Source organism: Procambarus clarkii, chromosome 46 (assembly GCF_040958095.1).
Source record: "Procambarus clarkii isolate CNS0578487 chromosome 46, FALCON_Pclarkii_2.0, whole genome shotgun sequence".
NCBI classification, from domain to species: domain Eukaryota; kingdom Metazoa; phylum Arthropoda; class Malacostraca; order Decapoda; family Cambaridae; genus Procambarus; species Procambarus clarkii.
Window position 1 is genome coordinate 19,210,488 of NC_091195.1, and position 60,948 is coordinate 19,271,435.

At 42.8% G+C, this 60,948-nt stretch overlaps 1 protein-coding gene across 3 annotated transcripts; it reads right to left on the reverse strand.

Moving 5' to 3' along the window:
- Positions 1–26,462: 26,462 nt before the first annotated feature.
- On the reverse strand, positions 26,463–58,297 carry LOC123770489 (agrin). 3 transcript variants are annotated; one of them, XM_045762408.2, is made up of 19 exons: positions 58,136–58,297; positions 50,160–50,300; positions 42,681–43,142; positions 41,717–41,962; positions 39,971–40,318; positions 39,088–39,336; positions 38,196–38,438; positions 37,368–37,628; positions 36,543–36,791; positions 35,715–35,975; positions 34,890–35,138; positions 34,246–34,527; positions 32,813–33,061; positions 31,913–32,245; positions 30,145–30,420; positions 29,642–29,830; positions 28,474–28,782; positions 27,484–27,648; positions 26,463–26,942 (listed from the first exon to the last, which is right to left on the reverse strand). In XM_045762408.2, the coding sequence occupies exons 2-19, from the start codon at positions 50,257–50,259 to the stop codon at positions 26,836–26,838; spliced, it is 4,578 nt and encodes a 1,525-aa protein (XP_045618364.1). In that variant the 5' UTR covers positions 50,260–50,300; positions 58,136–58,297; the 3' UTR covers positions 26,463–26,835. The 3 variants fall into 3 exon arrangements, with proteins under 3 accessions (XP_045618364.1, XP_045618367.1, XP_045618368.1); XM_045762411.2 differs by lacking the exon at positions 42,681–43,142 and having other exon boundaries at positions 26,467–26,942; positions 58,136–58,275; XM_045762412.2 differs by lacking the exons at positions 34,246–34,527; positions 34,890–35,138 and having other exon boundaries at positions 26,467–26,942; positions 58,136–58,275.
- Positions 58,298–60,948: the final 2,651 nt, after the last annotated feature.

The window sequence follows — 60,948 nt, forward strand, 5'->3', positions numbered from 1 at the left end:
ATCCTGTGAGTGGACACACCGCCATAGTGACAGTATTGGGCAGCGCCACTCATCTTGTGAGTGGACACACCGCCATAGTGACAGTATTGGGCAGCGCCACTCATCCTGTGAGTGGACACACCGCCATAGTGACAGTATTGGGCAGCGCCACTCATCCTGTGAGTGGACACACCGCCATAGTGACAGTATTGGGCAGCGCCACTCATCTTGTGAGTGGACACACCGCCATAGTGACAATATTGGGCAGCGCCACTCATCTTGTGAGTGGACACACCGCCATAGTGACAGTATTGGGCAGCGCCACTCATCCTGTGAGTGGACACACCGCCATAGTGACAGTATTGGGCAGCGTCACCCATCCTGTGAGTGGACACACCGCCATAGTGACAGTATTGGACAGCGCCACTCATCCTGTGAGTGGACACACCGCCATAGTGACAGTATTGGGCAGCGCCACTCATCTTGTGAGTGAACACACCGCCATAGTGACAGTATTGGGTAGCGTCACTCATCCTGTGAGTGGACACACCGCCATAGTGACAGTATTGGACAGCGCCACTCATCCTGTGAGTGGACACACCGCCATAGTGACAGTATTGGGCAGCGCCACTCATCCTGTGAGTGGACACACCACCATAGCAGCATGTACAACTCTCCCCAATAGGAAGAAAACCCGCTGGGTTGTTCATCCTGTCACTTGTACCCAGACACAGCTGGGACTTGCTTAACTGTCTCAAGTGAACAACTTACTTGTCTTGATAACTCAAGTTGCTCTGAAACTTGACGATTCTCTCAGGTTCAGAATGTCCTCCTCCTGTTGAAGGTAATTAGATAGGACAAACAGGGGAGCCTTTTGACAATCCGTTGCCTTCCTGTCCTCGCCGAGGCCACTAGAGATCATGGTCCTCAGGTAAATGCAGGCAAATAAACCGTTCACAACCTACACACTGGGACCGTTTTGTTGTTGTCCCGACGTGGGACTTATATATACAATACAATAAAATACAATACAGATAAATACAATTCTTATTCACTAAACCCAATCTTCACTACTCATGGTATTCACTAAACCCAATCTTCACTACTCATGTTATTCACTAAACCCAATCTTCACTACTCATGGTATTCACTAAACCCAATCTTCACTACTCATGTTATTCACTAAACCCAATCTTCACTACTCATGTTATTCACTAAACCCAATCTTCACTACTCATGTTATTCACTAAACCCAATCTTCACTACTCATGGTATTCACTAAACCCAATCTTCACTACTCATGTTATTCACTAAACCCAATCTTCACTACTCATGTTATTCACTAAACCCAATCTTCACTACTCATGTTATTCACTAAACCCAATCTTCACTACTCATGTTATTCACTAAACCCAATCTTCACTACTCATGTTATTCACTAAACCCAATCTTCACTACTCATGTTATTCACTAAACCCAATCTTCACTACTCATGTTATTCACTAAACCCAATCTTCACTACTCATGTTATTCACTAAACCCAATCTTCACTACTCATGTCATTCACTAAACCCAATCTTCACTACACTTTTTATTCATTAAACCCAATCTTCACTACTCATGTTTTTTCACTAATTACAATCCTCGCTACACTTGTTAATCACTAATCATAATCTTCACTACTCATGTTATTCACTAAATACAATCTTCACACATTCACTATCTTTACACATCACATCAGAGACAAAATCTTTACACATTCTCTAAAGACAAAACCTTCACACACAGATAATGTTTTGGTCTCCACCGCTACCTTACCCAATGTGTTCCACCCCTCTACTACTCTGCCGCAGATGACATTCCAATTTGGTTCGGCATCTTTGCTCCGTTAGCTTAGATCGATGACCTCAAAGTGTTCTTCAAGTCGCAGGTTTTCAATCATTTTTCTTCGTGAGTTTGTTTTGTTTGAAAGCCATATTGTTGCTAGATTTCTGTCCACTATTCTCACTTTACATACACACATACACACACATACACACACACACACACAAACACACACACACACACACACACACACACACACACACACACACACACACACACACACACACACACACACACACACAAAAGGCCTTTGATACGGTACCGCACATGAGACTGCTATACAAACTTGAGAGGCAGGCAGGAGTAAGCGGAAAGGCCCTAGTATGGGTGAAGAACTACCTAACAGGAAGGAGCCAGAGGGTAATGGTAAGGGGCGAAAAGTCGGACTGGCGAACAGTAACAAGTGGAGTACCTCAAGGATCGGTGCTGGGACCAATCCTCTTTCTAATTTACGTAAATGATATGTTTACAGGAGTGGAATCATACATGTCAATGTTTGCAGATGACGCAAAATTAATGAGAAGAGTTGTGACAGACGAGGATTGTAGGATCCTCCAAGAGGACTTACACAGGCTGCAGAGATGGTCAGAGAAATGGCTACTGGAGTTTAACACCAGTAAATGTAAAGTTATGGAAATGGGATCAGGTGACAGGAGACCAAAGGGACAGTACACAATGAAGGGGAACAGCCTACCTGTAACGATTCGAGAAAGAGACCTGGGAGTGGATGTAACACCCAATCTAACTCCTGAGGCACATATAAATAGGATAACGACAGCAGCGTACTCTACACTGGCGAAAATTAGAACTTCATTCAGAAACCTAAATGAGGAAGCTTTTAGGGCGCTTTACACTGCCTACGTGAGACCCGTCTTAGAGTATGCCGCGCCATCATGGAGCCCCCACCTGAAGAAACACATAAAGAAACTGGAGAAGGTTCAGAGGTTTGCGACGAGGCTTGTCCCAGAGCTACGAGGGATGGGATATGAAGAGCGGCTGAAGGAACTGAACCTTACGACACTAGAGAAAAGAAGGGAGAGAGGAGATATGATAGGGACATATAAAATACTCAGGGGAATTGACAAAGTGGAAATAGATCAAATGTTCACACGTAATAATAACAGAACGAGGGGACATGGGTGGAAACTGGAAACTCAGATGAGTCACAGAGATGTTAGGAAGTTTTCTTTTAGCGTGAGAGTAGTAGAAAAATGGAATGCACTTGGGGAACAGGTTGTGGAAGCAAATACTATTCATACTTTTAAAACTAGGTATGATAGGGAAATGGGACAGGAGTCATTGCTGTAAACAACCGATAGCTAGAAAGGCGGGATCCAAGAGTCAATGCTCGATCCTGCAAGCACATATAGGTGAGTACATATATATAGGTGAGTACACATACACACACACACATACACACACATACACACACACACACACACACACACACATACACACACACACACACACACACACACACACACACACACACACACACACACACACACACACACACACACACACTTTGGAACAGTTTACACAGTCATAATCACAACCAGGGTGTGTTTATCTCCCCTCCCCCCTGTTTATTCCCCCAATTGACAACTACAGTCCTTCCCTACACACACATGCATATCTTCTCCGTGACTCCAAGATTCCAACTGTGCTACTTAAAATCCTGTCACAATATTATTGAATAATGGTTCCAAAACGAAGATTTGTGTCTTGAATCTTCATTAAGACCCAAAATATCATGGCGAGGTTTCTTAAAATATTTTTCACATTGGTGGCTGTGACATTGGCTCTTTAAGTCTGGTTATGGGAGGAAGAGGAGGCAGTCGCTCATCACATGCGCCTGTTGCAGGAACAGGTATTAGAGTGGCAAGTTGAGTAATAAAAAATAATTAGATGGTTGCAGTCTCGATTAATCTCTCGATCACCTCAAACAACGATCAAACTATACGTTATTGAAAACGGTGAAATTACTCTCATTAAGAGTTGGACGCCCTTGCTTGGAACTTTACTAAGGCAATAGCAGATGGCCGCATCGATAAAACGACTGCAAGAAATACTGAGACAAGCCGGAGAGTTACCTGTCAATACGCCCGAAAAAACATGGCTGCTGTTCGGGATTTTTTCCATTCTACTTGTAGTTTCAATGGCAGAATTTTGGATGCATGAAACCGCTGCCGGGGCGGACGAAGAGGTTTGTCACGAGGGCGCCACCGGGCCGGACGAACTGGAAAGCCACCGACGTAGAAGAGGTGCAGGATTTTTGCGGCGGCAGCGAGGCCTACACCGCGCCGGACGAAACCAACCAAAAGTACTAGACTGTTAGAGTTACAGTCCCTCGCCAAAAGCGTGTCTTACTGGTCGGCCGCCTCGGCTAAACATAAAAAACGATTTAGCACACATGCAGCGTCAAGCTAAACATCCCGGAAGACGGCGTTGCAAGTGATTTTGTGGAGGTGACGGGCAAACCAGAGAACATCTTAATCGCGGTTACCAAAATCAACGCCTTACTGGACCCCAATGCCGCTTCCCCGGACCAAAACACCGCCACTAGCCAGGCCACGATGACCTCTTTCGATCATTTTATCCCAAAACTTAAGGTATATCCTCATCGGAAAGAAACGCAAACGATAAAAGGTTTATGAGGCCGCCTGGTCAATACGTATAACCGTCCCAGAGGAAGATCTTCCGGTCAATGATGTGGTGGTTTCCGGGTTACCGGAAAATGTTCTAAATGCTATAGAAAGAATTAATGCCTTGGTAGGCCATGCGACCTCGTGAAAGGTGTACCAAAGGGGGAAAAAATGAGTATAAGAAAATGAAAAAAATACTATAGGAGAAAATATTCTTTATAGGAGGACAAGTTGGGAGGAGGCTCATGTCTCTGTTGTTGTTTTAATGGTGGTGGTGGGAACTGCTTGTGAGTTTATCACTGACATACAATTTTGATTATATCGATACAATAATGTATCGGTAAAATAATGTATCAATATTACACAATTAAAATGTGTCTGTATGTGTGTATAATATAATATTACACACATACACACACACACAATAAATGTATAATATTGTATACACAAATAATAATGCTCGAAAAGTGAACACGGAGAACTGCCGTGTTCTATATAACCATTTGTGTTACAGAAAAAATGTTCTTGACAGCACAGAGGAACAGCAATATACAGGAATGATACAAATGAACAAATCCACAAGGGCCGTGACGAGAATTCGAACCTGCGTCCGGGAGCATCCCAGACACTGCCTTAATCGACTGAGCTACGACAGGGTAAAAGGGTTGAAACCGAAGTTCTACTAAACTTACTGGATCCCGTAGCCTCTCCGAGGCACAAACCAGGCTTTTAAAGGCACAAACCAGGCTTTTAAAGGCACAAACAAATCTTGTGGATTTGTTCATTTGATGCATCACGTTAGTGTGATCTCTGTGAGATCAGGTATGGTACAATTCCATCCCTGTTGAAACTTCTGCAGTCGACCGGAACTGGCTTCGGGAGTCCTCTTTTTTTTTTTTGTATACCGCCCGTGGTTGACACCTTGGGTAGGAATTACCTTACCTTTTACCCCTACAGACTTTCATGTGTATAATAATGAAAGATATCACACACAGAGATCACACTAACGTGATCCCTGTCGTAGCTCAGTCGATTAAGGCAGTGTCTGGGATGCTCCTAGACGCAGGTTCGAATCCTCGTCACTGCCCTTGTGGATTTGTTCATGAAAGATATCATTTCTCTCTCTCTCTCTCTTTCTCTGTCTGTTATCTTCGTCTGTCTCTATCTTCGTCTGTCTCTATCTTCGTCTGTCTCTTTACTGATTCTTAAATTCGTCCTCACTATACATATGGTGCTATTACGAAGTCTTCCCGGCTTGGCGCGATAATGACGTGGGTGTGTGTGTGTGTGGTGTGTGTGTGTGTGTGGTGGTGGGTGTGTGGTGTGTGTGTGTGTGTGTGTGTGTGTACTTACCTATTTGTGCTTGCGGGGGTTGAGTTTTGGCTCTTTGGTCCCGCCTCTCAACAAATCAATCAACTGGTGTACAGGTTCCTGAGCCTAATGGGCTCTGTGTGTGTGTGTGTGTAGTCACCTAGTTGTGCTTGCGAGGTTGAGCTCTGGCTCTTTGGTCCCGCCTCTCAACCGTCAGAGGTGGTTGTGTGTGTGTGTTTACTGGACGGTAGAGTGACGATCTCGCTTAATGCAGGTCGACGTTCAATCCCCCGACTGGCCAAGTGGTTGGGCACCATTCCTCCACTCTGTCTCATCCTGAGTCCTTTTCCTCGATTGATTGATTGATGAAGATTAAGCCACCCAAGAGGTGGCACGGGCATGAATAGCCCGTAAGTGGTGGCCCTTTTGAGCCATTACCAGTATCAAAAGATGATACTGGAGATCTGTGGAGGCGCAACTGCACCCTGCGTGACGGGAGATGTCTCCCCGGACCAAATGGTGACCAAATGGACACGCTTTTCCTCATATCCCTTCCAAGTGATATAGTCGTAATGGCTTAATTAGTGCTTTCCCCTGATTGACTCACCTAACTGTATTGACTATTTCTGCCTGCAGGATTAGAGCTTTTATCTCCTGGACCCCGCCTCTCTCACTTAAGAACATAAGAACAAAGGCAACTGCAGAAGGCCTATTGACCCATACGAGGCAGCTCCTATTTATAACCACCCAATCCCACTCACATACATGTCCAACCCGCGCTTGAAACAATCGAGGGACCCCACCTCCACAATGTTACGCGGCAATTGGTTCCACAAATCAACAACCCTGTTACTGAACCAGTATTTACCCAAGTCTTTCCTAAATCTAAACTTATCCAATTTATACCCATTGTTTCGTGTTCTGTCTTGTGTTGATACTTTTAATACCCTATTAATATCCCCTTTGTTATGTCCATTCACCCACTTGTAAACCTCTATCATGTCACCCCTAACTCTTCGCCTTTCCAGTGAATGCAACTTAAGCTTTGTTAATCTTTCTTCATATGAAAGATTTCTAATTTGGGGAATTAACTTAGTCATCCTACGCTGGACACGTTCAAGTGAATTTATATCCATTCTATAATATGGCGACCAAAACTGAACTGCATAGTCTAAATGGGGCCTAACTTCCGGCCGTAAACAATATCTTTTCAGCGTTCATTCGTAGTTATTTATGCATTGAGTGTGAAAACAATGATAGTTTATCAAAAGTTAGTTTTTTTTAGTTTAGTTCATTTATTATGCACCCCATACCCATCTTGTGGGCGGTAGTGGAAAGGGTTACAGAGGCACATAATGGGCTCAGGGACTGAACCCCACAATTCATTTAGCTAAGCAAGTTACAATCTTGATGAGCTAGTTACAAAATTCAGTATAAGTCGTCAGAGTGCAGTCATTCGATTAATATTAACCAGAGTAATTATCAAAGGAGATAACTGGTGTGTTTCTCTACTATTAAAGAGGAGAAGAACTCAAAACCTTTTCCTCGTTCATAGGTTATCTTGAGATGATTTCGGGGCTTTAGTGTCCCCGCGGCCCGGTCCTCGACCAGGCCTCCACCCCCAGGAAGAAGCCCGTGACAGCTGACTAACACCCAGGTACCTATTTTACTGCTAGGTAACAGGGGCATAGGGTGAAAGAAACTCTGACCATTGTTTCTCGCCGACGCCTGGGATCGAACCCAGGACCACAGGATCACAAGTCCAGCGTGCTGTCCGCTCGGCCGCCCGGCTCTCTAATTATCAAAGGAGGTCAGTTAGGTTTATGTTAGTTAGGTTCAGTTAGGAGGTCTCTAATTAGGTCAGTCAATAACTAATTAAGATCCAAACAACACGTATAATTTTGGTTTATTCTCATTTCTCGTCAAAATACTCGGAAATTGATCTTGAAAAATACTGTTAAAACTCATTGTTTATTTTTGCTTAAACGCGCGGAAGGGAAGGGAAGCCATTCCGCTGTAGTCGGGTCTTGTGTGGCGACTTAAACAATGGTCGGGGAGCCGGTCGGCCGAGCGGACAGCACGCTAGATTTGTGATCCTGTAGTGCTGGGTTCGATCCCAGGCGTCGGCGAAAAAACAATGGGCAGAGTTTCTTTCACCCTATGCCCCTGTTACCTAGCAGTAAAATAGGTACCTGGGTGTTAGTCAGCTGTCACGGGCTGCTTCCTGGGGGTGGAGGCCTGGTCGAGGACCGGGCCGCGGGGACACTAAAGCCCCTAAATCATTTCAAGATAACCTCAAGAAGATGGTCCAAAACGGACCAAAATGTTGTCGTTTGTCCAACTTTTGATGTGTTGGGGTTTGGTCATCAAGCGCTCGAGTCCCTCAGGCAAGCTCATCCTCTCGAGACACACATTACTCCTAAGATTATTAACTTCATCCCGTCGCAAGATCTTAACTACTACCTAAAAAAAACGAGGAGCTTTTCGCTCCACGGCGTCGGAAATGGGTGTTTAAGGGCAGACTTCAGTATTTTCAGGAATTACTCGACTGAGTACCTAACGTTATAAATGGGGGATAATAAAAAACTATGCTATTAATGCTTTTTATTCGATTTTTTGCTGGCTATGTCGACACAGGTGAGTGAGTTTTCTTAAGTTTGACTTCGTGTTTGCCATCATTGGTCAATAAGGTAAGAGTCCCTTTTCTAGATCGTCTGAAAGCCTTTTATAAATGGCATCAGAGTCGATTCTCATTGTTGAGAAAGATTCTACCGTGTGTGTGTGTGTGTGTTCCCTTTTCTAAACTATCCCATTAACCAAATTGGTTTATAAATGTTGTTAGTTACTCCATGATGGTGAAGAGGTTCAACAGCTAGTTCCTTCAATGCCTTGTGTGTCCAAGACAGGTCTGGAATAGGGCAAGTAGGTGGTGTGGAAAAGGCATTTGAAGGTCGCGAGTTAGGCCAGTGATTGTTAACATGGTAAGTCGAGGTTTGTACTAAGGTCACTAGGCGTCTAAATCATAACGCGTCTCGAACATGTATGGATGTTGTGTATGTATTGTATGCACGTTGTATGTGTTGTATGTGTGTGTGTATGTTGTATGTGTGTATTAATTATTTGTATTTAGTATTTGTGTCTGCAGGATCGAGGTGTTAGCTCTCTGACCCCGCCTTTCTAACCGTCGGTTGTCTAATATACTGACTCCTGATCTATTTTTCGTCTAACACATCTACTATATGGTGTGTACTCGCCTAATTGTGCTTGCGGAGGCAGAGCTCTGGCTCTATGGTCCCGCCTCTCAACTCTCAATCAACTGGTGTACAGGTTCCTGAGCCTATTGGGCTCTATCATATCTACACTTGAAACTGTGTATGGAGTCAGCCTCCACCACATTACTTCCTAATGCATTCCATTTGTCAACCACTCTGACACTAAAAAAGTTCTTTCTAATATCTTTGTGGCTCATTTGGCCACGCAGTTTCCACCTGTGTCCCCTTGTGCGTGTTCCCCTTGTGTCAAATAGCCTGTCTTTATCTACCCTATCAGTTCCCTTGTGAATCTTGAATGTGGTGATCATGTCTCCCCTACCCTCCACCCCTCCACCCCACACCCTCCACCCCCACACCCCTACACCCCCACACCCCTACACCCCCACACACCCGCACCCCCCCCCCCCCCCCAAAAAAAAAAACACATTTTGCATACCTGTTTTAAAACAGAAAGCACACACACACCCTAATTGAAGAGTGGACGCTGCCATGAGTACGATTAGCACGAGGTGTCTGTGGCCGCCGGAAGATTTATCGTACCGCACACCTTTTGTTTACTGGTGGAGTCTGGCGCTCTGGCAGTGATCCGCTGATGAGAAAATTGCACTGGAATTGCAGGGGTTCGAGTTTACGAGGGAGGTAATCTGTCGCAAGAGGAACGACTCGAGAAAGGACAAGAAGGTGAAGGAAGAGCTAGGGTTAAGAGGGGTGGGCTAGTACTCACCTAGTTGCCTGCTCCTATACCCTCCTGTGTGTAAAACTAGTAGGGTAAGGCTTACCATGAGCTATGGGAAGGGAAAGCTCTCAGCCAGCTAACAGGAGTCAGCAGTCGTCTGCTCCTGTACCCTCCTGTGTGTAAAACTAGTAGGGTAAGGCTTACCATGAGCTATGGGAAGGGAAAGCTCTCAGCCAGCTAACAGGAGTCAGCAGTCGTCTGCTCCTGTACCCTCCTGTGTGTAAAACTAGTAGGGTAAGGCTTACCATGAGCTATGGGAAGGGAAAGCTCTCAGCCAGCTAACAGGAGTCAGCAGTCGTCTGCTCCTGTACCCTCCTGTGTGTAAAACTAGTAGGGTAAGGCTTACCATGAGCTATGGGAAGGGAAAGCTCTCAGCCAGCTAACAGGAGTCGGCAGTCGTCTGCTCCTGTACCCTCCTGTGTGTAAAACTAGTAGGGTAAGGCTTACCATGAGCTATGGGAAGGGAAAGCTCTCAGCCAGCTAACAGGAGTCAGCAGTCGTATGCTCCTGTTCCCTCTTGTGTGTAAAACTAGTAGGGTAAGGCTTACCATGAGCTATGGGAAGGGAAAGCTCTCAGCCAGCTAACAGGAGTCAGCAGTCGTCTGCTCCTGTACCCACCTGTGTGTAAAACTAGTAGGGTAAGGCTTACCATGAGCTATGGGAAGGGAAAGCTCTCAGCCTGCTAACAGGAGTCAGCAGTCGTCTGCTCCTGAACCCACCTGTGTGTAAAACTAGTAGGGTAAGGCTTACCATGAGCTATGGGAAGGGAAAGCTCTCAGCCAGCTAACAGGAGTCAGCAGTCGTCTGCTCCTGTACCCTCCCGTGTGTAAAACTAGTAGGGTAAGGCTTACCATGAGCTATGGGAAGGGAAAGCTCTCAGCCAGCTAACAGGAGTCAGCAGTCGTCTGCTCCTGTACCCTCCCGTGTGTAAAACTAGTAGGGTAAGGCTTACCATGAGCTATGGGAAGGGAAAGCTCTCAGCCAGCTAACAGGAGTCAGCAGTCGTCTGCTCCTGTACCCTCCTGTGTGTAAAACTAGTAGGGTAAGGCTTACCATGAGCTATGGGAAGGGAAAGCTCTCAGCCTGCTAACAGGAGTCAGCAGTCGTCTGCTCCTGTACCCTCCTGTGTACAGATAAAATAATTGAAAAATTTTGGAGATATTGGGTATACATGTATACCCCATTTTTTGATATATAGACACTTGAGGATATACTAATCCTGGATCATGAGGGTATACTAGCGGTATACTTTAGTCCTGGATCATGTTTAAGGTTAAAGTATATTTGCTAATTCGTCAGATAATAATCAATGCCTACATAACCCCCACATACCTGACTCTCAACCCTTACCTAAAACAGTTTAACCAGTCAACCAAAACTGTTCTCGTCTTCAAAAAACTTTGACCGATTGGAAAACCGCAACACAGAAACAAGCACATGTAAATAAAAAAAAATGGGTTACATGAAATAACAGAAAATAGGATAAATAAGATTAATATCAAATGAGAGACTAGAGGGTAAAAAGAAAATGGGATACCATTCCCGGAACAACGGGAGACTTAGACCAAAGAGGAGAACCCTTTTGCCAACACCAATTAGCGGGTCAGCTTTATGACCCACAAAAAAGGACACCTGGAGTCATCAGTCCAGAGAAATAATAGTTAACCCAACATACGCAGACTAGCAAATCTGGTCGCTTATACTTTGTTGAGTGGGAAGGTTGGAATTTAGATTGGACGATGTGAGGTTGTGAAGGTGGAGTCTATGGGGGTTGTGGAGAGGTTGTGAAGGTGGAGTCTATGGGGTTGTGAGGGTGGAGTCTATGGGGTTGTGAGGGTGGAGTCTATGGGGTTGTGAGGGTGGAGTCTATGGGGGTTGTGAAGGTGGAGTCTATGGGGTTGTGAGGGTGGAGTCTATGGGGTTGTGAGGGTGGAGTCTATGGGGTTGTAAAGGTGGAGTCTATGGGGTTGTGAGGGTGGAGTCTATGGGGTTGTAAAGGTGGAGTCTATGGGGTTGTGAGGGTGGAGTCTATGGGGTTGTGAGGGTGGAGTCTATGGGGTTGTAAAGGTGGAGTCTATGGGGTTGTAAAGGTGGAGTCTATGGGGTTGTGAGGGTGGAGTCTATGGGGTTGTGAGGGTGGAGTCTATGGGGTTGTGAAGGTGGAGTCTATGGGGTTGTGAGGGTGGAGTCTATGGGGTTGTGAGGGTGGAGTCTATGAGGTTGTGAGGGTGGAGTCTATGGGGATGTGTGGGTGGAGTCTATGGGGTTGTGTGGGTGGAGTCTATGGGGTTGTGAGGGTGGAGTCTATGGGGTTGTGAGGGTGGAGTCTATGGGGTAGTAAAGGTGGAGTCTATGGGGTTGTAAAGGTGGAGTCTATGGGGGTTGTGAGGGTAGACTACACAAACTTTACTTTCAAATCTTTCTCTCCCTCCGCTTTCAACTCATCTTAAACCTATCTTCTCGCCTCTCACGTTTTACCCCCTCTCCTCACTCCGTCCCCCTTCCCCCCCCCCCCCCCTTCAGTCACCACACTGCGGCCACAACAGGTTCCTGATCCTAATAAGGGTGTGGGGTGGGGCTTTGTAGCGACGGGTTGGTAGGCCTCAGTGGTCATTTTCCTCTTTGGGTGTAGCCATTAGGGTGTTGTGTGTTGGGTAGAGTACTCACCTAGTTGTGCTTGCGGGGGTTGAGCTCAGGGACCAGATTCACGAAAGCAGTTACGCAAGCACTTACGAACCTGTCCATCTTTTCTCAATCTTTGGCGGCTTTGTTTACAATTATTAAACAGTTAATGAGCTCGGAAGCACCAGGAGGCTGTTTATAACAATAACAACAGTTGATTGGCAAGTTTTCATGCTTGTAAACTGTTTAATAAATGTAACTAAAGCCGTCAAAGATTGAGGAAAGATGTACACGTTCGTAAGTGCTTGCGTAACTGCTTTCGTGAATCTGGCCCCTGGCTCTTTAGTCCCGCCTCTCAACTGTCAGTCAAGTGGTGTTCACGTTCCTGAGCCTATTGGGCTCTATCATATCGGTTGCATGACTATAAGCAAGTGCGAGAACGGGTTGATAGATTAAGTAATAATTGTAATTAAGAAGCAATAAGATGCATATCTTAACATACTAAGAAGGTTAGGTGAGGTCGGTGTTTTTTTATGAAGATTTTCAAGGTAAACTAAAATATTCACAACCAATTAGTATGTCACATATGCACTTATTAAATAAGCCAATATTGACTATAAGCAAGTGCGAGAACGGGTTGCATATCTACACTTGAAACTGTGTATGGAGTCAGCATCCACCACATCACTTCCTAATGCATTCCATTTGTCAACCACTCTGACACTAAAAACGTTCTGTCTAATGAATATTAAAAAAAAGTTCTTTCTAATGTGAGTGTTGGGTATGAGAAACCATCACCACCACCTTCAACAACAACAATCCCTCCCAACACCACCACAATAACCACCACCATTCCAACCATCACCACCAAACCACTCGGCACAATCACCACCATCCTTTCCCCCCCCCCCATTCCCTTCTTCACTATTCCCTTCACAACCCAACCACACCCATTGCCAGCCAACCATCACATACTATCCCCCCCCCCTCCCCTCCCCTCCTCTCCTCTCCCCTCCCCTCCCCTCCCCTCCCCTCCTCTCCTCTCCTCTCCCCTCCCCTCCCCTCCTCTCCCCCCCCCTTCCCCTCCTCTCCGCCACCCCCTGATCACCATCAGAAACAGACCTCGCTAATCACTCGCCAGACACCTCTACCAATCAGGAAAAACAAACAGACAAGGGTCCAGGTGGCGGCCCAGCGGGTCCTCCGCGGTAGCATGTGGTGCGGTGATTGGTTAGAATCGCTGGCACTTAATGACAATCTCATGGGGCCCCGAATTGGCAATTTGGGCACCTGTGTTGGTTATCTGGTCGTTTGTGTGATGGTTTGGTGGGCAGCAGACCCCGTCTTTATCTACGGGGGCGGAGGATTGTACCTGATGCGATTGTGGCTTCTGGCCGCGACGTGTCGTCGAGTTTGAGATATTGTAGTGTGATGGTTATCTGTTCTGTCTATCGTGGTGGTTTGGGGTGATTGTGGGGTTAGGAGTCGTTATAATGTCGTTATTTGTGGTTGAGCACACCGCCGCCACTACCACCACCACCACGACTACCAGCACCACCACCACGACTACTACCACCACCACGACTACCACCACCACCACGACTACCACCACCGCCGCCACTACCAGCACCACCACGACTACTACCACCACCACGACTACCACCACCACCACGACTACCACCACCGCCGCCACTACCACCACCACCACGACTACCAGCACCACCACCACGACTACCAGCACCGCCACGACTACCACCACCACCACGACTACCACCACCGCCGCCACTACCAGCACCACCACGACTACCAGCACCACCACCACCACGACTACCACCACCACCACGACTACCACCACCACCACCGAGTATGAACGATCCCCACAATACCTGTGGAACAATGGGACGATCCCCACAATACCTGTGGAACAATGGGACGATCCCCACAATACCTGTGGAACAATGGGACGATCCCCACAATACCTGTGGAACAATGGGGCGATCCCCACAATACCTGTAGAACAATGGGACGATCCCCACAATACCTGTGGAACAATGGGGCGATCCCCACAATACCTGTAGAACAATGGGACGATCCCCACAATACCTGTGGAACAATGGGGCGATCCCCACAATACCTGTGGAACAATGGGACGATCCCCACAATACCTGTGGAACAATGGGACGATCCCCACAATACCTGTGGAACAATGGGACGATCCCCACAATACCTGTGGAACAATGGGACGATCCCCACAATACCTGTGGAACAATGGGACGATCCCCACAATACCTGTGGAACAATGGGACGATCCCCACAATACCTGTGGAACAATGGGACGATCCCCACAATACCTGTGGAACAATGGGACGATCCCCACAATACCTTCGGAACATTTGGATGATCCCCACAATACCTGTGGAACAATGGGACGATCCCCACAATACCTGTGGAACAATGGGACGATCCCCACAATACCTGTGGAACAATGGGACGATCCCCACAATACCTGTGGAACAATGGGACGATCCCCACAATACCTGTGGAACAATGGGACGATCCCCACAATACCTGTGGAACAATGGGACGATCCCCACAATACCTGTGGAACAATGGGACGATCCCCACAATACCTGCGGAACATTTGGATGATCCCCACAATACCTGTGGAACAATGGGACGTTCTCCACGCGACCACCTTGGTTAGTTACCCACAAAAACCCCCATCATTTTCTTCTGCCAAAACCCATTATTTTAATCCCTGGTCAACACACCGCATCGTGACCTTTTGAACCTAGCAAATGATACTTCTCATGTTCATGCATTACTCCGAATCATTCCAACATGTTATTAATTATTTTTGCTCAATCATATGTAGTTCAATCTGACTGTTAATGCTACAGGGCCTGGAACCGTTCAGGCAGTTGGCTGAAACCTGAGATTGGATTTTCAGAAGTCATTCTAAACCAGTTTATGGCAGCCAGGGGTGACTGAGCTGTTCTGCTTAGTTTCCAGGACCCGATGAAGGAGCTGCCTGTTTCGTTAAAATAAAAATATATTGTGATTTTAATATCTGATACGAATTTATCATCTTGGTAGGAGTAATTTTATTAGAGTAATGGGCGAATATCTTTCTTGAATAGTATTCAGTGTTCTGTAGTTCAGAGGGATTTATTCCCGACTCGCCATCGGGGATCTTGGGTTCGATTCCCCAAACGGGACAATAATACGTCGACAAGCTTCCTTTTCACCTAATGCCTCAGTTCACCTAGGAATAAATAGGTACCCCAGAGATCAACACCCTATCTGGGGTTGTATCCTTGGGAGGGTCAGTGGTTCGCCCTTGAAGGGACCTCATTACAAGACTTAAGGGTGTGTGATATAAGCCTAATGTGTATGAATACATTCTGGCTTCCTGTCCCCCGACACAATAAATGAATTATATATATGATAGTGTCAGACCACGATGGAAGGATTAAGACAGGAATTTCCTTAAGTACTTTCGTATTTAATAATACATCTTCAGAAGGATGTATTTACAGTTCAGTGGGTGTAGATATATATGCAGGAGAGATGTGAGGTACAATGGAGACAGTTAAGCAAGTCCCAGCTGTGTCTGGGTACAAGTGACAGGATGAACAACCCAGCGGGTTTTCTTTCTATTGGGGAGTGTTGTACATGCTGCTATGGCAGTGTGTCCACTCACAAGATGAGTGGCGCTGCCCAATAAACTCGCCCCTCGGGGCAAAAATTTATAAAAAATGAGATAATGGGATATTAATAAGGTATTAGTGAGAGAAATGTTTACATGGGAGCCATCGAAGAAAAAGTCTTCAGTAGTAGGCAGAAACCAATTGTATACTGCTGGTATGTTCACTTTGCATAATGTAACGACACATACTGGCTTCTTGTTTCCCAACAAAATTAATTATACATACTTAAATTATCATTATTTAATGAAAAGATAATAAGGAAAGTTTACATTTTAATGTTTTTATCATAAAACTTTTTACATAGATACTTAAATAATCAATAGCTACTATATAATAAACTCTTTGAATCAAGATCTTCAGTAAATTATGATATATTAAAAATATTCATCAAGTTAACATGCAAATAGTGTTTACAATAAAATTTTGAGTTTTACTAGAAATTAACTGAAATAATTATATATATATATATATGTCGTACCTAGTAGCCAGAACTCACTTTTTGGCCTACTATGCGAGGCCCGATTTGCCTAATAAGCCAAGTTTTCCTGAATTAATATATTTTTTCTAATTTTTTTCTTATGAAATGGTAAAGCTACACATTTCATTATGTATGAGGTCAATTTTTTTTTATTGGAGTTAAAATTAACGTAGATATATGACCGAACCTAACCAACCCTACCTAACCTAACCTAACCTATCTTTATAGGTTGGGTTTGGTTAGGTAGCCAAAAAAGTTAGGTTAGGTTAGGTAGTCGAAAAACAATTAATTCATGAAAACTTGGCTTATTAGGCAAATCGGGCCTTGCATAGTAGGCTGAGAAGTGCGTTCTGGCTACTAGGTACGACATATATATATATATATATATATATATATATATATATATATATATATATATATATATATATATATATATATATATATACGACATATATATATATATATATATATATATATATATATATATATATATATATATATATATATATGTCGTACCTAGAAGCCAGAACGCACTTCTCAGCCTATAATGAAAGGCCCGATTTGCCTAATAAGCCAAGTTTTCATGAATTGTTTTTCGACTACCTAACCTACCTAACCTAACCTAACTTTTTCGGCTACCTAACCTAACCTAACCTATAAAGATAGGTTAGGTAGGGTTGGTTAGGTTCGGTCATATATCTACGTTAATTTTAACTCCAATAAAAAAAATTGACCTCATACATAATGAAATGGGTAGCTTTATCATTTCATAAGAAAAAAATTAGAGAAAATATATTAATTCAGGAAAACTTGGCTTATTAGGCAAATCGGGCCTTGCATAGTAGGCTGAGAAGTGCGTTCTGGCTACTAGGTACGACATATATATATATATATATATATATATATATATATATATATATATATATATATATATATATATATATATATATATATATATATATATATATATATATATATATATATAAAATATAGTGTTAATTTACATTTACATCACGAAAATTATTACGTTATGTAAATGTGACAGTATCAGACCGCGGTGGAAGAAATGAAACAGGAATTTCCTTAAGCATTTTCGTATTTAGTAATACATCTATAGACGGATCGCTTGATGGTTTCAGAAGGATAATACATCCTTCTATTATTAAATACGAAAGTACTTGATAAGGAAATTCTTGTTTCAATTCTTCCTCCGTGGTCTGACACTGTCATATATATATATATCGTACTTAATAGCCAGAACGCACTACTCGGGGGTGAATTTGGGCCTCGTATTACATACCAGTTAAGTTCTCCAGCTACGACTGGGTTCCCCGTGAACCCAGTTAAGCTACGCGTCCCTGGGTTCACGGTTCAGGGAGCCGAGCGGACAGCACGCTGTTCTTGTGATCCTGTGGTCCCGGGTTCGATCCCAGGAGCCGGCGAGAAACAATGGGCAAAGTTTCTTTCACCCTATGCCCCTGTTACCTAGCAGTAAAATAGGTACCTGGGTGTTAGTCAGCTGTCACGGGCTGCTTCCTGGGGGTGGAGGCCTGGGCGAGGACCGGGCCGCGGGGACACTAAAAAGCCCCGAAATCACCTCAAGATAAATCAAGATAACTCAAGATAACTGGGTTCACAGGGAACTGTAGAACCGGTGACCAATCATTCTAGCCTTCCAACTCTGGATCCTAGCCCAGGTCCTGCAGGACGGCTGCGCTTACAAGATGTGAGTTTCTCCTCTGCAGCCTCGCTTCAGGTTAGTGGATAGAGCATAGTGATCCTGAATCTCTGGCTACACTCACCTGGATCAAAGAGCCCATCCCCTCCGGTTCAGCAATACCTGTGGAACAATGAGACGCTCCCCACAATACTTGTGGTACAATGGGATTATCCCCACAATAACTTCTGGGGAGTTAGCTAAACCAAGTCTAACCAATAGTTAAAATAAATACATATATGCAGAATAACCACATGTGAAAAATAGAGAATGCTTAACGCGTTTTCGGCTAATTCGCCTTCATCAGAGCAAAGTAGAATGAAGATAAATTCTTCTACTTTGAAGATCTTCATTCTACTTTGATGAAGGCGAATTAGCCGAAAACGCGTTAAGCATTCTCTATTTTTCACATGTGGTTATTCTGCATATATGTATTTATTTTAACTATTGGTTAGACTTGGTTTAGCTAACTCCCCAGAATTTATTGTGGGGATAATCCCATTGTACCACAAGTATTGTGGGGAGCGTCTCATTGTTCCACAGGATCAGTGTTTTTGTGATCATTGTTGTATACACACACACACACACACACACACACACACACATATATATATATATATATATATATGCAAACAAGCCTGAATGGTCCCCAGGACTATATGCGAATGAAAACTCACACCCCAGAAGTGACTCGAACCCATACTCCCAGAAGCAACGCAACTGGTAACTACAGGGCGCCTTAATCCGCTTGACCATCACGGCCGTCAAAAGGAAGTGATAGCCGAGGCTATTTGAGCCACTTCCCCGACGGCAACTCGGATGGTAATCTTGGGCATAGCATTTCACCAAATCACCTCATTCTTTGGGGCACACGTGAGGAACACAAATGCAAACAAGCCTGAATGGTCCCCAGGACTATATGCGAATGAAAACTCACACCCCAGAAGTGACTCGAACCCATACTCCCAGAAGCAACGCAACTGGTAACTACAGGGCGCCTTAATCCGCTTGACCATCACGGCCGTCAAAAGGAAGTGATAGCCGAGGCTATTTGAGCCACTTCCCCGACGGCAACTCGGATGGTAATCTTGGGCATAGCATTTCACCAAATCACCTCATTCTTTGGGGCACACGTGAGGAACACAAATGCAAACAAGCCTGAATGGTCCCCAGGACTATATGCGAATGAAAACTCACACCCCAGAAGTGACTCGAACCCATACTCCCAGAAGCAACGCAACTGGTAACTACAGGGCGCCTTAATCCGCTTGACCATCACGGCCGTCAAAAGGAAGTGATAGCCGAGGCTATTTGAGCCACTTCCCCGACGGCAACTCGGATGGTAATCTTGGGCATAGCATTTCACCAAATCACCTCATTCTTTGGGGCACACGTGAGGAACACAAATGCAAACAAGCCTGAATGGTCCCCAGGACTATATGCGAATGAAAACTCACACCCCAGAAGTGACTCGAACCCATACTCCCAGAAGCAACGCAACTGGTAACTACAGGGCGCCTTAATCCGCTTGACCATCACGGCCGTCAAAAGGAAGTGATAGCCGAGGCTATTTGAGCCACTTCCCCGACGGCAACTCGGATGGTAATCTTGGGCATAGCATTTCACCAAATCACCTCATTCTTTGGGGCACACGTGAGGAACACAAATGCAAACAAGCCTGAATGGTCCCCAGGACTATATGCGAATGAAAACTCACACCCCAGAAGTGACTCGAACCCATACTCCCAGAAGCAACGCAACTGGTAACTACAGGGCGCCTTAATCCGCTTGACCATCACGGCCGTCAAAAGGAAGTGATAGCCGAGGCTATTTGAGCCACTTCCCCGACGGCAACTCGGATGGTAATCTTGGGCATAGCATTTCACCAAATCACCTCATTCTTTGGGGCACACGTGAGGAACACAAATGCAAACAAGCCTGAATGGTCCCCAGGACTATATGCGAATGAAAACTCACACCCCAGAAGTGACTCGAACCCATACTCCCAGAGGCAACGCAACTGGTAACTACAGGGCGCCTTAATCCGCTTGACCATCACGGCCGTCAAAAGGAAGTGATAGCCGAGGCTATTTGAGCCACTTCCCCGACGGCAACTCGGATGGTAATCTTGGGCATAGCATTTCACCAAATCACCTCATTCTTTGGGGCACACGTGAGGAACACAAATGCAAACAAGCCTGAATGGTCCCCAGGACTATATGCGAATGAAAACTCACACCCCAGAAGTGACTCGAACCCATACTCCCAGAAGCAGAATGCTTCTAATACTCCCAAAGAATGAGGTGATTTGGTGAAATGCTATGCCCAAGATTACCATCCGAGTTGCCGTCGGGGAAGTGGCTCAAATAGCCTCGGCTATCACTTCCTTTTGACGGCCGTGATGGTCAAGCGGATTAAGGCGCCCTGTAGTTACCAGTTGCGTTGCTTCTGGGAGTATGGGTTCGAGTCACTTCTGGGGTGTGAGTTTTCATTCGCATATAGTCCTGGGGACCATTCAGGCTTGTTTGCATTTGTGTTCCTCACGTGTGCCCCAAAGAATGAGGTGATTTGGTGAAATGCTATGCCCAAGATTACCATCCGAGTTGCCGTCGGGGAAGTGGCTCAAATAGCCTCGGCTATCACTTCCTTTTGACGGCCGTGATGGTCAAGCGGATTAAGGCGCCCTGTAGTTACCAGTTGCGTTGCTTCTGGGAGTATGGGTTCGAGTCACTTCTGGGGTGTGAGTTTTCATTCGCATATAGTCCTGGGGACCATTCAGGCTTGTTTGCATTTGTGTTCCTCACGTGTGCCCCAAAGAATGAGGTGATTTGGTGAAATGCTATGCCCAAGATTACCATCCGAGTTGCCGTCGGGGAAGTGGCTCAAATAGCCTCGGCTATCACTTCCTTTTGACGGCCGTGATGGTCAAGCGGATTAAGGCGCCCTGTAGTTACCAGTTGCGTTGCTTCTGGGAGTATGGGTTCGAGTCACTTCTGGGGTGTGAGTTTTCATTCGCATATAGTCCTGGGGACCATTCAGGCTTGTTTGCATTTGTGTTCCTCACGTGTGCCCCAAAGAATGAGGTGATTTGGTGAAATGCTATGCCCAAGATTACCATCCGAGTTGCCGTCGGGGAAGTGGCTCAAATAGCCTCGGCTATCACTTCCTTTTGACGGCCGTGATGGTCAAGCGGATTAAGGCGCCCTGTAGTTACCAGTTGCGTTGCTTCTGGGAGTATGGGTTCGAGTCACTTCTGGGGTGTGAGTTTTCATTCGCATATAGTCCTGGGGACCATTCAGGCTTGTTTGCATTTGTGTTCCTCACGTGTGCCCCAAAGAATGAGGTGATTTGGTGAAATGCTATGCCCAAGATTACCATCCGAGTTGCCGTCGGGGAAGTGGCTCAAATAGCCTCGGCTATCACTTCCTTTTGACGGCCGTGATGGTCAAGCGGATTAAGGCGCCCTGTAGTTACCAGTTGCGTTGCTTCTGGGAGTATGGGTTCGAGTCACTTCTGGGGTGTGAGTTTTCATTCATATATATATATATATATATATATATATATATATATATATATATATATATATATATATATATATATATATATCACATTTGCCAATTACCTCGTTATTACGTAGTCATAAATTTTTAATCAACATGACTTGGGCTAGACATAAGAATACCAGTGTTGGTATGCAAGCTTTACCTCGCGAAGCCTCGGTGGCAGAGTGCGAATTATTTTTGATTGGTATTCCACGTGTTGAGAGACAGAACCTTCAGTACGAGACCAGAGTTTTAATCACTATTGCGTGTCTCAGTGGCAGTTCCGGCCATAAAGCCTCATCTACCTTAGCTTAGGAATCTGAAGTGTGTCTAAACTAGCATCTACGCAGTAATGAAGAATAAGGACGTCTCGTCTCTGATGTCTATTATTCTATGGGCTCACCATAGCTTGTGGTATTTGGGACTTTACGTTCCAGGTAGCAAATCTTTAACAACTGATGTGTAATAAGACGTGTCCTCTGATGTTAATCAAATCACCTTATCCCTATGATTGATTTGCCCATTCATGTGTGTATTATAATCACTGACCAACTCATACTCAAAAGTACAATTATTATTAATCCGGAGGACAGCAAGCCTTGTCAAACACTGTTATCTAATTTTTACATAATTAAATATAAATTTACACGATCAGCAGAGAAAACGGATATGAAAATATGTGAGAGGGATACTTAATCAAATGTCGTAAATAGACAAAATATATTAGGAACATCTGTTTTATATTTTAACAATATTTCCATGATAGGTCCTTTTAACAGGTGTTGAACAGGAAGCAGGACGAGGGAGAATGTTGCTGGCTTAACAGCACGACCTTCCTACGTGCAGCATTTTCAGAAGATAACCACCCATGTGTGTACCTGACAGCCTTGGAGGTGCTGCTGTTCCATGGCTTAGTTACTGATGCTGTACCTCTTGTACCACGGCTTGGTTACTGCTGCTGTACCTCTTGTACCACGGCTTAGTTACTGATGCTGTACCTCTTGTACCACGGCTTAGTTACTGATGCTGTACCTCTTGTACCAAGGCTTAGTTTCTGCTGCTGTACCTCTTGTACCACGTCTTAGTTACTGGTGCTGTACCTCTTGTACCAAGGCTTAGTTTCTGCTGCTGTACCTCTTGTACCACGGCTTAGTTACTGATGCTGTACCTCTTGTACCACGGCTTGATTACTGCTGCTGTACTGATTGGTCATTCAAGCCATAGTCGCCTTGGAGTTTAGTGAAATGAACACTATCTCTCTTTGCGTTGATTGCGGTAATAGTCTTGTTCACTTTGCGTTTAAGGTCTTCCAAAGGTCTTCCATTCATCAGTCCGTAAGGTAACATGTATCTACAGATAGACGGAGTGGCAATGGTCTTCCCCTTAGGAGGGTTATTTGCAAATATTTACATGGGAACCATCGAAGACAGAGTCTTCAGTAGTGGGTAAAAAACAATTGTATATTGTCGTTATGTTTACTTTATAAAACGTAACGATAAACACACACACAAACACATTGGCTGCCTGTCTCCCGACAAAATTAATTATAGATATTTAAATTATTATTATTTGATTAAAAAAATAGAAAGGAAACCTTACTTTTTAACATTTTTCTATTATCATAGTACTAAATTACTAAACATGAGGAAGGAACTGAATATTTCATGTGTAAGTGATCGTATCACTGAAATTAATGCTTTAATTAGTATCAAGATGCTTAGGCTAACCCACCCTAACCCCTGCACTGAAGCCCTCCAAGCCTTCTTCCTTGAAGGTCAGCATCCCTCCAAATGGATTACCGAAACAGCCAATGTGCTCAGAATGTATAACTTTCATCACCCCCTACCAAGAGAGACAACAACAACACTTTCCTGCCCCATGGGAGATCACTCCTTTCCAAATTAGTGTCCCTCCCTTTCCCACCCAAGGAGCTGAATAAAGAACAAGCCTTGCTTCGACAAGAAGCAAAGTACAATGCCTTAAGCCAAATTGATGCTTTAGTCAGAGAGCGCTCCCTTTCCCAGATTATTTACACTGATGGATCCTTGCATCAGTCCCATGGTGCAGCTGGAAGTGCAGTTGTTGTGACAGAGAGAGATGGTTCCTTCTCCCATGAGTGTGGAGCGCGTCTAAGTAACTGGGCCTCCACTCTTCAAACAGAATTGGTTGCCATAATCCTTGCACTCGAGCGCGTATATGAATCCAAAGTTGACACGCTAATTGTAAGTGACTCCTTGTCATCCTTGACTGCTCTCAGCTCCCCAAGGCATAACTGTGACGTGCTTATCTCTGAAGCTAGACACAGATATAGTGAAATAATCAATGATGGAGTCGGAGTTTGTCTCGTGTAGATTCCTTCCCATATTGGTCTCCGAATGCATGACAGAACTGATGAGGCCAAGGCTTTTGCTCGTAAAGAGGGAATCGATTACCAACTTGGACTGTCTTTGAGCAGCCTGAGGGCAGTAATATTCCGAGAACATCAACTAAATTTCGGAGACTTGAGGCAAAGTGAAATTCACACCAGTTACTCCATCTATCATTCTATTATGCAGGAAGTACCGCACGTCTATGGGTCATCCAATAAGGTTAGCAGACTTCTAGATGTTACTACTGGTAGGCTTAGGCTCGGCTACAAATACCTTTGGGAACTTTTTTTTTATTTGAGATATATACAAGAGTTGTTACATTCTTGTAGCGTTTCGGGCAGGTTCCTGGAATACGATCCCCGCCGCGAAGAATCGTTTTTTCATCCAAGTACACATTTTACTGTTGCGTTAAACAGAGGCTACAGTTAAGGAATTGCGCCCAGTAAATCCTCCCCGGCCAGGATACGAACCCATGACAAAGCGCTCGCGGAACGCCAGGCGAGTGTCTTACCACTACACCACGGAGACTAACATCGTAACCTTGTAACCTACATTGAAACTTGTAACATCTACTGATGTAGATTTGACTCAGAGACATATTACTGTCCTTTTCGAGGCCTCTGTGGTAGGTGGCCCTCAGGTAAATTAAGGTATACATTTGTATATTTCTCCATTTCTCTGCATGCTTACCTAGAAAAATTTTAAGTTATCCCTCAAAATATTACCCATTCCAAATTTTGTTTGTAGAAAATGAGAACCTAGGGAGAAGGGTATAACTTAAATAATAATACAAATTTTGCAGCTTTTTACATGCAAAAAGGTGTATCTTGACATGCCAAGAATTTGGGCGATATCTGATCAGATACAATTGGTCTAACTGCGGATTGAACAAATGTTATGGTTATTTATTTAAACTCAAAATTTTAGTTATCGGTTCCAGTGTGATAAAAAGTAACATTTAATTTTTATTATAACTTAATTTACTGAAGATCTTAGTTAATGAAAGATTATTATATGAGAGCTGTTGCAGATTTTAAAAGATAACTCAAAATCTTTTACAATGACAAAATATTAAAAAAATATATATTTTTTCAACCAATTAATAATAATTTAAGTATCTATAGTTAATTTTTTTGGGAGACAAGCCGTCATTGTTTGTGTGTGTGTGTATATATATATATATATATATATATATATATATATATATATATATATATATATATATATATATATATATATATATATATATATATATATATATATATATATATAATCCCTCCAGAGGTTATTGTTGTTTTGGATTCATCTACTTGGAACAGAAGTTTTAAGTAGCATGGGTTATAGTGAGCCCGTAGTGGACTTGTAGATTTGGTTGAGAGTCCTTAACAACCCTCCAGAGGTTGATTGGCCTTAAGTCCAACACCAAAACCAAATCCAGATGGTATCTGTTTATTACAAACGATGATCAAAACATAATAATTAACATACATGAGATTTTAAGCTAAAATTGTATAAATACTTTGTCAGAAAAATTATAGCTATTTGTTCACTACTCATTTTGCTTTCGACGTTTCAAGAATTGGTGAAGAAAAACTACATTATACATATTATTCTTTATGCAAAACTTTACAAAGAATGTAATCAGAGAAAAACCTTCAATTTAGGTCCAAATGTCCGTCTATATACTAGACATCAGTCAGAATTTATATATTAATAGTGTGATCAATACATATCATTGTTTATGATATTTAGTGCATGCCACGTAGAATTCTAGAAAACACAGATGAATGGTACACGGACAAGGACATGTGGGTGAGTGACAGAATTGGAATCGTTTTGGTCTGAAAAATATCTGGGACAGAAACAATGAAATCTGTGAACCATCGTTAACACCTTACTACTAAATTATTCCAATATCATATAAGTTTCTCTGACAAATGACTATCGCAAAGGTGTACATAATGGCCTGCCTGGCACTCATGTCTTTCCTATTCCTCCCTATTGTGTCATGTATGGTAACCTCATGGTAACTTAGTTTCATGTAATATGGCAGAAGTAACCCCCTCCTGGTTATGGTAACTATTTTAGCACAATAACTTTGAAATTTCAGAGTTATTTATACTGTGATAAATCTAATGGCGGTATATATATATATATATATATATATATATATATATATATATATATATATATATATATATATATATATATATATATATAAGGTGTGTATGCATGGATGATCTCAAGCTGCTGAGTTCAAGTATATTTCTGGTTGTTATCTGGTCTGGCTGTTCATGGGAAAACAATACTAATAGCAAAATATTATAAGATATATAGATTTGCGTATATCACAGACGGAGTAAGCAGCGTGTATGGGGTAACTGCGGTATCCATAGGCCATACGAACTGGCCGTGACGGATCTTTTTATATATATATATAAACCAGCAAAGGTAATTCTGCTTCTGATGACGCCGAAGATGGCTACCTCTTGGTCTCTTGCACCTATCGTTGAAGATAAAGCAATGTACACAGTCCCCTGAAGGAGATAGGAACGTGCGGCTCTTGCTGTCTAAAATGGAGGGAGGTAACCAAGGTGGGGAAACGCTACGTCCTCAGTATCGGAATCGTCCTCTGATGATGACGATGACGATAATTCCAGAAGTGTTATTGATGAATCTGCAAGTTAAAATAACGTATCTGAGTAATGTCAAACTGATGCATTACAAAGATTTAATGTGGAAGTAAAGCAATGATGCAAGACTGCAAAAATGTGATTTACAAAAAGAGATTATAAAAAGAACTCAATGAGAGGACTTAGGCGAAAGGAAGTCCTAGAAATGGAATAAGTCCAATGGTGATGCATAGAGGCAGAGAAGAAAAACCATCAAACTACAGTACGGAATGAATAGTTGATCTGAAAAATGGTTACTGGAATTCACAAACAGCAAGTTTAAGGTGATGAAGATTGATGATAAAAGACCTAAAGGACGGTACAATATAAGGGAAGCAACCAACCTCCTTAAAACAGCAAGGGTACAAGGCTAAAGAATGAAAAAAATAGAACACGTCTTCACAAAAATACGTCCATCGATATACACTAAACTGAAGTACATTAAAATAGCCTTCAGGAACTATAGCTATAAAAGATTAACAAGCGTAGGGATGACGTAGATATAAAACTTTTCTTAGGTCTAAGCTAAGGCGTTATTCGACTCACCACAAGGGCCGTCCTTCACAAAAGCGATGGTGGCGAAAGGGTTGAGACAGTCGGCGTGTTCCAGGAGACAGCGACTGTTGTAGGTCTCTCCGTCACTGCCACACACTAGCGCCACACCGCCGTCACATCTCCTGTCACACACTGGGCCTCGGGGCAGGGCGGCCACTGTGGAAAGACATCGAACACTTTATGTAGGGCATACATAAATCTGTGTATCTATGTATTTACGTATGTAGGTTAGCTTAGCATTTTAAAAGCACCAAATCACCTTCTGTGGTTGAGTGTTCAATAAACCCTTGAACTATATATTTAACACTTCTCTAACCCTGTCCATGGAGGACAGAAGAAAATGTATATATGGTGGTTAGCATTGTAAATATATGGCCACGTCTGTGGTAGAAAATAATAATAATAATAAACTGTGGAAAGGGAGGATTAGGTAGACAGACACGGGAACAGGACGCGGCAAAATACGAAGGTGGATACTCAAAACACTCTGTGATACAGTGATAGAGAAGACATATTGGTCCTCTGGTAGGTTAGGATAGGACCCTTTAGTACGACAGTTTCTTGACGTTGAAAATGCTTGTGAGGACGGCCTGCACACAGATCCATAGAAATGATCATGAGAGAATCAGGATGCAACCTCACAACAGTTACCTATTGTCTTATAGTTGAACAGAAACATCAGGTGTAAGAAAACGTGATGCTATACTGACTACAGGGAGTGAGTACGATATTGCACTCATTAAAGAAAACAAATGGCTAACGTCACAAATAATATATAACCTGAAGTAAATCCCACCGTTACCTCCTTGTGATGCACGCAGAGTCAAACTAACAACGAGGACTCACTCAACACACACACATATACCACTGAATAATCCAACCGGTACCGAAATATAAACCTGAGATCTAAATTACCATAAATGCCAAAAGAAAACGGAATTTATGACATACGACGAGTCAAAATGTACACGGAACACTTACCGCAGGGTCCATCGAAAGCCTTTCTGATTATATCATCTCCCGCTGACCGTCTCCTGCAGCTGGTCTCCTCCAGGACGCAATGGCTGTCATACGTCAGGTTGTCGGTACCACAGACAGGAGAGTAATCTTCGGCACACTGCTCCGGGCACGGGGACGTAGAGGCGCTGTAGGATACGCCCAGAGACGCCAGAAGGGGAGACTCAACTGGCACGGATGGGGATGGAATGGTTTCTGATGGCGAGTCTATGGGTGCTGCTAGCGACTGATCAGGCACAGAAGGTACTGCAAGGTCTCCAATGCCTTCATCCTCTGCTCAGTCAAGTGGGGTGGGATTATTTCACGGCATTGGCTTATTCAGAATGTTGTAGTTTGTGTTGTGTTAATGAAATCAGGTTGAGATTAAGCTGTTGTTTTTTGTTGATTTTTAGATTCAGCCACTCGGGAGCTAAACCCCCCCGGGCAGCACGGGCTATAGTGAGCCCGTAGTTTCAGATTAAGCATGTGCATAACCTCAACAGCAAATGTGTGAGCCTAAATTGTTTATAATACAAAAAACTAATGCAATATGCAATATATATATATATATATATATATATATATATATATATATATATATATATATATATATATATATATATATATATATGTATATATATATATATATATATATGTATATATATATATATATATATATATATATATGTATATATATATATATATATATATATATATATATATATATATATATATATATATATATATATATAATATTATTGCATTAGTTACATACGAACGCGTAGCATTAGTCGGAGAAAGTCTTAATAGTGTGTTATAACAAATATCAGCAGAGGAAAATAACATTTTGATGTCAGTGATATATTCAAATGTACAAATGAAATGTCGCACCATTGTTCATCTCTGTGATGTGCAACTGATCCTTAATATCTATCTATTGTTGAGGCGATGAGTCACAATAACGTGGCTGAAGTATGTTGACCAGACCACACACTAGAAGTTGAAGGGACGACGACGTTTCGGTCCGTCCTGGACCCTTCTCAAATCGACTTGAGAATGGTCCAGGACGGACCGAAACGTCGTCGTCCCTTCAACTTCTAGTGTGTGGTCTGGTCAACATCTATCTATTATTCTCTCTCTCCCTCGTACTCACCACAGCGCCCCTCGTGGATGATGTAGATGCCCTTCTCGCCTTCCTCCCATCTCTTGCAATTGACAACATCCAAAAGACATTCATTGTCGTACGTGTTGCCGTCACTGCCGCAGACCGGAAGGTAGATTTTCGTACACTGCTCTCGACAGGCTGTTGCTTTATCAACTTCAACTGGTGACTTGATGTCATCTTGAAAAAAATCATTTAAACAGCTATTTATTAACGTTTGCATCTCGACAGATGCAAAAGTTTAACGTAAACAAAATAAAACAAAAGTTATATCAAACACCCAACTCACGAATCTGAAAAAAAACTAACGTTTCGATCCGTCCTGGACCAATATGAGGTCAATAATGGTCCAGGACGGACCAAAAAAATGGTCAATTCTTGTATTTGCAGATGTATGGGTCTATGTGTTTAATTTTCAACCACGTTTTGATGTCTTATTGTCAGCAAAAGATATTTCCTTTCATTTTTGGAGGACATATCTCTCGAGGACTCACCACAAGAACCGCCGCTGACGATGTAGATCCCCTCGCCGCCGTCCTCCCGGCGCCTGCAGCTGGCTACGTCCAGGATGCACTCGTTCTCATAGGTGACGCCATCAGAGCCACACACGGGCTCCTGAAGGTTCGTGCAGTCACTTTGGCAGGAGGTGGTGGAGGTGCGCACTGGGGGAATGTAAGCCGGAACTTCCTCTACCTTAGTACCTTCCTCAGCAACTCCTGTAGAAGAGGACGTTATCGCCTCCCCTTTGTCGTCTTCTACTACTGGGACTCCTGCAGGAAAAATAGTAATTCACACAATATTTGTTAACGACTGCGGGAAAATAAACAAACCACTCAGTAAGGATTCTCACGCTAAAAACATGACCACCATTTATATTGAAATTTCGCCACAGAGCGACTACACTATGAGAAGACTTCTCCTTTAGAGAATAAACATAATTAAAAAATCTTTCAGGGCACAACGATATCCAGAATACAAAGAAAGGTGCAGGAGAGAGAGAGAGAGAGAGAGAGAGAGAGAGAGAGAGAGAGAGAGAGAGAGAGAGAGAGAGAGAGAGAGAGAGAGAGAGAGAAGAGTTTCACGGGCTATTCATGCCCGTGCCACCTAATGGGTGGCTTAATATTCATCAATCAGAGAAGTGTTAGTACCTCAGAGTCACGGGCTCATCATAGCCCGTGCTGCTTGGAACTTTTTGTTCCGTGTAGCAATTCTTTACCAATCAACCTCAGAGTCGAACGGGAAAGAGCGAGGCAACACTATAGTATTCTTAAAGTTTACACAATAATACTACAGAAGTTTACACAATAATACCATGAGAGTTAACACAAAAACCGAACCTGAACTACACACACATCATGAGGTGAACCTCTGAATAAAAACGAGAGAAGCTGAACAGTAAACTCCCACAGGGGGATTCACATCATAACAGGGAGAAGGAAAGGCAGGAGAAGGGGAACTCAAATTAAATGTTGAAAATATATTACAGTTACCCCCCTTTTGAAGTATGTATGCGCACAATTCCTCACGAAGTGCGCGTATCCAACCCGTCCTCTTAAAAATAACGTCACTTTTCGCTCGTATGCGCACTATGGCCAAATTTGGACGTAATTTGAAATGAAATCGACTCGCAAAAGTGACGTACTGTTCCGTTTTCTGTTTGAGTCGTCCGGCTTACTCGGCAAGCTTAGAAAAGAATTCTTTCAATTAACGTTTTTCATACCGTTTTGAAACTTTATGAGAATTTCCTGCCCACCTAACCTATCAGAGGACACTTAACTTACTGCTGTTGAAATAAAAATCCAAAATTTATATTCATTTTTTTTCATTTTCAAATTACGTTCATATTCGGCCATACGGGCAAACGGCCAAAAGCGACGTTCTTTTTAAGAGGACAGGTTTGCGTATCATAGGGATGCTGCCTGTTATTTAATCTTCACAAATAGAGCTAATGTGAGATTTTAATGAGCCACGGTCTCATGTACAGTAACAGTCTGTTACAGTGTTCTAACAATTGATATGAGCAACGGTCTCATGTACAGTAACAGTCTGTTACAGTGGTCTAACGATTGATGTCTGGAAATAATTGCCATTCCCTCAATTAACATTTAATCCAATATGAATTTCAATTCAAACTTATTAGTCTTGCCAGTCATCAGAAGTTTTTCACACACTTTTGTGAGTCTCAGAATAGTATAACTGACACAATGTTCCAAGCTGAAGAGTGTACCAAGCTCAGAACAGAGAACACTGCCAGTCACTCACCACAGCGGCCGTCAGACACAGCCACGACGCCGGTCCCTCCAGCTTCTCTGCTCCTACAGTCTGCGATCTCCAGTAAACACAGATTGTTGTAGGTGACGCCGTCGCTGCCACACACGGGAATGTAGATCTTCTGGCAGCTCTTATTGCAGGAGGACGCTGGAGCTCCTCCAGCAGGAGAAACGGGAGCTTCAACTCCCGGACCAACAGGATCTACAGCTACGGGACCAACAGGATCTACAGCTACGGGACCAACAGGATCTACAGCTACGGGTCCAACAGGATCTACAGCTACGGGTCCAACAGGATCTACAGCTCCAGGGACAACAGGTTCTCCTAGTCGACCAACAGAGTCTATTATTCCAGGAGCAAAAGATCATCCAGCTTCTTCAATAGTGACAATGAAGGAAATTTAGCATAAATTCATCGTTACAGCCAAACTCGTGAGAATGTAGTATTATTCTGAGTAAGAGCAATAGCCATTTCAGATATATTGCTTGTAAAACTCTAACACAGATGAAACTTTAGCTAAATACAATCATGTTTTTGGCTTTCAGTTCCTTAAATTCACTATAGCAATACTATCTCTAAATAGCGCTATGCTTGCTGATTTTTACATGTAATCTCTACAAGCAAAATCATTCATTGTGAAATGGCATTGTTTTGTTAGGGCATAATTATCGCGCCTGACATATCAACCTGGGTATTTTTGGGAGCAGATATAATTAAGTTGAACCTACTAGATAATTTGCTTTAGAAACAGCAAAAGATGACTTCTTATACTAGAAATTAATACAAACAAATAATAATGCATTGAAGATGAAAGTTTACAGGAAACCATCGAGTTTTTCCAAGCAGAAGAGTGTACCAAGTTCAGAACAGAGAACACTGCCAGTCACTCACCACAGTAGCCATCAGACACAGCCACGACGCCGGTCCCTCCAGCTTCTCTGCTCCTACAGTCTGCGATCTCCAGTAAACACAGGTTGTTGTAGGAGACGCCGTCGCTGCCGCACACGGGCGTGAAGATCCTGGTGCACTGCTCAGGGCAGGAGGAGGCAATGGCTGGGGTGACCCTGGAGTCCACCTTGGGGTCGCTAGGGGCCCCTGGCACCTGTCCTGATGGCTCCTGTCCCGAGACGATCGGTCTCTCTGCGGAACAGTATCTAGGTTAAGACATCTTAGAATACAATTAACATTGTCAGTTACATAAAGTAAACCAAAACAACAGATGAGGTACATTAGCCATTGGAATAATTACTAATAAAAATGCAAACAATTATCTTAAAACGTTTTCGAACACAATTACGCCAGAGAAGCAGATAACGCAAACAACGGTTCTCTCTCGCCCTGGAACCAGGTGCCACACAAGAGACAACATTTGGAGACAATGTATAGGCTCTGCAGCCCTCTAGCACTACAACACAACATAATAACTTCAACAATGAGCTATTTAAGCTCAACAATGTTTCTTTACTTAAATAATTACTTCAGAAATATAATTAATATTGAATAAGCCTTCGTGTGTGTGTGTCTCTCACTTTGACATTATTGAGCTTTCCTCGCAACCCGTTCTCGCACTTGCTTATAGTCAATATCTTGCTTATGAATAAGTGCATATGTGACATACTAATTTCTTGTTAATATTTCAGTTTACCTTGAAAAGCTGAAGAGAAAACCACAACCTATCCTAACCTTCTTAGTATGTTAAGATATTACAATTAATACTGAACCTATACCTATTGATATTACAGTTTTATAAAAATAATAAAACAAAACTAAAATATTTAAATAAATTGTAAAGTAACTCAGGATATGGTCAAATTTTGTATAAAATCTCTATTGTTTAATAAAACTGAGAGAAAACGTTGGTGCCATGAAAAAAATATGGCTTGGAATATGTCACATATATACTTTTGTATAAGCAAAATATATGACTTATTGCTTATAGTTACTATGTGCTATCTTGTGCGAGAGCAGATTACAACTCTACCTCTGTAGGAGCAAGTCATCTTCATCTACCATGAAAGCATGGGTCCCAATCACTAGGACGGTCGCGGATTGAACCCCGACCTGCCAGAGGCGAGGCCGTCGATGTTCCGTCAAGTCCTGCACTCACGGAAAGCCAAACTGTGTTGACGATGGTCGTCCCTCTCTCACCTTCTCGAGGAAGCAACAAACCACAGGACCTCGAATTCATTTACGACTGTTCAGATGAGTTCCAATGGGTGACGTTGGTCAATAAGAAGCACGTCCTTCGCGTCTTGGGGCTTCTCAAGAAATATGAGAGAAACGGCATCAAACGCAAAGTCAATAACAGACTGAAACACACTCACCGCAGAAGCTGGAGTCCCTCTCCTGGACCCCTGTTCCTCCCGACTCCCTGTTATAACAGTCAGCGAGCAACAGTAAACAGAGGTTGGTGTAGGTGTGGCCGTTGCTGCCACACGCCGGCGTCACCTCCTGCGTGCAGTTGTCGACGCACTGCGGCACGAACACCCGAATGTCGACAATGCCCGGCAGGAGTTCAGACCCTTCTGGTTCACCTGCAGAAGATGTAGCGTCGACGGGGGAAGCTCCGCCAGCTGGAGGAAGAGCGTCGACCTGGACTCCGTCAGCTATAAAAGCAGATTGAAAAAAATAGTTTACAAACGTGTCATTGACTAGTAAAATGGCTGATAACTGATTGTCAAATTCCCCGAATCTCCACTGCATCAAGTTCTGAGGAACCTACAGCAATTCTTTTAATAAACTTGCAAACTTTAATCAAGAATTTGTGTGATTTGTTACCTAATTCCTAAAACTACAGTATATTATGTAGAGGAACCACAAACACGTGCGAGTGCTCAAAGAGTCTACTCGAATCAGTGTAAGTATGAGGGATGTGGTTTGTTGAAACCTGACAGTTGTATACCACAAGGGATGTTCCAAGCTGAAGAGTATACCAAGTTCAGAACAGAGAACACTGCCAGTCACTCACCACAGTAGCCATCAGACACAGCCACGACGCCGGTCCCTCCAGCTTCTCTGCTCCTACAGTCTGCGATCTCCAGTAAACACAGGTTGTTGTAGGAGACGCCGTCGCTGCCGCACACGGGCGTGAAGATCCTAGTGCACTGCTCAGGGCAGGAGGGGGCAGGGGCTGGGGTGACCCTGGTGTCCACTTTGGGGTCGCTAGGGGCCCCTGGCACCTGTCCTGATGGCTCCTGTCCCGAGACGATTGGTCGTTCTGCGGAACAGTATCTAGGTTAAACACATGTTGGAATAAGATAACGTTTTCAGTTTCATGATATATATAACATCAAAGCATGTTGGAAAGCTGACCTGTTTTTTTTCTGCAGACATTAATATACTTATATTAGTAAAAATGACCCCCCATCATATGTTTAATTTCTTGCGTTTGGTTTCTCGACGGTGCAGTGTTCATAGCCTATTCTTGTCACGTATTTCAAAAACTTCATAAAGAACATACATTTTAACAAGACCACATACAAGACTATTGTCACTAGCTTCTAGGCATAATCAGTGTCCTTCAAATATACAATATTCCTTCAGTAACAATCGACACCTTCAAGTATACTAAGCATTAAACCCAATAGCTCTGATCACTCAACACAAAACCCAAAGGTTTTAATACAAAATTCTTTAGCTTGCTCAACTTTAGCAACATAATTTTGAAATTTCTTATCACGTCATAAATTTATCTAAAAAAACTTAAAACGAATATATTTTTAGTTGCAAGTATATATTAAAAGTTAGCCCTAATCCCTGAAAGCTATAACACAAGTACATGACAAATGCTCACCACAGACGCCGTCGTAGGCGAGGGCGACGCCGCTGCCGCCGGCCTCCAGACTCTTGCAGTGGGCCTCCCCCAGGATACACGGGTTGTTGTAGGTGACGCCGTCGCTGCCACACACGGGAATGTAGATCTTCTGGCAGCTTTTAACGCAGGAGGACGCTGGAGCTCCTCCAGCAGGAGAAACGGGAGCCTCAACTCCGGGTCCAACAGGATCTACAGCTACGGGTCCAACAGGATCTACAGCTCCAGGGACAACAGGTTCTCCTAGTGGACCAACAGAGTCTATTATTCCAGGAGCAAAAGATCATCCAGCTTCTTCAGTAGTGTCAGTGAAGGAAATTTAGCATAAATTCATCGTTACAGCCAAACTCGTGAGAATGTAGTATTATTCTGAGTGAGAGCAATAGCCATTTCAGATATATTGCTTGTAAAATGCTAACACAGATGAAACCTAAGCTAAATACAATCATGTTTTTGGCTTTCACTTCCTTACATTCACTATAGCAATAATATCTCTAAATAGCGCTATGCTTGCTGATTTATACATGTAATCTCTCCAAGCAAAATCATTCATTGTGAAATGGCATTGTTTTGTTAGGGCATAATTATCGCGCCTGACATATCACCTTGGGTATTTTTGGGAGCAAATATAATTAAGTCGAACCAACTTGATAATTTGCTTTAGAAACAGCAGAAGATGACTTCTTATAGTAGAAATTAATACAAACAAATAATAATGCATTGAAGATGAAAGTTTACAGGAAACCATCGAGTTGTTCCAAGCTGAAGAGTGTACCAAGCTCAGAACAGAGAACACTGGCAGTCACTCACCACAGTAGCCATCAGACACAGCCACGACGCCGGTCCCTCCAGCTTCTCTGCTCCTACAGTCTGCGATCTCCAGTAAACACAGGTTGTTGTAGGAGACGCCGTCGCTGCCGCACACGGGCGTGAAGATCCTGGTGCACTGCTCAGGGCAGGAGGAGGCAGGGGCTGGGGTGACCCTGGTGTCCACCTTGGGGTCGCTAGGGGCCCCTGGCACCTGTCCTGATGGCTCCTGTCCCGAGACGATCGGTCTCCCTGCGGAACAGTATCTAGGTTAAACACATGTTGGAATAAGATAACGTTTTCAGTTTCATGATATATATAACATCAAAGCATGTTTCGAAAGCTGACCTGTTTTTTTTCTGCAGACATTAATATACATATATTAGTAAACATGACCCCCCATTATATATTTAATTTCTTGCGTTTGGTTTCTCGACGGTGCAGTGTTCATAGCCTATTCTTGTCACGTATTTCAAAGACTTCATAAAGAACATACATTTTAACAAGACCACATACAAGACTTGTCACTAGCTTCTAGGCGTAATCAGTGTCCTTCAAATATATATAATATTCCTTCAGTAACCATCGATATCTTCAAGTATACTAAGCATTAAACCCAATAGCTCTGATTACTCAACACAAAACCCAAAGGTTTTAATACAAAATTCTTTAGCTTGCTCAACTTTAGCAACATAATTTTGAAATTTCTTATCACGTCATAAATTTATCTAAAAAAACTTAAACGAATATATTTTTAGTTGCAAGTATATATTAAAAGTTAGCCCTAATCCCTGAAAGCTATAACACAAGTACATGACAAATGCTCACCACAGACGCCGTCGTAGGCGAGGGCGACGCCGCTGCCGCCGGCCTCCAGACTCTTGCAGTGGGCCTCCCCCAGGATACACGGGTTGTTGTAGGTGACGCCGTCGCTGCCACACACGGGAATGTAGATCTTCTGGCAGCTTTTAACGCAGGAGGACACTGGAGCTCCTCCAGCAGGAGAAACGGGAGCCTCAACTCCGGGTCCAACAGGATCTACAGCTACGGGTCCAACAGGATCTACAGCTCCAGGGACAACAGGTTCTCCTAGTCGACCAACAGAGTCTATTATTCCAGAAGCAAAAGATCATCCAGCTTCTTCAGTAGTGACAATGAAGGAAATTTAGCATAAATTTATCGCTACAGCCAAACTCGTGAGAATGTAGTATTATTCTGAGTGAGAGCAATAGCCATTTCAGATATATTGTTTGTAAAATGCTAACACAGATTAAATTTTAGCTAAATACAATCATGTTTTTGGATTTCAGTTCCTTAAATTCACTAAAGTAATAATATCTCTAAATAGCGCTATGCTTGCTGATTTATACATGTAATCTCTCCAAGCAAAATCATTCAGTGTGAAATGGCATTGTTTTGTTAGGGCATAATTATCGCGCCTAACATATCACCCTGGGTATTTTTGGGAGCAAATATAATTAAGTTGAACCTACTAGATAATTTGCTTTAGAAACAGCAAAAGATGACTTCTTATACTAGAAATTAATACAAACAAATAATAATGCATTGAAGATGAAAGTTTACAGGAAACCATCGAGTTGTTCCAAGCTGAAGAGTGTACCAAGTTCAGAACAGAGAACACTGCCAGTCACTCACCACAGTAGCCATCAGACACAGCCACGACGCCGGTCCCTCCAGCTTCTCTGCTCCTACAGTCTGCGATCTCCAGTAAACACAGGTTGTTGTAGGAGACGCCGTCGCTGCCGCACACGGGCGTGAAGATCCTGGTGCACTGCTCAGGGCAGGAGGAGGCTGGGGTGACCCTGGTGTCCACCTTTGGGTCGCTAGGGGCCCCTGGCACCTGTCCTGATGGTTCCTGTCCCGGGACGATCGGTCTCCCTGCGGAACAGTATCTAGGTTAAACACATGTTGGAATAAGATAACGTTTTCAGTTTCATGATATATATAACATCAAAGCATGTTGGAAAGCTGACCTGTTTTTTTCTGCAGACATTAATATACTTATATTAGTAAAAATGACCCCCCATCATATGTTTAATTTCTTGCGTTTGGTTTCTCGACGGTGCAGTGTTCATAGCCTATTCTTGTCACATATTCCCAAGTCTTCATAAAGAACATGTATTTTAACAACATTACATATAAGACCATTGCCACTAGCTTCCCGGCATAGTCAGTGTCCTATAAATATATAATATTCCTGCAGTAACTGTACTCCACTTTATATAGTCTAGGGTAGCTGCACTAATGCAGATGTACCTAATGTGTTAATAAAAAAAAAACAATCAATGGCTTCAAATATACAAAGCATTAAACCCAATAGCTCTGATTACTCAACACAAAATCTAGAAATTTTTATACAAAATTCTTTAGCTTGTTCAACTTTAGCAACATAATTTTAAAACTATTTATCACGTCATAAATTTATCTAAAAAATTCCTAAAACGAATATATTTTTAGTTACAAGTATATATTAAAAGTTAGCCCTAATCCCTGAAAGCTATAACACATGTACATGACAAATGCTCACCACAGACGCCGTCGTAGGCGAGGGCGACGCCGCTGCCGCCGGCCTCCAGACTCTTGCAGTGGGCCTCCCCCAGGATACACGGGTTTTTGTAGGTGACGCCGTCGCTGCCACACACGGGCGTGAAGATCCTGGTGCACTGCTCAGGGCAGGATGAGGCAGGGGCTGGGGTGACCCTGGAGTCCACCTTGGGGTCGCTCGGGGTCCCTGGCACCTGTTCTGATGGCACGGCTTCTGGCCCTGTACTCTGCTCTAAAAGAACAATAGAATTCCGATGTATTTAGTTATGTAACAATCCGATTAAAACAAATCGAAGCATCGAATTTTTTTCGAAGCTGAAAGGGGAGAATATTTGAGTCATCGTTGAAAGACATTTGTATTTTATGCAAAAATTGAGGGAAGACTCAACGATAATGAATAAAACAATACGCATATTATAATTAACTGTTAATATTAATGCTCAAAATTAACACTTAGACATAATATTGTGTGCGTTCTTTTTATTTACTATTTGAGCCAAAAGGTTCATGCTATTCGTTCTTGGACTACACTTTTCTAACCATTGGTTAGCTAATGTATGGACTCCCCACCTATTTTTCTCTATTATATCTACCACGTATATTACACACACACACACACACACACACACACTTATCCCTAGGATACAACTTGCAGCAGCTGACTCCAAGGTTCCTATTTAGTGCTACGTGAGCAGACGCCTCAAGTGAAAGAAACTGCTGTCTTAGAAAAGACAGAAACTGTTTCTGTCTTTGACGGGAATCGAATCCGAGTCCCGTGTACTGCGAATCTCGAACGTTGTTCGTGTGTGCGTGTTGTGAACACCCAAGTAATCTTCATCAATTACAATTATGATGCAAATACTCACCACAGACGCCGTCGTAGGCGAGGGCGACGCCGCTGCCGCCGGCCTCCAGACTCTTGCAGTGGGCCTCCCCCAGGATACACGGGTTGTTGTAGGTGACGCCGTCGCTGCCACACACGGGAATGTAGATCTTCTGGCAGTTCTCCTTGCAGGAGGAAGCTGGAGCTCCTCCAGCAGGAGAAACGGGAGTCTCAGCTCCCGGGACAGCAGGAACCTCAACTACTGGGTCTATTCCAGGAACAATAGAATCCCCTGCTCCAGAACCAATGGGATCCTGTACTCCAGGAGGAACTGATTCCCCGACTTCAGCATGAACAGGATCCAAGGCTCCAGGACTAATGACGGTATCATCTGTTTTAAACATAATAACAATAATACCCAAATTCTTATGGTACTGAACACATTCATATTTCCAGTCATTTTGTTAATAACTTCGGAAAGTTATTAACAAGTAGAGGCAGAGATGGCAAGGGTTGTGTATGATCAGGGGATGTCAAAATAACTCTCGATTTGGATTCCAAGTCGGAGCAACGTGGAATCCAACGCGAAACTAGAAAAGATAGAGACATTAAATCCAACTGTGGTCCGAAGGGTGGTTTGAACGGTCATGATATGTTGGGAGAACCCAAGCTCCGTAATCTGGAGGAAAGAAGCAGCGTGGGAAATATTAACCTGAATTTACCCGAGAACCACCATTTCCAGTGGCCTCGATGGGGGGACAGGAAGCACGGCAGCTTGTAAACGTCTCTCTGTTATTAAGGACATTCTTGTTTTTTTATTGAATGTTGAACTTTATGTTGGTTAATATTTATGGCTTCGGCGTGTAAGAGGTTCCATGGTTTTATTAACCCGCCTGGAAACAATGAACAAGAATGAAGTGGAAACAATGGCCATAGATGGAAAAAAAACTGTCAGGAAGACATGAGTCTGTATTTTTGCCATTTGGATGGACTTGTGGTGTAACTTAGATATATTAAGGAATTTGCGTCGACATATATATATATATATATATATATATATATATATATATATATATATATATATATATATATATATATATATATATATATATATATATATATATATAATATATATATATATATATATAATTTTTTTTTTTTTTTTTTTTTTTTTTTGAGATATATACAAGAGTTGTTACATTCTTGTAGAGCCACTAGTACGCGTAGCGTTTCGGGCAGGTCCCTGGAATACGATCCCCTGCCGCGAAGAATCGTTTTTTCATCCAAGTACACATTTTACTGTTGCGTTAAACAGAGGCTACAGTTAAGGAATTGCGCCCAGTAAATCCTCCCCGGCCAGGATACGAACCCATGACATAGCGCTCGCGGAACGCCAGGCGAGTGTCTTACCACTACACCACGAACACTGTAAAGTAAAGACTGTAAAATATATTAAGTTTACAAAGGAAATATGACGAGGGATCTTAGGAAAGAGAGTCATTGCATTGACTATCCAGTGACGCTGAAGCACGTCTAGGCGAGTACGTCAAGGCAACGCGTCGAGAGAGACGTACACATGAGCACAGACTACACAAAAAGTGGTTCTCCTTGTGCCTTTTCTCTCTATTCACGGCCGACTAGAATACAGAAAACGGCTGATGAAGCTCTAGAGACCCATTTTCTTCTAAACAAATTCAGATTCTTTGGGGAACTATGATAACATTGAACTATTGTTATCAATTGTTTGAGTTATTTGAACATAAAACAAAAATGGTGAATGTTGTCTTACCACAAGGTCCTTCAGCTACCACGGTGATGGGGGGTCCCCCTGCTTGCTGAGACAGACAGGAATCCAGCTCATAAGTGCATCTGTTGTTGTAAGTCTTTCCGTTGCTGGCACACAGAGGCAGGTAGATCCGGGTGCAGGCGGCGCGACACGCAGGGGAGACGTCGTTGTCGCCGCCTGCTACAGCGCCTCCGTCAGGCCTCGGCGACGTTGTACCGATTCGGACGACGGCATCAAATAGAAACGGCACTGTTTGTACACGAACATATTTTTATTCAACAATATACATTAATTTATGTTAATAATATGTAGCAAAAAGAAAATATAGATTGAGTATTTCTGTTTAAAATATATTTCACAATATTATAATTTAATACAAGTTACGAGAAATTATTTCATATATTGAGTAAAATCAAGTGTTGCATATTCAATTCTAAGACTATTATTTCCAAGTTCATTACGGGTTCACTATAGCCCGTGCTACTTGGAACTTTTGTTTCGAGAGACTGAATCTAAAACAATTCCTAAAGTACATAGAAAGCACCAACATGCAAATTCCTAAGCATGCATGTACACACTATCTAGCTAGCATGCTTAGTTTGTAAAATAAATCTTAAATCTGCAATCTAACTAACTTTTATACCAGATTATATTCAACTTAATTGTAGAAAACGTAATATTAAACACAGTGTATGGAAGGGTCCCTACAAACGCAACCAGAGGTGGTACCCCTATATATATATATATATATATATATATATATATATATATATATATATATATATATATATATATATATATATATATATATATATATATATAATATGAGAAGAGAGGAATGTAGACAAAAACAGTGGCAGAAGTTTAATAAAGTCAAGTGGAAGGTGAGAGAGATGGGAACAAACAGTATTCACACTGATTATAAGCCTCGAAGAGAAACATGGTGATCAGACTCCCTAGCACCCACCACAAGGGCCGTGGTAACTCTTGACGATGTCCGGGTTCCGGCAGACAGCGTTGTTAAAGGAGCAGGGGTTGGTGTATGTGACCTCGTCGCTGCCGCAGACGGGGTCATAGTTGAAAGGACATAGCTCTGAGCACGGCTCAGGCGACAGGGCCCCTTCGGCCGGCTGGGATACTTCTTCAGATGGCTGGGCTCCTTCGGCCGGCTGGGATACTTCTTCAGATGGCTGGGCTCCTTCGGCCGGCTGGGATACTTCTTCAGGTGGCGGGGCTCCTTCGGCCGGCTGGGATACTTCTTCAGGTGGCGGGGCTCCTTCGGCCGGCTGGGATACTTCTTCAGGTGGCGGGGCTCCTTCGGCCGGCTGGGATACTTCTTCAGGTGGCGGGGCTTCTACTTTAGGCGTTGAGGAAGTTGTCTCTATGGGAGCTCCTGTAGAGGCTACTGGCGGTGTCGTTGAAGCTGGTTCTACCGCAGAAGAAAGAATTTTGGGACAAGGAAAATGGTTTAGTCTGTGCTTGTTGACATTCCATGTCAATAGCCGGAGTACCCACTCCAAACAATGATCATTTACCAGAAATCTGACCAATATCTCTAGAAGCCTTACATATACTTTTTACAATGTCTGTGAGGGAAAGAGGACACTAGAAAGACAGTTTCAAAGAAAAAGATTTGCTAAATCTAAAAAATAAACTGAAGGAAAACCTGGAATCACAAGTGCCTCACAAAAAACAGGAAACCTACCTCGTACCACTGAAAGTTCTGGGGCAGGAGTCATGAGGCTTTTTATCCATCTACTCAACATCTTTTCTCAACCTTTAACTGCTATGTTTATATTTATTAAACAGTTTACCAGCATCGAAACTTCCCAATTAAATGTTGTTATTACTATAAACAGTCTCCTAGGGCTTTGGAGCTTATATATTGTTTGATATATGTAAACAAAGCCGCCAAAGATTGAGAAAATATGCGCAGGTATGTAAGTACTAGTGTGACTGGTTGTCGAATCCGGCCCCAGGTGGCATGGAGACACTTCAAGTGAAAACACCGAGAACTGAACTGTAAACAAGGACATAAAATACACACACACACACATGTGTGGTTCATGAGGCGGGACCAAAGAGCCAAAGCTCAACCCCAGCAAGCACAATTAGGTGAGTACACACACACACACACACCCGTACTTAAGACCAACTCTCAGTGTAAATCATCAAATAACAAATCGATTGGGCGCCTATCATTAATTGGTCTCCCCCCCCCCCCTGTTCACCCAGCAGTAACTGGGGACCTGGTTGTAAACCAAATTGCTGGTCATGTTGCGGGTTACGTTTTGACAACCCATTATTGTGTGGTTTTTGGCAACCAGACGATATTATGTAGTCTTCCCGGGTTGCTTCTCTAGCTTGTTAATTACTTCTGACGACCAGTTCTGGGGTTTAGACATTGACTAAATCTGTGGGTTAATCTTTGATGAGGTTTGCATATATTCCAGGAATTCACACCTTGTAGAGTACAAGTAGTACCACAGTGTTCTCACCACTAATATGAGTAGGTCCGCAGTACTATAGAACTTGTCAAATATACATAATCGTAAATCAAAGTGATAGTGATATAATGACCTAATAATCAGAGTTTGCTGAAGTCGTCAACAAAAAAGAACACTAACGACAAGATTTAACATTATCATCTGAAATCAACCATCAACTGCCAGCTGCTTGGGTGCCCGGCCCCTGTGTATACTGCAAATGACGCCCCACTCAATCCTACTTCACTCGCCTCAAGTTCAAATCCTCGGTGGTTGGGCCGCCGATCATCTCACCTCTTCACCTTATCTCCAGTTCCTCGCTCAAGATTTCTGCATCCTCGCCCTATTCTTCAAACTCCTGCTTGACAACTCTTTGGACATTTTCGCTTCGCTTCGTCTATGAAGCCCACGATGGGGTCACCATAGCTCGTGCTACTTGGAACTTTTGTTCCGCGTAGCTGAATCTTCAACAACCAGTCATTCCGACTTGTTTGGAGGAAGTACTTCAAGACGGAAAAAGATGCTTTCATGTTTGTCGATAGCCGAGGAGCATTTGATTCACTGAGCCGGACTTTGAACCCATGTTTTGTATCCAAGTTTTTCGTTGTTCTATTTCTTAGCTTTATGGTTCGGTTTTTATGTCCAAACTTCCTGGCCTGACGTTATGTCCAAACTTCCTGGCCTGACGCTATGTCCAAACTTCCTGGCCTGACGTTATGTCCAAACTTCCTGGCCTGACGTTATGTTCAAACTTCCTGGCCTGACGTTATGTCCAAACTTCCTGGCCTGACGTTATGTCCAAGCTTCCTGGCCTGACGTTATGTCCAAGCTTCCTGGCCTGACGTTAGGCTACGTTTACAAGCCTTCTGACCCGGCTTTATGTCCTGGTTTACTCTACTCACATTTGAGTCGTTCGTGGCAACGAGTTTCGACGTAAAACACATTTGCTGACACATTTATTGACGAAATATACATAAAGCTCCATAAATTTGCGGGGGAGATATCATTTTTTGTGTTTTGGCCTTTGTCACCTGCCAGTCTGGACGTGATCCTGTTGGCCTTGCCGTTACGTTCCTATCCGGCGAAAGTTTCAATCAGATATCCAGGCAGAAGGGGAGGGATATGATCAAGTTTCCTACCCCCTTTCTGGAGTGGCTAATCTGAAACGTTGAATGTTTGTGTTGAAGTTGCCGAGCACACATACAACGGTGTAGATATGTGGTAGTCCCAAGGTTGTATTAACGGTGGGGGCTATATGGTAGTCTCAAAGTTGTATTAACGGTGGGGGGCTACGTGGTAGTCTCAAGGTTGTATTAACGGTGGGGAGCTACGTGGTAGTCTCAAGGTTGTATTAACGGTGGGGGCTACATGGTAGTCTCAAGGTTGTATTAACGGTGGGGGGCTACGTAGTAGTCTCAAGGTTGTATTATCGGTTGGGGGCTACGTGGTAGTCTCAAGGTTGTATTAACGGTTGGGGGCTACATGGTAGCTTCAAGTTTGTAGTAATGGTATGCTGTAACCACAAACTTTTTACGCAATGGTGGATAGTCCTATAGAGGCTGCATAGGCCTCTATAGGAGACTTTGAAGAGGGTGTGGGGGGGGGGGTCTTGTCAAAATTAGGAGTAAAAATATATGCTCTAAAAAGCATCAATACATTCTTTAACAAAGAAAAGTAGAAATAATCAGGAGAAACAAAATTTAAATTTGAAATTTGCGATGTTCTCGGTTTGCAAAGTCATGAATAATTTCCCGACAGTCAGGTTTGCATACATCTTCCAGCTCTATGGACTTTAAGGAAAAGTACATGAACTTGTCTTCCATTCTTGACTTCAGGAAGTACTTGATGAGTTTTAGAGGAAAAATTATCTGTCTCTCGTATCATATGGATACCCATTAGGCAGTGGTAAGTATTTGCTGAGACTGAAGTATCTGAAAAGACTGAAGAGAGCGAGCTTGTCACAATTTGCTGAAACATGTGCAGTTTAAAACTATGTGCGCAGTAGTATAATTCGTAATAATATGAATTATTATACGTTCTCAGTATTAAGTGCAGTTATATTGTTGCACATGTGCTTTGAACTGAATGAACTCCTCCCCTAAGGCCTGGTTCCTGGTTCCTTAGGACAGCATGAAATCAGGTGATGTGAAGCCTCTTGTAAATACTCATTCAGTTTCAAAAGAATTTATAAAGAATTCATACTTCCTGCTCATTTCCTACTAAGCATTCAACCGGTTGCTTAGGATGCTGCACAGCTAATCAATGACCGGTAGAAAAATATTGATACAAAAAAGTTCAGTTGCTGAGCATGACAGTTCAGTTTCCTGTGCTGGTCCATCATGAAGTCTCATTTCTTCACATGTTTTCCGGTCACCTCTTCCGTGTAGGTTGATGGACCACTCTTCGGTCACCTCTTCCGTGTAGGTTGATGGACCACTCTTCGGTCACCTCTTCCGTGTAGGTTGATGGACCACTCTTCGGTCACCTCTTCCGTGTAGGTTGATGAACCACTCTTCGGTCACCTCTTCCGTGTAGGTTGATGGACCACTCTTGACAGTTCTATTCAAATTCGTCAAACATTTCTCTGGGATGCAACAAATTCTTTGCAACGAGTGAAAAAATTTGATTGTAGCATTCAGACCCAGCGCTCTTCTTTGAAGGCACTTGTAAACGTTTTAGAAACGATGACCAGACAATAGAATTCCTGCGGCCGCCCAGAATCCAGCACTTGGTTATCTATTTATATATCTGTCTCTGGTTGTAACAATGCTTTTAGTGCTAATCAAAGCAATGTAGCAACTTTTAAGTTGATAACTAATACGTTGTTGCAACGTTTTACGTTGCTAATAATGTGATGTAGAAACGTTTTTGCATTCCTAACAAAAACGTTGTAGCAACATTCTCATGTTGATAACCGATACGTTGTAACTTTTTTACATTGTTAACCAATAGATTGTTGCGAAATCTATTTATAATTTATAAACGAAAAACGTTTATAGGAACTCATTTTTACATTGCTATAATGTAAAAATAACATTGTGCATAGGTCGAGTTCAATGGGATAGCGCCCTTTAAGCAGTTCGTAGCAAAACTGTCACGGTACTACTAATTAATTTGGTCTGTGATTTATGTTTATGCTCCATGGATATTAGAGTTGCTAAAATCAAATACACCATCGATTATATTGGCATTCTCGACACTGCCTAGTCTGTTCTCCCACGGGTTCTCTAGCCCTGTGGTCTTCGTCGTCGACTAGTAATCGCCAGGCCAGAGAAGAAACAGTTGACCATATTTCTTTTCACTTAATGCTACTGTTCAGTTAGCAGTAAAATAGATACCAGAGAGACAAACAATTGTAGTGGGTTCCTTTGCAGCCTATCATCTACATCATTAAACCGATGTACTAAATTGCCCGAACCTAACTGAGGACCAACTAATACAAAATGGGACATCACGTCATTTTTAATAACCTAAACAACCCTGCACCTTAATAACCCTCCAGAGGTTAAGCTTCATTAACCCTCCAGAAGTTTACAGGCTTGAAGGCCAACACTAAACCTTCACCCCTACCCAAACCCAGTTAGAAAACGGGGTTCACTCTACTTGAACAAGCAGGATGCAATATTGCTGTATAATATAGTTTATAAAGGTCTTGGGTGAAGTGAGATGCCAGAGCGTAATGTCAAGGTGGAGGTACACAAGTGTGATGCCTTGGTGAAATGGAACACACAGTAGATAATTGAGTTAAGAAGGAAATAAATATGAACGACTCCTTTACAATTTCTGGAGCGTTAAATTATTAAAGCCTTATCAACCTCTGGAAGGTTTTCAAGGCTTACCAATCTTAGTGATGAGGAAGATTGGATGTGATTAGTCTTTTGTTGATGATTGTGGCAGCAGAGAGAGCTGTTAGTGATAGTCCACATATGTGGTCCAGCTGTTATTGATAATCCACATATGTGGTCCAGCTGTTATTGTTAGGCCACATATGTGGTCCAGCTGTTATTGTTAGGCCACATATGTGGTCCAGCTGTTATTGTTAGGCCACATATGTGATCCAGCTGTTATTGTTAGGCCACATATGTGGTCCAGCTGTTATTGATAATCCACATATGTGGTCCAGCTGTTATTGTTAGGCCACATATGTGGTCCAGCTGTTATTGTTAGGCCACATATGTGGTCCAGCTGTTATTGTTAGGCCACATATGTGGTCCAGCTGTTATTGTTAGGGAACATATGTGGTCCAGCTGTTATTGTTAGGCCACATATGTGGTCCAGCTGTTATTGATAATCCACATATGTGGTCCAGCTGTTATTGTTAGGCCATATATGTGGTCCAGCTGTTATTGTTAGGCCACATATGTGGTCCAGCTGTTATTGATAATCCACATATGTGGTCCAGCTGTTATTGTTAGGCCACATATGTGATCCAGCTGTAATTGTTAGCTGCTGCTTCGTATGGGACAATGTAGGCCTTCTGCACTTTCTCCTAATCTTATGTTCTTAATCTTAACAAAAATAGTAACACAATTTTTAGACTTAAGTTACAGCCTAAAACTATATTGTTTGGTGTATTTTGTTACATTACTCGTAAATTTCATCAATATCCGTATGACTCACGATTAATTTTAACATTGCGTTTGGTCTTTTGTATAAAATGTTCACAAAACGAATTCTTTTGTTTTCCTGGTACGCTAAGTTCTTAATCACAATTTTTTTATATAAATATTTAGAAATGGCTTGTTTAAGACATCACGTCATACACACCAAGGTCAACCAAGGAATCTCTTGTTAATTACAATGGTGAGTTATAATGTGGTACCTCGCTTGTGTTCGGCTTGGCTACCCTGAGAACATCGACAGATCCTGAAGCTCCTGGGTTAACAAGAGTCCAGATTTTTGGACTTGCATCCAGGTCCTCAGTCTAAAAATCAAAGATAGTCTGATGTCTGACTTTAAAAAAATCTAGTTTAGATTGTTTTCTTTATGTAAATTAAGAAGTAATATGTAATATAATTGCAATCGTCTTGCATATATGATCGAAATTTTCGTTATTGTAATTGCTTTTATCGTGATTTGTCATTATTGCAACAACTATTAATGGAATCTTTATTGTCGCTAACTCAAGTCTTATACACATGCATTATCGCAGTTTCCAATATCGGAATCTCTATTATAGCAATTGTCTTTCTCAGAACCGCATCTTCCGCAATTACAACCACTATGCCAACGTAATTATCCAATCCGTCCTCTCCACTAATAGGTCGAGTTTTGTACGTTATAGTAACAAACGTTATAGATACACACTACTGGGAAAAGTAACGATTCACAAATATCTACATTTTCTATACATCGGACTCGATAGATTTTCTATACATGGGACTCAATAGATTACAGTGGTTACTCACTAAAGTGCTTGTCTATTTTATAATACCATTAATTACATATTGTATAATCATCAACAATTTCTATGGTGCCATGGAAACATGGCAAAATACAGCCGTACCTGTAACTTTGTTTTTATGTGATAAGTGGATATTAGTAAGAAAGCTTTAGATGAGAATATTAAAAGCTATTTATAGTGAAAAATTATTATTGTGAAAAAAGCGTAGTTAGCTTGTGTGTATATATATATATATATATATATATATATATATATATATATATATATATATATATATATATATATATATATATATATATATATATATATGATTAGTGTTTATAAACAAAAGTGAGGTATACCGCCTCAGTGTATATTAAAACTAAGAAGTATCATAAGAGGCATATCCCAGAGGTGTTAATTAATAGCAATTTAAAAACTATTTCTCTAAAAATAATACTAACAGCACTATTTGGTAGCAATGCATCTACAGCAAATCGATTAATAGAATACAGAGCAGCGATAGAAAAGTAACATAGAACACTAATTACAATCTTTGAAATATGTAATGACTAACCTGGTATTCTGGCTTGTTGAGGAGGTAGATAATATAAATTAAGCCCACCTGCTAGCTGGGAACATACAGTCCCCAGCATTATAAGCAGCAGCACCTGCATTGTTTAACCTTTCGACTGCTGCCTTCCTTTTTATACACCAGCTAAGTGTAAAAGAAATAATAATTTGTTTAAATATCATATAAAACTTTATTTTAAGCATTATGTTATTGATTTATATATTTATTTTTACAACAACTGATATTGTTTTTCATATTTTTATATATTAAACACCGTTTTTACTCTAGTAAGTCCATTACGGGCTAACCATAGTCCAAGTGACTTCGAACTTTTGTTCCAAGTAGCTGAATCTTCGACAACAACTACTACCACTCTCCAGTTGTACCTGTAAGTAAACCCACTGAGGACCTGGATGTAAATTGACTTACGTGTTGTGTTCTGGGGAAAAAGCTGTTGTAGAACAACCTAATGATTTTAGTATTTATTTATTTATTTATTTATGCATATACAAGAATGTACATAAGGAATGTGAGGATACAAATATGGTAATTACAGTCTTGTAAAGCCACTAGCACGCGCAGCGTTTCGGGCAGTATATATATAACCCCCACTAACACACCCCCACCAACACACCCCCCACCACCTCTAACACCACACCCCCACTACCACTAACACCACACCCCCCACTAACACACCCCCACCAACACACCCCCCACCACCTCTAACACCACACCCCCACACCCCTAACACCACACCACCACTACCACTAACACCACACCACCACTAACACACCCCCACCACACCACAGGTAGTAAGGTTGCTCCCCGCGAGCCAAGCCTGTTGCTTCAAGGCCGCATATTCGGTCCATCGTTAACTTGGGCTTTACAACACATGCCGCCTGTATCCTCCTATGTATTTATTGCCCACACGCTCCACACCCCGTGTTCCACACCCCGTGTTCCACACCCCGTGTTCTACATCATACGTTTCATACCCCACGTTCTGCACAACACGTTCCGTACCCCACGTGCTACACAAGACGTTCCGTACCCCACGTACTACACTACACGTTCCGTACCCCACGTACTACACTACACGTTCCGTACCCCACGTACTACACAACACGTTCCGTACCCCACGTACTACACTACACGTTCCGTACCCCACGTACTACACTACACGTTCCGTACCCCACGTACTACACTACACGTTCCGTACCCCACGTACTACACAACACGTTCCGTACCCCACGTGCTACACAACACGTTCCGTACCCCACGTACTACACTACACGTTCCGTACCCCACGTACTACACAACACGTTCCGTACCCCACGTACTACACAACACGTTCCGTACCCCACGTGCTACACAACACGTTCCGTACCCCACATACTACACAACACGTTCCGTACCCCACGTACTACACAACACGTTCCGTACCCCACGTACTACACAACACGTTCCGTACCCCACGTACTACACAACACGTTCCGTACCCCACGTTCTGCTCCGCACGTCTGGCAATAGCCGTATATTCTTCACGGCCACAGACCAATGACCTCAAGGATGGGAAGCCGGAAGTTGTAGCCTGACGCTGAGTACACCTCTTCAGGTGTACTCTATATGAATACACAAACTTGTCATCCGTGTGTGTGCGCGTGTACTCACCTAGTTGTGTCTGCAGGATCGAGCATTGACTCTTGGATCCCGCCTTTCGAGCATCGGTTGTTTACAGCAATGACTCCTGTCCCATTTCCCTATCATACCTGGTTTTAAAAGTATGAATAGTATTTGCTTCCACAACCTGTTCCCCAAGTGCATACCATTTTTCCACTACTCTCACGCTAAAAGAAAACTTCCTAACATCTCTGTGACTCATCTGAGTTTCAAGCTTCCATCCATGTCCTCTCGTTCTGTTACTATTCCGTGTGAACATTTCGTCTATGTCCACTCTGTCAATCCCTCTGAGTATCTTATACGTTCCTATCATGTCCCCCCTCTCCCTTCTTCTTTCTAGTGTCGTAAGGCACAGTTCCCTCAGGCGCTCCTCATACCCCATCCCTCGTAGCTCTGGGACGAGTCTCGTTGCAAACCTCTGAACCTTTTCCAGTTTCATTATATGCTTCTTCAGATGGGGACTCCATGATGAGGCGGCATACTCTAAGACTGGCCTTACGTAGGCAGTGTAAAGCGCCCTAAATGCCTCCTTACTTAGGTTTCTGAATGATGTTCTAACTTTTGCCAGTGTAGAGTACGCTGCTGTCGTTATCCTATTAATATGTGCCTCAGGAGATAGATTAGGTGTTACGTCCACCCCCAGGTCTCTTTCACGCGCGTGTGTGTGTGTGTGTGTGTGTGTGTGTGTGTGTGTGTGTGTGTGTGTGTGTGTGTGTGTGTGGTGGTGCCCTCGGGAAGTGGAGATATTTGAGATGTATATATATCTCGAAGTCTCTACTTCTTTTGTAGGGTCTGATGGTGTAGTGGGTTAAAGCGTACTAGTTATGGCAGCTACTGGAAGGTAGTTGTGCTTTCTGGGTTCGAGTCCCACTGGTGGGTGTTGTCCAAAGATTGTTAATCTTCACTTGTGGTTTATGCAAGTATAGGCTTATATATATATATATATATATATATATATATATATATATATATATATATATATATATATATATATATATATATATATTATATATATATATTATATCAAGGAAAACGAATGAAATATCCAAAGAAAACGAGAGGAAAGATGGACGGGCAACACCCCGTTCAGAGACTCGGTCAAGTCTTCTCGACAGTAGGTGCCGTTTGCATGAAAGGTTTATCCTCTCGGTGACTGCACTGCGGTCAAGTCCTTGCAACAAAAACAACAACTGCAAGCTTGACATGCAACCTCCGGCAGAAGTTCGTTGCACTAACGGTGTATGCAGGAGTGGCTGTGAACACGACCCGCCGCTATGTTGGCTTGAGGTGAGGTCATTATCAGACAGTTTTAAAACCAGTGTGACTCTACAGCTCTTGGAAGGGATATGAGGACAAGGAGCTGGGATATGAGGACAAGGAGCTGGGGTATGAGGACAAGGAGCTGAGATATGAGGACAAGGAGCTGGGGTATGAGGACAAGGAGCTGGGATATGAGGACAAGGAGGCTGGGATATGAGGACAAGGAGCTGGGATATGAGGACAAGGAGGCTGGGATATGAGGACAAGGAGCTGGGGTATGAGGACAAGGAGCTGGGGTATGAGGACAAGGAGCTGGGATATGAGGATAAGGAGCTGGGATATGAGGACAAGGAGCTGGGGTATGAGGACAAGGAGCTGGGATATGAGGACAAGGAACTGTGATATGAGGACAAGGAGCTGGGATATGAGGACAAGGAGCTGGGGTATGAGGACAAGGAGCTGGGATATGAGGACAAGGAGCTGGGGTATGAGGACAAGGAGCTGGGATATGAGGACAAGGAGCTGGGGTATGAGGACAAGGAGCTGGGGTATGAGGACAAGGAGCTGGGATATGAGGACAAGGAGCTGGAATATAATGTCAAGGAGCTTGAGTATGAGAGGACAGGCTGTATATCTCCCCTTCTACTGCCACTATAACTTTCCTTACACTCCATTTCCCCGGACCCCCCCCCCCCCCCCAATACTCTGACAGAGTACACTGAGAGGTATATCCCCATATCTCGGGGTAAATTCACTGAGTTTAGCCCTGAACTATTGTTAGGGTTACACTAAACCTTTCATGGTTGATCAGTACGGCATTGGGGTGGCTTTAATAACACTCCAGAGGTTGATAGGTCTTAATAACCCTCCAGAGGTTGATAGGCCTTAATAACCCTCCAGAGGTTGATAGGCTTTAATAACCCTCCAGAGGTTGATAGGTCTTAATAACCCTCCAGAGGTTGATAGGCCTTAATAACCCTCCAGAGGTTGATAGGTCTTAATAACCCTCCAGAGGTTAATAGGTCTTAATAACCCTCCAGAGGTTAATAGGCCTTAATAACCCTCCAGAGGTTGATAGGTCTTAATAACCCTCCAGAGGTTGATAGGCCTTAATAACCCTCCAGAGGTTGATAGGTCTTAATAACCCTCCAGGGGTTGATAGGCCTTAATAACCCTCCAGAGGTTGATAGGCCTTAATAACCCTCCATAGGTTAATAGGCCTTAATAACCCTCCAGAGGTTGACAGGCCTTAATAACCCTCCAGAGGTTAATACGCCTTAATAACCCTCCAGAGGTTGATAGGCCTTAATAACCCTCCAGAGGTTGATAGACCTTAATAACCCTCCAGAGGTTGACAGGCCTTAATAACCCTCCAGAGGTTAATAGGCCTTAATAACCCTCCAGAGGTTGATAGGCCTTAATAACCCTCCAGAGGTTGATAGGTCTTAATAACCCTCCAGAGGTTGATAGGCCTTAATAACCCTCCAGAGGTTGATAGGTCTTAATAACCCTCCAGGGGTTGATAAGCCTTAATAACCCTCCAGAGGTTAATAGGCCTTAATAACCCTCCAGAGGTTGATAGGCCTTAATAACCCTCCAGAGGTTGATAGGCCTTAATAACCCTCCAGAGGTTGATAGGCCTTAATAACCCTCCAGAGGTTGATAGACCTTAATAACCCTCCAGAGGTTGATAGGCCTTAACCCTCCAGAGGTTGATAGACCTTAATAACCCTTCAGAGGTTAATAAGCTTTAATAACCCTCCAGAGGTTGACAGGCCTTAATAACCCTCCAGAGGTTAATAGACCTTAATAACCCTCCAGAGGTTGATAGACCTTAATAACCCTCCAGAGGTTGATAGGCCTTAATAACCCTCTAGAGGTTGATAGGCCTTAATAACCCTCCAGAGGTTGATAGACCTTTATAACCCTTCAGAGATTGATAGATTGTAATTCTAACACCAATCCGATCCAATCTTTTTACTCTCCCTATTCTCTCCCAATACTCCCTACCATCAAAAAGACATTCCACAATCCCCCTCCACCTACAAAAGATCCTGAATCCCCTCCCCCCCCCTCTAAGTATTCGTTCCAAGCCAAGGTTATTAAACACGTTCCTATCCGCCCCCCCCCTCTCCGCCCCCAAACCTAATCCACCCACAGCCTCACAAACAACCTTCACCATAACCCTTCCCACGCTCTTACCCATTAACCTTCCCTTCATCTATTCTCACTATCTCTTCCTCCCCATTCTTCCTATTTACCTAACCCCTCACGTCCCATCTTCTGTCCGCCAACTTAGGGTCTATAACCCGTTTTACATGTGCACTTGTCCACTCCCACGTGCGCAGTCAAGTACCATTTATTTACAACATAATACGTGAGAAGTCCATATACGTTAGGTATATAAGGCACTACGGGCTCACCATAGCCCGTGCTACTTGGAACTCTGTTCCAGGTAGCGAATTATTAACAACAACAACAACAATACGTGAGGAGTGGAGATTGAACATTTAATTAAATAACAGGATTAGGTTAGTGATAGACCAACTGGTTGGTAAAGGATCAGATTAGGGAGAGGGATTGAGTGGAGCGGATAGAAAAGAGGACAACAGGCATTGAATAATTGTGAAGATATTGTAGCTGTGTGTACAGGACACTGGCCTGAGAACAGGTTCGATTCTCAAGGTCGTTCGTTTACGCGAGTTGATTAATCAACTTCAAAAACTATGTTCGCTAACACACACACACACACACATATATATATATATATATATATATATATATATATATATATATATATATATATATATATATATATATATATATTAATATATATATATATCTATATATATATATATATTTATATATATTTATATATATATATATATATATATATATATATATATTTATTTATATATATATATATATATTTATATATATTTATTTATATATATATATATATTTATATATATATATTTATATATATATATATATATATATATATTTATATATATATATATATATATATATATATATATATATATATATATATATATATATATATATATTGTCTTTACCAATGCCATTATGTTTGGTTTGGTCCCTAATGTTTTTCATTTATTTCCTTTGCTTTGTTACAGAATCCATCTTCATTTGTGAACCACACTCTAGAATTACAGAGGGATGAGATCTATGAAGGGGCTTCACAGGGACAGTGATAGTGGAGTGGTATGTGGCCAGGCTACGAATATGGAGGCAGGAGGCAATAAGGCTTCGCTGATGAGGGTGAAAAATTGCAAAAAAATAAAAATAAGCAGAAGAGTTTGCTTGTTGTACTGGGAATAAGGCAGCTCGTTCTCGCGAGCATTTTCAACGTCTAGAAACTGTCAAACTTAATTGACTTTTTGACTATTGCCGCCGGAGGCGACAAGTTTATTGTGCACCCTATACTCATCCTGTGAGCTGTAGCGCAAAAAGCATTACAGAGGGCACAAAAGGTCTTTATCAGACCTAATTTTCATCTGTCGTACTTAAGTGCCCCCTTACCGTAATCTGCCAGAAGACCCACGAACAGAAAACGGGACAGTATGTCAAATTTCGCCAGCCGCTGTCATTTTCTAGTTTCAAACCTTCGGTAATATACGTCAAAATGCGACGAACTATTAGGAAGACGGGTTAGATAAGGAACGGGAGGATGGGTTGGTTAAATTTCAAGAATGACTGGAATTGCTGAGAGAGAGCAAGAGTATATACCCAGTGATAGGGTTGGATAGGATAGGAATTACTTGCCATCGAATTCCTTGTCTACCGTTACAGCTTCTATCCTTCAGGATAGAAAATGTGACTCAGGCTAGTCTTGGATGATCCGTTACTCATCTCCTGTTCCCTTCTCCTCTCTCCCGAGTCCCCCTGTTCCCTCTAAGACTTAGAATTGCCTCCTCTGCCTGGCTCACTCAAGCATTTCCTCCCTGAACTAATCTTTCTGAATAAGAATGGTTCTGTGTTCCTTAACATGTATATCCGCCTTCTCAGTCATGTGACTGCAAGCTTAGGTGGATATTGCATGATCTAAGCATCTCTAGGAGATGTGTGAATGACCTACACATCTCCAGATGATGTGTGAATGACCTACACATCTCCAGATGATGTGTGAGTGACCTACACATCTCCAGGTGATGTGTGAATGACCTACACATCTCCAGGTGATGTGTGAATGACCTACACATCTCCAGGTGATGTGTGAATGACCTACACATCTCCAGGTGATGTGTGAATGACCTACACATCTCCAGGTGATGTGTGAATGACCTACACATCTCCAGATGATGTGTGAATGACCTACACATCTCCAGATGATGTGTGAATGACCTACACATCTCCAGATGATGTGTGAATGACCTACACATCTCCAGGTGATGTGTGAATGACCTACACATCTCCAGGTGATGTGTGAATGACCTACACATCTCCAGATGATGTGTGAATGGCCTACACATCTCCAGATGATGTGTGAATGACCTACACATCTAGAGGTGATGTGTGAATGACCTACACATCTCCAGATGATGTGTGAATGACCTACACATCTCCAGATGATGTGTGAATGACCTACACATCTCCAGGTGATGTGTGAATGACCTACACATCTCCAGATGATGTGTGAATGACCTACACATCTCCAGATGATGTGTGAATGACCTACACACCTCCAGATGATGTGTGAATGACCTACACATCTCCAGATGATGTGTGAATGACCTACACATCTCCAGGTGATGTGTGAATGACCTACACATCTCCAGGTGATGTGTGAATGACCTACACATCTCCAGATGATGTATGAATGACCTACACATCCCCAGACGTGCGTTTGAAACACAGGCACGCGGACGAGCCCCCGTTCTGAGGCTAATTACCTACTGAGTCAGACAACTGAATTGAATCGCTGGAGATCTCAACAATTTTGTGAAAAATACAGATTTTGAGCTCAAATGCTTTCAATGGTTCCGCAATAATATCGTTGACTGTTTTGTACTTACGTTGAGTAGCCCGTGTATGTACGCGCGCGTATGTATGTATGTATGTGTGTGTGAATAATATCCACCTGATTCACACACATACACACACACCACCGACACAGAGGTGACGAGAGAGAGGAAGGAGCGCGAGCAACCACTCGCCTCGACAGCCACAGAGACACTGGAGTCTGCAAGCAGCGTCACGTCCTTAAAGGAAACAACAGTGTTGCCAAGTGTAGGTGAAGGAGTGCCCTTAATATTGTATCTCAGTCACTAAAGTCATCAGTTTAATTGGATGTGAAGCCTTTCCAAGGACTTCAGATTGGAACCAGTGTCATCACACTGCCAATTGGGTGCCAATTGCACGATTGAGTAGTTATTTAAACGACTCCAAATGATTGATATGCATTAGAAGCATGTGGTGAGCGGTTAACCCTAATAGTCACTCCTTGAACTGAGGTAACCCGCTAAACGATAATAACATTATTAGTCTGTTCATCACTGTTATGTTCACCTGTGTTGACCTGGTCCGGTGATTTAAGGTGGACCTGATATAAGTAGCTGGTAAGTGCATCAGGTCCGCCTGATGTCGACCAGGTAAAGTGAATTGAGTCTAAGAAAGCACTAAGTGACGACCTAAGGAGATGTGGTTGTTGTAGGTGGCTTCAGTTGATGTCAGGGAGATTTTTGTGTGAAAATGAGGTGTTTAGTCGTTTTTTGCCTTTTCATCTGATGCCTCTGTTCACCTGGCAGGTTGTATGTACCTGGAAGTGAGGGGGTTCCTGTAACTGGTAATGTGAAATCATTTCTCTCTTTCTCTCTCTCTCTCTCCTTCTCTCTCTCTCTCTCTCCTTCTCTCTCTCTCTCCTTCTCTCTCTCTCTCTCTCCTTCTCTCTCTCTCTCTCCTTCTCTCTCTCTCTCTCTCTCTCTCTCTCTCTCCTTCTCTCTCTCCTTCTCTCTCTCTCTCCTTCTCTCTCTCTCTCCTTCTCTCTCTCTCTCCTTCTCTCTCTCTCTCTCTCTCCTCTCTCTCTCACACACACAAACAGACACACACACACACACACACGCATATTCAAGTTATATACACGGATGCAGATAGAATGAAAATAATTGGGTATAGTTTTACAGTTAGGAGTGACAGAGGAACAACCACACATTATAGCAATAACAGAAACTAAACTGACAAGTGTTATAGAAAATGTAATCTCCTCATGAAGATATAAAGAAATAGAGAGGAGTTACTGTAGCACTAAAGCCACACCTACACTTAAGCTTTGAAGTACAATTATCAATGGAAACAATTGATAATTGTTTCAATTATCAATTAATTTCCAGACCAGCAAGCGTACATAATACGAATAACAACAGCGGAAGTTGCGAAAAGAGGTAGATAGCGGTGACTTATTATCCCCCTCACTAAATAGGATAAATGAAAAAATTACGACCAATGCAACGAGACTTATATAAAGCTATACATAAAACACAGCCACAGTGACAATCGGAGCGAAGCCTAATACTGGGGGATTTCAATCACAGGCAAATAAATTGGAAAAAGTATAAAATATATACAACCCATTACGATAATACCAGAAAACATGGTGAAGGACAGAGCCAACCAGCAAATATCTCTGTGCTATTGGTAACAATGTTAAGGTATCTGGTACCTTAAGGTTAAGGTACACTTGGTACCTGGGGCAGGTATTGGCAGTAGACCGGGCGACCTCGGAAGAGCAGGTCGACGCTATCCTGTTAGACAAAAGATTGAATATGCATGTGTTAGTGGTCCCTTGCTTCTGTTAGTGGTCCCTTGCTTCTGTTAGTGGTCCCTTGCCTCTGTTAGTGGTCCCTTGCTTCCGTTAGTGGTCCCTTACCTCTGTTAGTTGGTCCCTTGCTTCTGTTAGTGGGCCATTGCTTTTGTTAGTGGTCCCTTGCTTCTGTTAGTGGGTCCCTTGCCTCTGTTAGTGATCCGTTTCATCTGTTAATGTACCCCCCTACCCCCCGGCGTTGCTTTATATGCTACAATCTACTCTACGCTTCCTCTTCTCCATTGTATTAACTCTATTTTTTAATTATTCCTTCACTGGTTATCTTGTCTACGTTATCGTGTTCCCTTCTACCTCCCTTGTTTGCTACTGAGCAAGCGCGTTACTGGCGTGGGTGGTGACGTCATACGTTATCCGGTTAGTGACGTGGGTGATGACGTCAGGCCGTTAACATCTGAGGGGAATTGGGTTGACTGACACGAGAGGCCTACACTAGAGGCTTACACGAGAGGCCTACATCAGAGTCCGCAGTGTGGGAGACTTAGGTGACTTAGCGGGCCGGGTTTTCAGGGATTTCTTCCTGTCCTTAGTTTGACCGTTAGTTTGACCGTTAGTTTGACCGGCAGTTTGACCGGTAGTTCGATCGTTAGCTTGTTCGTTAGCGTCTCAGATGGTGCTGTATTAATCTTCCGTATTTAACTGTTGCCTTAACAACCTAGTATCATATTATAGTCCATGGCCAGAACTCATCAGCCATTGACGAAACCGGTGCATCTCTCCTCAATGCAGCTTTATTTACCTTAGAGGTTACGAGTTGATATCAATAACGAAGCCAAGGTTATAGTTGTATTACTCCCCCTCGTTGTTGTGTAATTCATCATACAGCAACTCATCATGAGTTGCTGTATTATGTATACAGCTGTATGCTCGTCAACTTTTTAATAAATGTAAACAGAGATTGAGGACAGAACACTGGACGCGTGATCCTGTGGTCCCGGGTTCGATCCCGGGCGCCGGCGAGAAACAATGGCCAGAGTTTCTTTCACCCTGATGCCTCTGTTACCTAGCAGT

What these genes read in the sequence shown, in the direction of transcription:
- LOC123770489 (XM_045762408.2), bottom strand. Translation starts at nt 50,259, where the DNA reads ATGCAGGTGCTGCTGCTTATAATGCTGGGGACTGTATGTTCCCAGCTA. An exon ending in CGCCTACGACGGCGTCTGTG is followed by an intron (nt 36,792 to 37,367) that starts GTGAGCATTTGT and finishes ACTGTTCCGCAG; the next exon opens with GGAGACCGATCGTCTCGGGA. An exon ending in GGCTTTCGATGGACCCTGCG is followed by an intron (nt 27,649 to 28,473) that starts GTAAGTGTTCCG and finishes GTCTTTCCACAG; the next exon opens with TGGCCGCCCTGCCCCGAGGC.